We start from the raw sequence: 72,089 nt of genomic DNA, 5'->3' as shown, positions 1-72,089 counted from the left end.
TGTGCTGATGAATAAACCATTTGACTCTTTCCAGGAAATCTTGTTTATAGGATGGATACTGTACAAGATTGTTTTAAAATTAAAGAATCTATTACATTTAAAATATTTGAACACTGGCATATTTTGTATGCTAGGACTCCTTTTGATGGACGGTTGTCTACATCAGTTAACTTAAATTGGCTATCCAAGAATGTGATAAAATGTCCCCTGTCACATAATTCAAACGGCAGTCCATCCTAGTCGTACGTCATGACAGAGGAAATACCAAAAATAGAACAAATACAATCCAGTAAAATCACCAAATCTTTATTATTAATATATTAAAACACACACTGGAAAATGTATAAAAACAGAAAAAACAGAGTAACACAGGTAATGAAAAAATGACAGAAATCACCCCTGAAATAGTAGAATCATAGTGGAAACCTTACTGTACCAATCCACAAGGGTAAATCTATTGCTCTCAGATAATATACAAATAAAATCCAGGTAGTAGTATAGGTAGGAATAATAATATATAGAGTAAGCTATCCACATGGTAATACAAGTCAGTAGGAGACTATGATAACAACAACAATATAATATACCCACATAGTGCAGGAGGTACAAACCACAAGGGAGATGATGAGAAACTGCTGTGTTCAACTGCTATGAAACTGGTATGGTATGTTCAGGACGACGTTTCTGCGAACCTATACTACCATCATGATTTTATTATTATATTATTATCTAAGTGCAATAGATTTATCCTTGTGAATTGGTACAGCAAGGTTTCCACTATGGTTTTACTTTTGCTAGGGTTATTTCTGTGCCATTTTTTCATTACTTGGGGTGCTCTATTTTTTTCTGTTTTTATATATTTTCCATTGTGTTTTTTAATATATCAATAATAAAGATTTGGTGATATTATTGGCTTGCATTTGTTCTATTTTTGGTGATTCTGATACATTTTGAATCTAAGCCCTACTATATGGATTGTGAATATACGTTAGGTGTGTAACGTCCCACACTATCTGTGGACGGGGAGCACTCATTTGGCTGGTCCTTGAGGCATACGCTGGGACACTTAGGGTTAAAAAAAAAGTCTATTCGGTTTATTAAGTACAACATAAACCGCTCCACAGGAACTTAGTAACATGCAGCCAGTACACAGTCCGTTACACATTCGCCTCTATAGGAAAACAGTCTCTTTCTGACCCCGGTCAGCATAACACGGATTCCTGTTCATTACCTGTTGGGGTTGGCCACACAGGTTCCGAGATGCCGCTTATCCTCAGAGGTATCCGACAAACGTCTCTCACTGACCCCGGTCAGTATCACTCACGGTTATCAGACCGTCCACTCCAGAGGTACCACACCAGGCCTCCTTCCTCTGGTTCAGACTAGCCAGCACTCGCCCACATGTGCCAAACACACCTCCATCACATAGCTCTAACCACTCCCAGGTATCTATCACATGGCTAGTCAGGTGACTGTGACATCACCGCAGGTCCTCAAACACAATCACATATAGGCTTCATCTTGGGTATTCAGACACACGTCCTTGGGTGGGTATGTAGGTGACTGGAGCCACCCATCTCTCCAAGTCACCTGGAAGCCTCCCAATGTATAGCAAAACCCTCAGCAGTAGATCTGCTGAGCAAAACACACTCAGGCTTCCATCACAGGGCCACCCACCTCTGCGATACATATCGCCCATCAATCACATGACCAGTCGCCATTCCACATATTCCCCTCTCTGCCTAAAGCCGTGGGGCTTGGCATTTTCTATTACCAGACCAGAGATCCTTCTCGGTTGTCTCTGCCAGTCAAACTGTCTGTCAAAGTCAGGCCCTGCTACTGAACCCTTTTGTAGATACCCATCATCTGTCACGTCTTTTAATAGACATGACACTGTCAGACCACCTGCACCCCTGGCGGTCAATCCAGCGTCGCAATTCCTTTGCACCCATACCATCTGTCTGGTCTGACTCTTTGTCAACACGTCCACTACAGGGTCTCTCGCCTAGGTCTCTCATCCCTGAGCTAACTGTGGCATCACTACTTCTACCTCTTCCGCCAGGCCACCTTCTGTTATGTCTCTGCTGGCCACTTCTCCTATGGTCTTTATTGCCTGGAGAGCAGTCCTTCCATCTATTTCTATGTCCTCTGTTAGCTTCAGCTTGAGGACTTACAGTCTTTAGAGAACCTCTTTGTCTCTCTATACCGCGAGCTGAAGGTGGCAGCCATCTGTTTCCAATTTCCTGCAGCTCTCTATTGATCTGCTCCCGCTCAAGTCTTAGCTGCTCTACCTCTTTCAGGTACGACACGTGATACTGCAGGAGCATCCGGATATTCCTAAGGCTCTCCATGGATCCGACAATGAGAAATAAAACCATCCTATCTTCACCCACGACCTGGGCTTCGTCATCAGCTGGATTCCTCACTCTCATCACACCGTATCTATTCACATCTCCTGCATCACTTTCCCAAATCTTCCAATGACCCTCCTCACCAGACCTCTGGGCACTTGAACGATGTCTTCTACAATGCCCAACTGACTTTGAGTTTTCCTCGCACGTTCCAGATGTCAAGCGGCTTCCTTATTCCTCAACTAGATCATCTGTTTTGTGCGGAGGCATTGTAGATGCATATCCCTCAGGATAGCCACTCGCTTCACTGTGACTTCCTTAGTCGACAGTATGACCAACTGCTTGGTCTCTGGTGCCAAGTTCACACTATATGCTTCTACCGCCTTTCTAAAGGCCTCATGCACATCCTCACTGGCACATGCTTCTCGCATGTCTTGGGGTACCTCTATCACGCTCTTGAAAACCGAAGTCTCACTTTCTTGGCCATACTCTTGGACCTCCTCATCCTGAGCGTCAGCGCAGTTTTCAAAAACATCGACGTCCCTTGTGTGGCCATCTGCGTGGCACTTCCCCTGCTGGATTTCTTCCTATGTGGAGGCCCCTTCTTTGGTCAGCCTCTCCAGCTCCCTCTCCTTTATGGCGATCAGACAGAGAGAGCACGGCAGTTCAATTTCCCCATCATCTGTGCATTTCTGGAGCTGGGCATTAGCCTCTTTCTCTATCTTGAGCTCTCGGAGAACTTTATCTCGCTCCTCTGCCATTCAGCGACGCTCATCCTCTCTCCAGAGAAGCTCCTGCTGATGCTTCTCTTGGACCTCTCTGAGCACCTCTGTATCTTTCAATAAGGCCTTGTTCATGGTTTGACATGCTGACAAGTGACCTCTGAGCTCAGAGACTTCCTTCTCCAGTTCATCCACTCTGTGCTCAACCGCTTGTCTCAGGACCCTTTCACATTCAACTGTCTCTTTAAGCAGCTCTATGGACTCTGCGGGGCTCTCTGCCTGTTCACTCTTAGGTACCTCTCGACTCTTGGTAACTTCAGAGAACTCCAGCTCTTCAGCATAAGGTACTCTGGAGCCTTCACCATACTGAGCCATTTCACCCTTTCCTGGCATCGCAGATGTGGGTCTACTACAGGTCTGTTTTAATTCCAGCCCATCACCAACTACCTCTGTGCTAGGGTTTGTCAGAGATAAAGTGATCTTATCAAGGTCAATGACCTGATCTGCACCTGACCCTGTTTCTTCCTCATCCTTCTTCTGAGAGGGTGTAGCCTGTCCCGCCTTTCCGCGGCCCCTGTGACGAGAGGAAGATCTGCCATTTTCACTTGGCCCCACCTTACTGCACACTCTTTTCCTTGCATTCGAGTCACAGTCTGAAATGGAGTCACTCCCACTCACCCTGTCATCCTGGAACAGCAAGTCCACACTTAAACAGGTGTCGTACCCGTTTCCTGGAGGTACCCCATTTCCCACGGTCACACGTTTGGTTACCTCAGCTAAGTCCCCGAGTTGGTCAGACCTACACTTTCTTCCGGTCACCCCGAACTCTGGACTATCGTCTTTAGGTGGCGCTACCTCCTCCTCCTTATACATCCTAATAACAGGAACCTCCACAGCCGGCTGCTGTAGTGGGGCTTCCATACGACGGTTCCGTCCCTCCTCTGAGCAACCAAACACTACATCAACTTCCCATAGATCTTCAAAGAACACAAAGTCCCAGTCCCTCTCAAAGGGGTACAACAAATTTGGTGTTATACTGCCATCTTGGCACTTGACACTTTTGGACATATCAATGATCACTCTGTCCACTGTATAGTCCACAGTGACTCCATGGATGCAACGACCCTTGACCTTTTTCTCGGTCAGACCGAGAACGAGAGGAGTTCCCATCAGAGTTAGTTGACTCTGAGTCCAGCCGTCCAGAGACTCCTTCCCGATGTAACATCATGGTACACACTTGCGGCCTGTTGTCAAATGGGAAGTCTATGCTGCACTCGGAATAAGTAAAACACCAAAACCACTGTTCCCCAGACATGTCCACTGAGGTAACTGCCCCTTTTTGGAAACTATCCTCTTTTGGGACTCAGCCCCCTTCTGTGAATCCACCCCTTTTTGGGCCACCACCCCTTTCAGGAATCCACCTCCTTTTGGGACTCCACCCCTTTTTGGGCCACCACCCCTGTTTGGGTCATCGCCCCCTTTCTTGACTCCACCCCTTTTTGGGTCACCATCACTCCTTGAGGTGCATGCCGTGGATCTCCCATGTCCCTCTACAGGCCCCTCACCGCCTGTGCACAGCAATTTATCTGCCCCAACAGTACCTGAGTACACTTAGGTCTTTCTTGGCTTGTACCGGCCCTTTAAGAGTTTGTGTGACCTGGTTCACACTGTCCTCTTAATGATACTTCACCAGCTGCTGCTGGCACTGCCACAAACCATCTGCACCTCTGGCTGCCGAACACCAGCCGCTGCTGCTGCAACTGCAGCTCCTGCTACTGCAGAACCCCTTGCTGCAAGGCTCTGCAAACCTCCAGACAACTCTGCGGATCTCCAGACAACTCTGCGTTGAGATTGTTGACCACCTTCATAACCCCTCCGAGTTACCGCTAAACATTTTCAGTCTTCATAGCCCCCTTTGAGCCATAGCAAGCTGACTTGAAAAGAAAAATTCTTTGTGACCCCACTGAGCCACAGCAATCACCTCCACGCATGCTTAGTGGTCCACCCTACTGCACACTCTTTTCCTTGCATTCGAGTCACACATACCGCCCATCAATCACATGACCAGTCGCCATGCCACAAGTGTTTTTTAATGACAGAAGAGTAGCATCATGAACACACATGATTTAGTGAGCTGCCAGAGCAGGACTGTGACTGGAGAAGAAATAAATCCTGAATGACTGTACACAGAGGACTGAAACAAGGGGGGGAAAAAAATCCTTCACGCTCAGACAGATTTATTTCTTCTTATGTCACAGCCCTGCTCCAGCAGTTTACTGAATTAAGCGTGCTTAGGATACCCATATCTCAGGTCTCAAGCTGTGTTTCTTCAGATTACAACCTGTCCTAACACATGACTAGGATGGCCTGCCTTTTAAGCTCTTTGTGACCGCCCACGGTAGATATACATCAGCGCTAGCTGGGCTTTGTTCAGCACTGACGTTTGTCTACGGTGGCTGGTCTCGCAGCGCTCAGGACTCCCAAGGTCCTGCAAGCGCTGCGATTCATGTGCAGAGCCATTGCTCTGACATGTGACATCATCGGGACCTTATTAGATCAGTCTAGCACCAATTGTAACGTCCCACACTATCTGTGAACGGGGAGTACTCACTTGGCTGGTCCTTGAGGCATACGCTGGGACACTTGGGGTAAAAAAAAAAAAAAAGTCCATTTGGTTTATTAAGTACAACATAAACCGCTCCTCAGGAACTTAGTAACATGCAGCCAGTACACAGTCCGTTACACATTCGCCTCTATAGGAAAACAGTCACTTTCTGACCCCGGTCAACATAACACGGATTCCTGTCCATTACCTGTTGGTGTTGGCCACACTCGTTGCCAGATGCCTCTTATCCTCAGAGGTATCCCACAAACGTCTCTCACTGACCCCGGTCAGTATCACTCATGTTTATCAGACCATCCACTCCGGAGGTACCTCACAGGCCTCCTTCCTCTGGCTCAGACTAGCCAGCATTTGCCCACATGTGCCAAACACACCTCCATTACATAGCTCTAACTACTCCCAGGTATCAATCACATGGCTAGTCAGGTGACTGTGACATCACCACAGGTCCTCAAACACACAATTACATACAGGCTTCATCTTGGGTATTCAGACACACGTCCTTGGGTGGGTATGTAGGTGACTGGACCCACCCATCTCCAAGTCACCTGGAAGCCTCCCAATATATAGCAAAAACCCTCAGCAGTAGATCTGCTGAGCAAAACATGCCCAGCTTCCATCACAGGGCCACCCACCTCTGCGATACATACCGCCCATCAATCACATGACCAGTCGCCATGCCACAGGTGTTTATCAATGACAGAAGAGTAGTATCATGAACACACATGATTTAGTGAGCTGCCGGTGCAGGACTGCGACAGGAGAAGAAATAAATCCTGAATGACTGTACACAGAGGACTGAAACGGGGGGGAAAAAAAATCCTTCACGCTCAGACAGATTTATTTCTTCTTATGTCACAGCCCTGCTCCAGCAGTTTACTGAATTAAGTGCGCTTAGGATACCCATATCTCAGGTCTCAAGCTGTATTTCTTCAGATTACAACCTGTCCTGACACATGACTAGGATGGCCTGCCTTTTAAGCTCTTCGTGACTGCCCACGGTAAATATACATCAGCGCTAGCTGGGCTTTGTTCAGCACTGACGTTTGTCTACGGTGGCTGGTCTCGCAGCGCTTAGGACTCACAAGGTCCTGCAAGCGCTGCGATTCATCTGCAGAGCCGTTGCTCGGACAGGTGACATTTAGAAGATAGCAGGAGGAGACCCATGCTATACTCACCTCTCCGATGCCCCACGTGATCAGATCTGCGTTATCCTGGCAGCCAGAGGTCACGTGATGAGCTCCGGGACTGCCAGCTACGGTGGCTTGTTAGGCTCAGCCTACAGCTGAGTCTAACAAGCGATCTGCCTGTGCAGCACTGACAGTTCTCTTGCAATGCAATACATATGTATTGCATTGTAAGAGACCAGTGATCAGACAAATAAAAATTGAAGTCCCATACAGGGACTAAGTAAATAAGTAAAAAAAAAGTTTTAAAACTATTAAAAAAAATCACAAAATAAATTAAAAAAAGAAAAGATATTAAACCAATAAATACATATACTGTATATACTGTATGTATATTTTAAAAACAAAAAATGTACACATATTTGGTATTGCCGCATCCGGAACGAGCCAACCTATAAAACGGTCACACTTGTTCACGCCTTCGGTGCACATCGTAAAAAGAAAAAAAAAACGAGGAAAAACCTTTGCTTTTTCATCATGTCGCCACACAAAAAGTAGAATACAACACGATCAAAAAGTCATATCAAAATATTGTCCCGCAAAAAACAAGCTGCCATATAGCTCCAACAGCGGAAAAATAAAAAAGTTATAGCTTTCAGAATAAAGCGATGCAAAAACAAATATTTTTTCTATAAAATAGTTTTTAGTGTGAAAAAGTGACAAAACGTAAAAAAAATATAAATGTGGTACTGTAATCGTACTGACCCGAAGAATAAAGCTGCCTTATTAATTTTACTACACACAGAACGTCATTAAAAAAAATCCTGAATTCCTGGTGTTTGATCATCCTGTCTCCCAAAAATCGGAATAGAAAGCGATCAAAAATTTTCATGTGCCCGAAAATGGTACCAATAAAAACGTCAGCTCCTCCTGCAAAAAAGAAGCCGTCACATGACTGTTGGCCGAAATATGGAAAAATTATAGCTCTCAAAATTTAGTGATGCAAAGTTTTTGCAATAAAAAGCGTCATTTAGTGTGTGACAGCAGCCAAACATAAAAACCCGGTATAAATCTGGTATCGCTGTAATCACACCAACTCGAAGAATAAAGTCACCTAATCACTTATTATTAACAGCGTAAAAAATAAATAAAACTAATTCTACACATGCTATTGGTTTTTTTATTCTGCCTCACAAAGATCGCAGTAAGGATGGGCGCACATTTATCCTGCGCTCTACGCCGAGCGCTTACACCTGGGTTTCTGTGTAAATCTCTGAAATAGGTGATTCAGATGGAACCCCCGGCGGAAGATTTCCTATAATGAGGCAGATGGAGACACTGTGGACGCCATAAGACCTGTGATCTGGCGGTGTCCATCTTTTTAGTAATACAAAAAAGCACAGTCAGCCAGTTTTGTACACCTCTGTCACGTCACTCAGAGATTTAGATGGAAACCCCAAAGTAAGTGCTCAGCGTAGAGTGCCTATAATGGCACTCTATAATGCACACTATAATGGCGTAGAGTGGTATAATGTCTGCAAACTGTAAAGCACTGCGGAATATGTTGGTGCTATATAAAAATAAAGATTATTATTATTATCATATTATTATAAATGTGATCCTAAACGTTATGTAAAATGTTCCCCAAAAAGCTTCAACTCATTCCACAAAAAAAGCAAGTCCTCACTCAGGTCCATCATCTTTTAACGGAAATATAGGGGGCTTCCATGTTACTGGTAGCATAAAGGCTCTGGAAAAGCGAAACATGCTTCTCACCTGCCAAAAGAAATTCTGCCCTCCCAAATTCAAATGCCCCCCTCCCTTCTGAGCCCCACAGTGTACCTAAACCACATATATCATCCAAGTTTGGCATTTCTGTAGTGATGAGAGCCCACCTAATTTATGGGTGCATGTATCCAGAAGCACGGGCTGTGCATAACATACTGGTGATTGCAATGTATTGGTCACTACAACGACAGTTTGCATTTTTCACTCCCCAACATCCACTGCTGCTTGTTTCTGGAAAACATTTATGGAGGAAAAATTATCGCTACACTTGTAGCAGTGGCGTAGCAACTGTTTGTGGAGCCCGGGGCGGTCGAAAAATTTGCCGCCCCTTTGGTCGTTGATAATCCGGAAGCATCCGAAGAGCCCACACTACATTCAAAGATCTAATTGGGAGCAGATGACAGAGGCAGCACTGGAGACCCCCATAGAGGACCCTTGACTCAGCTTTGGTGGTCAGGAGTGGGGGCAGATGACAGAGGCAGCACTGGAGACCCCCATAGAGGACCCTTGACTCAGCTTTGGTGGTCAGGAGTGGGGGGCAGATGACAGGGGCAGCACTGGAGACCCCTAGAAAGACCCCTGACTCATCCTTGTAGGTCAGGAGTGGGGGCAGATGACAGGGGCAGCACTGGAGACCCCTAGAGAGGACCCCTGACTAATCTTTGGGGGTCTGGAGTGGGGGGCAGATGACAGGGGCAGCACTGGAGACCCCTAGAGAGGTGCCCTGACTAATCTTTGGTGGTCAGGAGTGGGGGCAGATGACAGAGGCAGCACTGGAGACCCCCCCATAGAGGACCCTTGACTCATCTTTGGTGGTCAGGAGTGGGGGCAGATGACAGGGGCAGCACTGGAGACCCCTAGAGAAGACCCCTGACTCATCTTTGGGGGTATGTAGTGGGGGGCAGATGACAGGGGCAGCACTAGAGACCCCTAGAGAAGACCCCTGACAGGGACAGCATTGGTAGACTCTAGTCCTGCCCTCTCATGTTGCACTCGGGGGTCTCACCTGTGGAGTAGGGCGAGGGTTGGTGGTCGAGCAGGCCGCCCAGGGTGCAGCTGGCCGGGGTGAGCGGGAGGCAGCCGGGGCTGGCGGAGAAGCTGCTCCGGATCGGGGTGTACTGGAAGTAGCCGGCCTGGCTGCAGCTGCTGTACTCGGCGTAGGCGGACGCTTCCATGGCGGCCATGCACGAGTCGTAGGAGTTCAGGTAGGAGTAATCCATGGCGGACATGCTGCTCTAATACCCGCGCCGGGACCCACCCACTCCGCGCCGGCAACGCCCCCTCCGCGCGGTTATTACGCTGCAGTCCCCCCTATAATAACGTCCTGTAGCATAATACACACTGCGATGGGGCAGCATTATAAAATCGTAGATAAACGGTTATAATGGAGCAGCTGCGGAGAGTATTTATTATCAGCTGATAACGGGGCAGTCAACTATAATATCAGCTCATGTAAGTCATTACAGGGGCAGGGCTATAACAGTGCAGCGGCCTGCGGATTATATCTCTGTGCATTATATCTCTGTCAGGGACGGACACAGACTGTAGTGGGCCCCTGTGCAAGAAATTTCTTCATAGGGCAACAAAGTTATTTGTTATCTAATATTGAGGCTATGCAGGGCTGGATACAATATCTGTATAGAACATAATGTAACCCCCCCATAGAATATAATGCAGTCCCCCCCATATAGTATAGAATATATGGCAACCCCCTCATAGGATATAATGCAGCCCCTTAAATAGTATAATGTAGCCCCTCCATAGAATACAATGTAGCCCTCCTCATATAGTATAATGCAGCCCCCATAGAATATAATATAATACAGCCCCTCTATAGAATATAATGTATCCCCAAATAGAATATAATACAGCCCACCTCCCCACAGAATATAATGTAGCCCCCCATATTATATAACACAGCCTCCCCTTATAGAACATAAAGTAAAATGTACCCCCCATGGTATATAACAGCCGCATAGTATATAGCCCAGCACCACATGGTATACAGCCCAGCCCACCATGGTATATAGCCCCCCAGAATGGTATAATACAGCCCAGCATGGTATATAGCCCCCCCAGCATGGCCCCACAGTCCAGCATGGTATATAGCCCCCCCAGCATGGTATGATACAGCCCAGCATGGTATATAGCACCCCCCAATATGGTATAATACAGCCCAGCATGGTATATAGCCCCCAGCAAGGTATGATACAGCCCAGCATAGTATATAGCCCCCCCCAGCATGGTATAATACAGCCCAGCATGGTATGATACAGCAAAGCATGGTATATAGCCCCTCCCAGCATGGTATAATACAGCCCAGCATGGTATATAGCCCCCCCAGCATGGTATAATACAGCCCAGCATGGTATATAGCCCCCCCAGCATGGTATGATACAGCCCAGCATCGTATATAGCCCCCCAGCATGGCATATAGCCCCCCAGCATGGTATGATACATCCCAGCAGGGTATATAGCCCCCCCAGCATGGTATAATACAGCCCAGCATGGTATATAGCCCCCCCACAGTCACACTGACCCACGGCTGAACTGCAGCCACCGTCTGGCTGGCGCCACAGTCAGGGCCGGCAGTGTGAGTGACAGTGTGACAGTCTGTCTTCCCTCCTCTCCTCCCCCATGGCACTGACGCTACTGGCTGGTCGCTGATGATCTCAGTCCACTCTCACCACAGTCTTCCCTCCTCTCCTCCCCCACGGCACTGACGCTGAGCTGCTTTCTGATCGCTGATGATCTCTCACCTCAGCCCGGCTCAGCCCTCAGGGCTGGCTCCTCTGCACTGGGCCGCGCTAGCACGCAGACTCAGGAGGAATCAGACCCCTCCTGTTGCCTCCTGCAGGGGGGCTGCTCTCCTCTCCTCCTTGCTGGCTCTGCAGCGCTCGCTCCACAAGTCCACATGGGTAATTTGCATGCATATTTAGCCATGCGTTGCTGGAGGCTGGAGGGGCCCCCTCTCCCCTGGGGCCCCAGTGCAATGAACCGGCTGCACAGGTGGTAGGTCCGCCCCTGATCTCTGTGCATTATATATCTGTGCCTCTGCGCTTCTCCCACAGAGGAGAGGAATTGCTGCTGCCATGCCGCCCCCACACACGTGCCGCCTGGGGCGGACCGCCCCCCTCGCTCCCCCACGCTACGCCACTGACTTGTAGATAAATTCCTAAAGGGGTGTAATTTCCAAACTGGGGTCTCTTGAATGTGTATTCTGCTTTTCTGGCATTTAGGGGCTCTTTATATAGTCTGGAAACTAATTTGTTCTCCAAGAGTCAAATAGCGCTCCGTCCCTCCAGAGTCTTGCTGCATGGCTAAGCAGTACTGTACAGCCACATATGGGGTATTGCCAAGTTCAGAAGAAATTGTGTAACACATTTTAGCACCATTTTACCCATTTCCCAGTGTGAAAATGTAAAATCTGGGGCTAAAACAATTTTTTTGTGGTAAAAATGTAATTATTTTTTCTTCACTGCCCAATGGTATCAAATTCTGTGACACACTTGCGGTGTCAATATGATCACTGCACTCTAGATGAACTCACTGAGAGGTGTAGTTTGTAAAATGGAATCACTTATGGGGGTTTCTGCTGTTCTGGCACCTCAGGGGCTCTGTCAATGTGACATGGCCCCCTCAAACCAATGCAGCAAAACCTGCACTGTAATATGGCGCTCCTTCCCTTTCATGGCCTGCCGTGCTCCCAAACAGTAGTTTTCCATCACATACTGGGTATTGGCATACTCAAGAGAAATTCCACAAACAAACAAATTTTGGGGTCCATTTTTTCATGCTACCCTTATGAAAATAAAAAAGTGGGGGCTAAAATATCATTTTTGTGGTAAAAATGTTTTTTTTTAATTTTGATGGTTCAATATTATAAAATTCTTTCAAGTCCCTAGAGGTTCAAGGTGCTCAATAGACATCTAGATCATTTCCTTGAGGGGTCTAGTTTCCAAAATGGGGTCACTTGTTGGGTGTTTCCACTGTTTAGGCACATCAGGGGCTCTCCAAATGCAACATGACGTCCGCAATCGATTCCAGCCAATTTTGCATTCCAAAAGTCAAATGGCGCTCCTTCCCTTTCAAGCCCTGCCGTGCGCCCAAACAGTAGTATTCTCCCACATATGGGGTATTGGCATGCTTAGGAGAAATTGCAAAACAAAATGTATAGTCCATTTTCTCCTGTTACCCTTGTGAAAGTAAAAAAAAATTATGGTAGGTCTAAAGGAAAATTTTTGTGAAAGAAAAGTAAATGTTTATTTTTTTCCTTCCACATTCCATTAATTCATGTGAAGCACCTGAAGGGTTAATAAACTTCTTAAAATGTGGTTTTGAGTACCTTGAGGGGTGCAGTTTTTAGAATGGTGTCACTTTTGGGTATTTTCTGTCATATTGACCCCCCCTAACTCACTTCAAATGTGAGGTGGTCCCTAAAAAAAATGGTTTTGTAAATTTTGTTGTAAAAATGAGAAATCACTGGTTAACTTTTAACCCTTATAACTTCCTAAAAAAAAAATTGTTTCCAAAATTGTGCTGATGTAAAGTAGACATATGGGAAATGTTATTTATTAACTATTTTGTGTGATATCACTCTCTGATTTAAGGGCATAAAAATTAAAAGTTTGAAAATTGCAAAATTTTCAAAATTTTCACCAAATTTCCATTTTTTTTAACAAATAAACGCAAGTCATATCAAAGAAATTTTACCCTTATCATGAAGTACAATATGTCCTGAGAAAACAATGTCAGAATCACCAGGATCTGTTGAAGCGTTCTAGAGTTATGACCTCATAAAGTGAGACTGGTCAGAATTGAAAAAATTGGCCCGGTCACGAAGGCAAAAACAGGCTCTGGCGCGAAAGGGTTAAGTTATCAGATAGAAGCCATTTTATTTTTATATTCTTGGCAAACCTCTTTAAATAGGGTGATTCTGTACTGGTATCTCCTCATTTTTATTCAGATACCATAATAATTTATATGAATAGAGGTTGTTTTGACAATATAACCCATAAATACTGTTCTAGGGTATTGCTCATGGTTCCATGTAATACCAGTAGATCATTTGCGTATTGACTTATATAATGGCAGCAGAGGTGTTAAACCGTTCACTTGTCAATTCTTTGGCGAAATGATTTCATTAAGGGCAAGTCATTAAAACCAGTTTCAGTTAACACCAGCAGAGTAACACTTGACACCCACATGTTCCCCACTGATTGACTGTCATTTAGAGAGCCAACAATGGCCAAGATCTCAACTTCTTACACCTATTGTTTGCATGAATACTTTTTCAGCAACAGATGAGTAGAAAGTAGAAACGTGTCAACTTAAAAAAACAAAAAATTAGTTTTTCTTATTAGGGGCCTATTACATTGACCTTTATTAATAGGAGTGATTTGCCTTGAAGAATAAGTGGATCTAAATAAATAGTATTTGTTTTTTGGGCAAAATATCCAAAGTTACTTTTCTAAGCAATGGCATTTGAGCCAAAGGAGCACTGGATTTTATAACTGTGGTCTATTTGTCCAATTTGTTCCCAAAATGAGTACTGGGTGCATTTCTGATACTGCATACAATCTCTGCGGAGCAAAAAAAAGGAACCGTCTTACAGTACTAGCAAAGTGAGTTGAATTCATAGAAATCTCATGCCCACTGCGCTTTTTTTACGTTGTGGAAACTGACCTGCGATGGGATTTTGAAATCTGCAACTTGTCGGTAAATTAGCATTTTATATGCAAATTTACCGCATAGACTCGAATAAGATAAGAAAATCTACAGGTAAAAAATGCATTTTTTAAATTGCATTTCCACATGGGAAAAGCAATAAAAACGCATGTAATCCGCACATCTTTGTCAATACAGTTTTAGCAAAGCTAAAGACCAGGAAAGATGGAAAACAAAACAGTTTTATTTAAAACATGAAATACCAAAAGGAGATAAAAAAAAGACACATCTAAGAAAAGCACACTGAAATACCCAGTTTAAAAAATCAAATTCCCTATTTTAGCAAATTTGTTAAGAAATGCTGCAATTCATCATGAAAATTTAGGCTAACGCAGACTGGCGCACAGTGTATGCTCACAGAGCGATCGATACAATGTTCTGTGTACATAGACTGTCATGCAATAGACAGCACATTGTTTATGTGGGGTGACATGCTGCCGATAAAAATGACTGTGAAGCCGGCATAAAATCACTTTATCAGACAAAATCATTACAAAGGAAGATGAGTTGGGAATGATGCAACAAGTTTTTCACACCTAGATTTGGGGATCCTCTCCAGCTCCGTCAGGTTGGATGGTGAACGTTGGTGGACAGCCATTTTCAGGTCTCTCCAGTGATGCTCAATTGGGTTTAGGTCACATGCTGTCCATTTCCTTGTGATCCACCTTGAGATGGTTCTACGCCATTGGAGTCCAGCTGTGTTTAATTAAACTGATAGGACTTGAAATGGAAAGGGACACACCTGTATATATAAGACCTCACAGCTCACAGTACATGTCAGACCAAATGAGAATCATGAGGCCAAAGGAACTGGCCAAAGAGCTCAGAGACAGAATTGTGGCAAGGTTCCAAAAGAATTTCTGCAGTACTCAAGGTTCCTAAGAGCACAGTGGCCTCCATAATCCTTAAATGGAAGAAGAAGTTTGGGACCACCAGAAGTGCTTCTAGACCTGGCTGTCCAGCCAAACTGAGCAATCGTGGGAGAAGAGCCTTGGTGAGAGAGGTAAAGAAGAACCCCAAGATCACTGTGACTGAGCTCTACAGAAGCAGTAGGGAGATGGGAGAAAGTTCCACAAAGTCAACTATCACTTCAGCCCTCCACCAGTCGGGCCTTTATGGCAGAGTGGCCTGACGGAAGCGCAGAAAAGAAACAGCCAACAGCACACGAATTGAGAAGGATGCACGTTCAAAAGGTCCCAGGACCCAAAGGAACCAACGTATAGCCAAAAGACGAAAAGGGAACAGCATCCACTCCAGGTGAAGAGGTAAATATCTTTAATTCTGCCAAAGAGAGATACGACGTTTCGACCAGAAGGTCTTTATCAAGTACAACACAATGACAACATGAGCGGCCATATATGGTGTGGACGGACCAATCACCATTTTGGAAACGCCCTCACATTAAAATACATACATAACATTTCGAACAAAACATCAAGTATATGAAATAAATAAAAAAATGTAAGGAACACAATGTGCAGTTATATAGATCCAAATAATCCCATAAATAGAGGAAAGAAGGCGACGGTAAACAGAGAGACCAGGGCGATCACCCAATCAACTCACAGCATCATTGTTACTATGCCCACAATGATCCAATCGCTATGATCCTAACAAGGCCCTCCTACACCAGCCTATGAAGGCGCTCTAAACCTTTACCGCCAACCTTGTGACCAATCATTGTAATCATCACAAAGCAAAGACGCTGTCATAGATACCTGTGAATAGCATAACCAATGGCTGGCCATGACGCCGCGCCGCCGCAGGAAAAGCCAAGTAGTGGCGAAGTCCCGCGATAACTCAACGTCAGGAGTATCGCGCGAACGCGATCTCACAGACGAGACGTCATCATCGGGAGCCCGCCCCACCAGGCCCACCCGCAGCTGCGCATGCGTACAAACAGCCACCGTACTAAAGTGCCATATCCATAGCACTAATATAACGGTTCGGTTAAGGTTGCCACCTAGGCAGAGGCGTCACATGATCGGTCACATGTGTGATCACATGGACCACCATGTAAACAATCCGCCGCCACCGGAGCATACAAGAACCAGAACACAATTGTCAAAAAATATTTTTACATTTTAAAAATATGCACCAAATCGCCTAAGGTATCTAGGAAAGCCAATCACAAATGAAAATTGTAACAAGTTTTATTTGCTCATACAAAATACAATGTAGACACAAAAGAAAATTGTAGGGTGGCGGATGAGGGAATAGAGGGCACAGGGACCGAACATCAAGCCCTCATAGATCCACTTCAATGCCTTCAGGACTGTTCAGTCCCTATGTCCGCCAATAACTACCCCAGCGCTCACTACAATACAAAAGCACAAAAATGCAGGTTAAAAACAGGAAATAAATTAAAAAATTCCTTCATGAAAAAACTTGATAAAAAGAAGAAGAAGATGTCAATACTCAAAGCAAGTAGGAGAACATTATCGGGTACAAATATGTAAATTATACTCCACATTCAGACCCCTCGGTTGTAGAGTGTCTAAAGTGGATATCCATCTTAATTCTTTTTTCTTTAAAAGTTTAACCCTATCACCACCACGTCTCAACAATGGAACCCCATCAATCACTCTGAATCTTAATTGGTTGACTGAATGCTTGCATTCAACGAAATGCTTCAGTACCGGTAGATCAACAAGTTTAGTCCTAATAGTGCTCTTGTGTTTACTGGTCCTCGCCCTAATCTCCATAGATGTCTCACCAACATTCATCAGTCCACAAGGACAAGTGATCAAGTAGATTACGAAGCTGGAGGAACATGTATATCTCTCTTTTATATAAAACTTTTTACCTGATCGTGGATGACTAAAACTATCACCTTTAATCATGTTCCCACAACTCGCACATCCCAGACATAGAAAATTGCCAAACTTTGGTGGACACAACGTCAACTGTACTTACTCTATTTTAACAGATCCTATATCCGTCTTTACTAGCTTATCTTTTAAATTACGGCCTCGTCTATAAGATAAAATAGGTTTGCTAATAAACTCACTAACATGTGGTAGAACTCTCTGCAGGAGACTCCAGTGCCTATTCAAAATCCCCCCTATTCTACCACTTAATGGGCAAAAAGTGGATACAAATGGGATCCGTTTATGAGTCCCCACATTACGTTTACGTCCAATTTCATCAGGGGCCAAGATCAATGCTTTTTCTTTGTAACGTTTAACCTCTTTGATCGGATAGCCCCTTTTAACAAATTTATCGCACATTTCCTCAAGTCTAGAATCAACCAAGTTCTCATCTTTCACAATTCTCCTAACCTGTAGCATCTGACTCCACGGTAATGACTCAACCATTCTCCTTGGGTGATTACTATTGTACAAAAGAAGACCTGACGGAAGCTTCTCCTCAGTGCAAGACATGAAAGCCCGCATATAGTTTGCAAAAAAATATATGAAGGACTTCCAGACTATGAGAAATAAGATTCTCTGATCTGATGAGATGAAGAACTTTTTGGTGATAATTCTAAGTGGTATGTGTGGAGAAAACCAGCCACTACTCATCACCTGCCCAATACAATCCCAACCTTGAAACATGGTGGTGGAAGTATCATGCTATGGGGGTGTTTTTCAGCTGCAGGGACAGGACGACTGGCTGCCATTGAAGGAAACATGAATGCAGCCAAGTACAGAGATTTCCTGGATGAAAACCTCTTCCAGAGTACTCTGGACCTCAGACTTGGCTGAAGGTTCACCTTCCAACAAGAAAATGACCCTAAGCACACAGCTAAATTAACAAAGAAGTGGCTTCGGAACAACTCTGTGACCATTCTTGACTTGACCAGCCAGAGCCCTGACCTAAACCCAAATGAGCATCTGTGGAGAGATCTGAAAATGGCTGTCCACCAACGTTCACCATCCAACCTGACGGAACTGGATTGGATCCCCAAATCCAGGTGTGAAAAACTTTTTGCATCATTCCCAAGAAGACTCATGGCCTACTAGCTCAAAAGGGTGCTTCTACTCAATACTGAGCAAAGAGTGAATACTTATGACCATGTGATATTTCAGTTTTTCTTTTTTAATAAATTTGCAAAAATTTCTACATTTCTGTTTTTTTTCAGTCAAGATGGGGTGCAGAGTGTACATTAATGAGAAAAAAATGACCTTTTTTAAATTTACCAAATGGCTGCAATGAAACAAAGGGTGAAAAATTTAAAGGGGTCTGAATACTTTTCGCACCCACTGTATGTATATATATATATATATATAGAGAGAGAGAGAGAGAGAGAGAGAGTGAGACAGAGAGAATAATAATTCAGATACTGAGAATTACACCCTTTATACAGGACAGGAGAAATGGTACTGTGCAGTGTATATATACAGATTAATACAGATACTGATAATTACACTTGGTATATAGGACAGGAGAAGTGGTACTGTGCAGTGTACAGTGGGGGAAATAAGTATTTGTTCCCTTGCTGATTTTGTAAGTTTGTCCACTGACAAAGACATGAACAGTCTATAATTTTAGGGGTAGGTTAATATTAACATTGAGAGATAGAATATCAAAAATAAATTCCAGAAAATCACATTGTGTAGATTATATAAATGTATTTGCATTTTATAGTGAGAATTAAGTATTTGATCCCTCTGGCAAACCAGACTTAATACTTGGAGGCAAAACCGTTGTTAGCAAGCACAGCAGTCAGACGTTTTATGTAGTGGATGATGAGGTTTGTGCACATGTCAGGAGGAATTTTGGTCCACTCATCTTTGTAGATCATCTCTAAATCATTAAGATTTTGTGGCTGTCTCTTGGCAATTCAGAGCTTCAACTCCCTCCATAAGTTTTCTATGGGATTAGGGTTTGGAGACTGGCTAGGCCACTCCATGACCTTAATGTGCTTCCTTTTGAGCTACTCCTTTGTTGCCTTTGGGTCATTGTCTTGCTGGAAGACCCAGCCATGACCCATTTTTATGTCCTGTTGGAGGGAAGGTGGTTGTCACTCATAATTTTACGGTACATGGCTCCATCCATTCTCCCATTTATGAGATGAAGTAGTCCTGTGCCCTTAGCAGAGAAACACCCCCAAAACATGTTTCCACCTCCATGCTTGACAGTGGGGACGGTGTTCTTTGGGTCATAGGCAGTATTTCTCTTCCTCCAGACACGGCAAGTTACGTTAAAGCCAAAGAGCTCAATTTTTGTTTTATCTGACTATAGCACCTTCTCCCAATCATTCACAGAATCATCCAGGTGTTCACTGGCAAACTTCAGACGGGCCTTCACATGTGCCGTCTTGAGAAGGGGGACCTTGCGGGCACTGCAGGATTTTAAACCTTTACGGCGTAATGTGTTACCAATAGTTTTCTTGGTGACTGTGGTCCCAGTTGCCTTGAGATCATTAACAAGTTCCCCCTGGGTAGTTTTAGGCTGATCTCTCAACTTCTTCATGATCAAGGATACCTCACAAGGTGAGATTTTGCATGGTGTCCCAGATCGATGTTGATTGACAGTCATTTTGTATTTCTTCCATTTTCTTACTATTGCACCATCAGTTGTCTCCTCACCCAGCGTCTTACTAATGGTTTTGTAGCCCACTCCAGCTTTGTACAGGTCTATGATCTTGCCCCTGACATCCTTATAAAGCTATTTGGTCTTGCCCATGTTGTAGAACAGTGTTCCCCAGCTCCAATCCTCAAGAGTCACCAGCAGGTCATGTTTTCAGGATTTCCTAAGGGTACCATTACACTTAGCGATGCACCAGCGATCCCGACAACGATATGGATCGCTGATGCATCGCTAAGTGGTCGCTAGTGAGCTGCCACACAGGCAGATCTCACAAGCGACATAGCGGGGGTCGGGAGTCGCTACTTACCTGTCAGACGCGGCGATCCTGGCGTCATCCCGCCCGCGTCCACACGTCGCTCGTCTGTGCCACAAGAAGCCCAGCAGGAAGTGACCGACGAGGAATGGTTCAAGGAAGTTCTCGCGCGACCAACGATGAGCAGCGGGGGAGCAGTCGGAGGTAAGTATCACATGCAACGATATCGCTAAGCAATATCGCTGCAACGTCACAAAATCGGTGACTTTACAGCGATATTGCTAGCGATATCGCAGTGTGTAACGGGGGCTTTAATATTGCCCAGTTGGTAATTGCATCACCTCCGCAGGCAATAATTACATAATCTGTGCAATAGTAAGGAAATCCTGAAAACATGATATGTTGGTGGCTCTTAAGGACTGGAGTTGGTAAACACTGATGTTAGAGTCTGTCTGATTAATTGAATCTGTTGACAGGAGTCTTTTATAAAGGTGACTATGTAAGACAGCTGCCTTTAATGCAGGTAATGAGTTGATTAAGAGCGTCTATCTGGTCTGTAGGAGCCAGAACTCTTAAGGTACTGTCACACTAAGGCTAGTTTCACACTTGCTTTTTTTTGCAGTGCGTTTTTCCCGCAAAAAAACGCATTGAAAAAACGCATACATAAGCATACAACTGCTGCGTTTTTTTCAAGCATTTTTATGAGCATGCATGAAAAAAACGCAGCGTTTTTATGCGTTTGTATGCGTTTTTAGCGCGTTTTTACCGCGTTTGCGTTTTTTTCCAACATTTTTAGGTGGCCCCTCACACTACCCAAACCATGACTTTACTAACCCTAACCCTGACCCTAACCCTAACCCTGACCCTAACCCTTAACCAAATCATACTTAACCCTAACCCAAACCCTAAACCCTAACTAACCCTAACCCTAACCCTGACCCTAACCCTTAACAAAACCATACTTAACCCTAATCCTGACCCTAACCCTGACCCTAACCCTTAACAAAACCATACTTAACCCTAACCCTGACCCTAACCCTAACCCTGACCCTAACCCTAACCCTGACCCTAACCCTAACCCTGACCCTAACCCTTAACCAAACCATACTTAACCCTAATCCTGACCCTAACCCTGACCCTAATCCTTAACAAAACCATACTTAACCCTAACCCTGACCCTAACCCTAACCCTGACCCTAACCCTGACCCTAACCCTAACCCTTAACAAAACCATACTTAACCCTAATCCTGACCCTAACCCTGACCCTAACCCTTAACCAAACCATACTTAACCCTAACCCTGACCCAAAACCCAACCCTAACCCTGACCCTAACCCTAACCCTAAACCCCCTTAACTAACCCTAACTCTAACCCAAACCCCTAAATTCCATGGTTAAAAAAAAAAACGCATATGCAAAAAAACGCTTACATGAGCATGCCAGTGCGCACATATGCGCATCCATAGGCTATAATGGCCATTTTTAGCGCAAAACGTGCGCATATGTGCGCATGCGCTTTTTTGCAGGGCCAAAAAATGCAACATGATGCGTCTGGAAAATCCAATCGCACACCCCAAAAAAACGCAGCGCATGAAAATCGCATACATGCGCTTACAAGCGCGCAGGTATGCGCACCCATGTTAAATATAGGGGAAAAAACGCATGCGCAGGTTAGCGTTTTTTTCCAGCGCTAAAAAACGCAAATGTGAAACCAGCCTTAGCGATGCACCAGCGATCCCGACCAGCGATATAACGCGGTCAGGATCGCTGGTGCATCGCTAAGTGGTCGCTAGTGAGCTGCCAGACAGGCAGATCTCACCAGCGACATAGCAGCGGTCTTGGGTCGTTACTTATCTGTCAGACGAGGCGATCCTGATGTTCTCCCGCCCGCGTCCACACGTCGCTTGTCGGCGCCACAGGAATCCCAGCAGGGAGCTGACGACGAGAAACGGTCCAGGACGTTCTCGTGCGATCAGCGATAATCAGCGGGGGAGTCGGTCGGAGGTATCACACATAGCGATATCGCTAGCAATATCGCTGCTACGTCACAAAAACCAGTGATTTTATAGCGATATTGCTTAGTGTGACAGGCCCTTTAATGGTTGGTAGGGGATCAAATACTTATTTCTCACTGCAAAATGCAAATAAATTTATATATACAATGTGATTTTCTGGATTTTATTTTTTATATCCTATCTCGCAATGTTAATATTAACCTACCATTAAAATAATAGACTGTTCATGTCTTTGTCAGTGGACAAACTTACAAAATCAGCAAGGGATCAAATAATTATTTCCCACACTGTATATATACAGAATAATACAGATACTGATAATTACACCCTGTGTACAGGACAGAAGTGGTACTCTGCAGTGTATATATACAAAATAATACAGATACTGAGAATTACACCCAGTATACAGTAAAGGAGAAGTGGTACTGTGCAGTGTATATGTACAGAATAATATAGATACTGAGAACTACACCCAGTATACAGGACAGGAAAAGTGGTACTGTACAGTGTAATTTATGGAATATTACAGATACTGAGAATTAAACTCTGTTTACAGGACAGGAAAAGTGGTACTGTGCAGTGTATATACTGTATATGTACAGAATTATACAAATATTGAGCATTACACACATTATACAGGACAGGAGAAGTAGTACAGTGCAGTATACATACTGCATACAGAATAATAAAGATACTGAGAATTACACTCAACATACTGGACAGGAGAAGTGGTGTGTAGAGTCCATAGAGTACAGGATAATAGCATATACTGAGAATTACATCCAGCATACATGACAAAAATGTGGTACTATGCAGTGTTTATATACAGAATAATACAGATACTGAAAATTACAACAAGGACAGGAGAAAAGGTGACGCCGCACAGGGTTCCAAGGAGTAAGGGGGGGCAATTTCCACTTCTTAAACAGGTTGATTTTTACATTATGATGACTTATTGGACTTCAAGGGGCCTATATATTGTTCTTGCACAGGGGCCCTTTTCTAATTGTGTCCGCCAGTGATGTACATACAGTATTAGTCAAATATGTGTATCTTGTAGACTGAGACTGAAGGCAACAAAACCACAAGAAAGCACCTATGGAAACAATGACTCCAAATCATCAAGTTTACCTCGAGTCACAGGCACTGAGCAGACACTGCTGATGACAGTATTCATCAGCCAGTGCCTGCGCTAAAAATAAATAAATAATAACAAAAAATGACGTGAAGTCTGTACTATTTTTGATAACCAGCATGGCAAAACTGACAGCTGTGAGCTGCCACTCTCAGCTGCCAGCTTTATCATGAACGGTTAACAGTAATAAAGGGGTCCATATGCTGTTTTTTTTTAATTATTTAAATAAATAATTTTAAAAAAATGATGCGGGTTCCCCCCTATATTTGACAACCAGCCAAACTAAAACAGACAACTGGGGCTGGTATTCTCAGACTGATGTGGGGCCATGGATATTGGCTCTCCAGCCTAAAAATAGTAGCCCAGAAAAGGCGCATCTATTACTGCTGACTGCTGAGGGTTGCAGCCCGCAGCCGTTAGTTTTGCCATGCTGGTTATCAAAAATAGAACAGACCTGACGTAATTTTTAAAAAAATTTATTTATTTATAGCGTAAGGGTTGGCTGATGAATGCTTCCTTCAGCGACCGGTGCTCTTGCTGTTATCAGCGACAGCAGGTGTAGGCTGATGGTAGTAGTACTCACATCAGCAGACGCCTCTGTGACCAGTGGTAAACTTTTTACCACCGGTCACAGCTGGTAATAATCTTACCGCCGATTAGAGCCACCAGTATTTCTCCTGCTGTCATGCAGATGACAGGATGGAAAACACCCGATGTTTGTGATGCCTAACCCAAACAGTAGCACGGACTTCCTGTCTATTTATTGAAGAGACAAGAGAAGGTTGTCTGCTGAACTGTTGCAGACAGACATCAGTTTAAAGGGAATCTGTCACACTTTTTTTTGACTATGAGCTGCCGGCATTGACATCAGGGGCTTATCTACAGCATTCTGTAATGTAACCTGAAAGATAAGAAAAACACGTTAGATTATACTCACCGGAGGGGGTGGTCAGGTCCAATGGGTGTCGTGGTCCGGTCCGGCGCCTCCCATCTTCATATGATGCCGTCCTATAGTGGCTCTGGCGCAGGTGCACTGCTCTGCCCTGTTGAGGGCAGAGCAGAATTCTGCAGTGCGCAGGCGCCAGACCTCTCCCGACGCCTGCGCACTGCAGGACTCTGCTCTGCCCTCAAGTGCGCCTGTGTCGGAGCCACTACAGGAAGGGAAGAAGAGGACGGTATCGTATGAAGATGGGAGGCATCGGATCGGACCACGACACCCATCAGACCGGGCCGCCCCCTCCGGTGAGTATAATATAACTCTTTTTTTTTGTATCTTTCAGGTTTCATCGGGGGCTTATCTACAGCATTACAGAATGCTGTAGTTAAGCCCCTGATGTCAATGCTGGCAGCTGATAGTCAAGAAAAAAGGGTGTCAGATTCCCTTTAAGGCCTCGCTTACACTGGCTTATAATATTGAGGAGTGCAATTTGAGAAAACATCACATTGCACTTTGACCGATGTCATTAAATGAGTCAGTGCTCATCTGCGAGTTTTTCGTCATCTCTATGTAGTAATCGCAGGTACGAGGGATGCAGTGACGAGACGGGATGAACCTTAAGATGTAACTTTTATATATAGATAGATGCCTATAGGGGCTATCTCGAGCAACCAAACAAGCTAACAGCAGTTATCCTCACAGGGATGAAAACAAGAATACACTGGTAACACAAACACGACTAACCCAGCAAAGACCGGTCACTATAGGGCCACGGTATGGCCGACTACGGGTCCTGAATGTTAACTATAACATGTCACTTATCTTTTCTGACATCCGGCAGAGTACTGATCGGCAATGCTTCCGTGTTTCAGCTGCTGGCCCAGCTGACGCGGATCTGGCGGAGACTTCAGGTGTGGTGGGGGCCTGACAGGCCCCTGGAGAGTTCCTCTGCGTTGCGCCTCCCGGCGGAGGCGGTATGCCATTGCCCGGGGACTCGACAATGGAGGCCGCAGCCACAAGATGGGGACAGGTAGCGGCTGCCGCAGGTGGTGGACAGGTCGCAGCCACGGACTGGAGTGAGGTGGCGGCGGCCTGAGGAGACCTGAGGAGGGGCAGGGTTGGTTGGAGGTACAGGGTCGTAATTACGGTGTACGGTATGGGTAGGGTGGTCCCCGGCATTTTCGGATTGTACTTCATACAAGGGCCCATCGGTGCTTATTCGGCACAACACCCGATAGGGATTTTCTTCCCAGCGGATCCTTTGGGGGTAGCCGTATACTTGGATAAAGTTTTTACAAATCAAGTAGGCGGCTGACTCTGCAGTTTGATCTTGAGTAGGGGTTACCACGGCGAATTTGGTGAAATGGTCCACCATGACAAGACAGTGTTCATACCCCTGGTGCGCGGGGCCAATGGTTAAATAGTCTATCATCAAGAGTTCGAGGGGTGCTGACGTTACTATTGTCTGTACTGGGGCCCATTGTGCGGGCGGTTTAGTTAGCTCACACAGACGGCATGCACGGCAAGCTTCTTCCACAGCGGTTTGCCAGCGAGGATGGTAGGCTAGCTGTTGCAACCATTAAAAACTCTTTTGAGGCCCAAAATGAGCCCCTTTTTCGTGGGCCTCTCGAGCTAGTTCACTAAGTTGGGCTCCCGGTACTACTACCTGTCAAGCTATCGCTGATGTCGTACGCGACACTGCTTTTCGGTACAATAGTCCTCCTCTGATTTCTCCCATTGACGTAGCATCAACAACATGTCCTGAGTCAAAGTCTGCCTCTGAGTGTCATTAGGTATCTTACCAGTGGCTACTCACTGACGTAGGGGCCCAAGCTCTCCATCTTCCTGTTGCTGCTGGATCCATTTGTCCATTTGGGATTGTTCTAATAGGCCCCTAGTGAGTCCTATGTGGGATTGCTCTTAGGTTGTAGCTGTGAGTCTGGAAGGGGCCAGAGCGAATGGCGTCTCCTCTCCTTCTAGTTCGTCGTCTTGGTTTCACTCCGGGGTTGTACGTCGAATTCTGGAGAGGACATCCGCATGCACATTCTCCGCTCCCCATTTATAGATGATCTTGTACTTGAACTTGGCCATTCGGGCCACCTATCGTTGCTCCAGTGCCCCTAATTTGGCATTATCGAGGTGGGCCAGCGGGTTGTCGGTTCATACCACCACCTCAGAGCCCGCCAGGTACTCTGCGAACCGCTCCGTCATGGCCCACACTACTGCGAGGAGCTCGAGCTTAAAGCAGCTGTAATTGTCGGGATTACGTTCGGAGTCATGGAGTGATTGACTACCGTAAGCGATCACTCTTTCCCGGCCGTCTTGGACTTGTGACAACACAACTCCTAACCCATGTAGACTCCCATCGATGTGCAGTATGAACGGCTGCGAGAAATCCGCATAAGCTAACACCGGGGTGTCCAAGAAGGCAGCTTTGAGATCTCGGAAGGCCTCCTCTTGTGGTTCTCGCCATTGAATCTTCCATCCATTAGCTCCGGCAGAGGCCCCTTCAGCAAGTCTTGCAGGGCTCGGGCTCAACGGGCGAAGTTTTTTACGAAGCGACGGTAATATCCGGCAAACCCCAGAAAGGATTGTACATCTTTTACCGTCTCGGGAGTAGGCCACCCTTGGATCGCGGCGACCTTCTCCATGGACGGTCTAACGCCTTCGGCGGAGACGGTATGTCCCAGGTATTCGATCTGTGTACGGAACAGGTGGCATTGCTGGGGCTTTACCTTCAACCCGTACTTCTGCAGCCGCCCGAGCACCTGCCCCAACCGCCGCAGGTGGTCCTCAAATGTGGCGGCATAGATAATGATGTCGTCCAGGTATTTCAATGTGGCCTCAAAGTTGAGATCTCCTAGACACCGCTCCATCAGCCGTGGGAAGGTCCCAGGGGCGTTGGCCAGCCCGAACGGCAAGCGGTTAAATTCAAACAATCCCATGTGTAAGATGAACGCGGTCTTGGCGCGGTCTTCCTCTGACATTGGCACCTGCCAGTACCCGCTGGCCAGATCTAGGGTCGAGAAGTATGTTGCCTTCCCCAGGGCGGATAGGGACTCGTCTATCCGAGGCAGCAGGTACGAGTCTTTGATGGTACAGGCATTTAATTTTCAATAATCCACACAGAACCGCAAAGTGCCATCCTTCTTGCGGACCAACACGATGGGGGCTGCCCAGGGACTTTGGCTTTCTCGGATTACCCCTTTTCGCAGCATCTGGCTCAGTAGTGTCTTTACGTCCTGGTATAGTTGCGGAGTAATCTGTCGATATCGTTCCCTGATAGGAGCCGTTCCTGCAGTGGGAATGCCGCACGTGATGGCTGTGGTACATTCAAAATCGTCCTCATGGTTGGCGAATACCTCCTGGTACTGGCCCAGAAGCATTTCTACCTGGAGTATTTGGGCCAGGGAAAGGCCAGTGAGTTCTGCTCACATTTTCTCCAGGATGGCTCAGCCTTTTTCTTCGGCCGGGGACCCGGTGGTCTGAAGAGATTGGATAGATACCGCCCAAGGGTCCCCTGCCTGCAATTTTAATTGGAATGCAGGGGTCGGGAGCACCTCCTCCAAAGGTCTCACCAGTTTCGCCATTTCGGCTCGTGGTTTCAGGGCGATGTCTTGGTCTTTGAGGTTGACGCAGCGCACCAGGACGGTCCCTTTCCGCACAGTGGCCAAAGTGTGGGCCACCAGGACTCAAAGGGGTAGGCGCTGCGAGAAGCACGGCTCCACCTGTATCTCCAGTCCCTCCAGCGGCACAGGGGCCCAGATAGGCAAAGCCAGTACTGTCTGCCCGGGTGGCAGCCCGAGTGGAGGAGCCGCCGGCGCGATCACCTTCCCCAGTACCTTGCCCTCCTGGCAGTCCTGGAAGACTCGCGCTCCCTTCACCAACTGCTGGAAGAACCGCCCTTGGGACATGCGGGAGCCCCACTGGCTCAAAGTCTCTTGCATGGGCTCATTGAGCAGTAGGCTGCCGAACTCTTGCAGTATGTTCATACCCAGGGTAACCGGATGTTTGTCGTTTGTGTCTCCCTGGGTCAGGATCACTCCTCGGCGGCCGAGTGGTTTGCCGCGTAGCAAAGTCTGCATCCAGACTACTCCGACAACAGGAACTGGTAGCTGGTTGGCGGCTACCAATTTTATCACGGACCCCCACTGAGGTCTTACTGCTTCCGGAAACTAAGTCTCCGGCATGGTCGTTACTTGCAACCCTGTATCTACTAGGCATCGTACGGCATGGCCTTCGACCTCCGCCCACATCACTGGACAGTTCGCGATCAGATCTTCGGGACTTCCACCACCCCATGTCATGGTTTCTGCCTCCGAGCGGCGTCCCCCCCAGCTCAGAGCCCTCTAGTTTAATGGCCGCCGGGGTGGGTATCTTCCACGCCGCAGGCACTCTCTTGCGAAGTGGCCAGGTTCTCCACATTCATAACATTCCCGACGTCGCGGGGACCGACCGCCCCTGGTATTGCGAGGACCCTAGGTCCCCGGGCCTGCACCAGGCTGTTCACTGGTGGCCATGGCCCTTCTCTTCACCTCGGCCAGCTCACCCCTGATGTTCTTCAGCTCTTGTTTCATTTCTTCCACCCATTGGGGCTCTCCAATGGCATTCACGGAGACCTCCGTGCTCCGGACCTTCCCCACGGGGACTGTCAGCCTCTGCTCCTGCTCCCGCGTGCGCGCCTGACTCCCCACCTTGGAGAAAGCCATACGCGGGTTTACCCAGACTTGCTCCCGTAATGCCTGCTTAGTCAGAGGGTCTCGGAGTCCGGCCACTAATAGGTCACGTTGGATGATGTCGATGGGTCCCACGCCTACACCGTCCTTCCGCTCGATGGCCGTGTACAATTCCTGAAGGATGTTCATATACTGGGTGACCGTTTCCCCTTCCCCCTGCATACGACTGAACAACCGGGTTCTGAGTTGCCCCACATTATGGGGAGTCATTATTATGGGGGACTTCAACTACCCTGAAATACACTGGGGAACCGAAACCTGCAGTTCCAGCAAAGGTAATAGGTTTTTGACTACTATGAGAGACAATTACCTTTCACAACTGGTTCAGGACCCAACAAGAGGGGGGGCACTGCTAGACCTAATATTAACCAACAGGCCAGACCGCATATCAAATGTAAGGGATGAGGGTCACTTGGGTAATAGTGATCACAAATTAATAAGTTTTCATGTATCCTTTAATAAGATGTGTAGTAGAGGGGTTACAAGGACACTAAACTTCAGGAAAGCAAATTTCCAACGGATGAGAGATAATCTTGGTGCAATTAACTGGGACGATATCCTGAGAAATAAAAATGCACAAAGAAAATGGGAGACGTTTATTAGCATCCGGAATAGGACCTGTGCACAATATATACCATATGGGAATAAACATGCTAGAAATAGGAGGAAACCACTATGGCTAAATAGAGCTGTTAGGGGTGCAATAAGAGATAAAAATAAAGCATTTAAAGAATTAAAGCAAGTAGGTAGTGATGAGGCATTAACTAAATACAGAAGATTAAATAAATTCTGTAAAAAGCAAATCAAGACAGCAAAGATTGAGACAGAGAGACTCATTGCCAGAGAAAGTAAAAATAATCCCAAAATATTCTTTAACTACATAAATAGTAAGAAACTAAAAAATGATAGTGTTGGCCCCCTTAAAAATAGTCTGGGTGAAATGATGGATGAGGATGAGGAAAAAGCCAATATGCTAAATGACTTTTTTTTATCAGTATTTACACAAGAAAATCCCATGACGGATAACATGATCAGGGATAAAATTTCTCCGTTAAATGTCACCTGCTTAACCCAGCAGGAAGTACGGCGGCGTCTAAAAATCACTAAAATTGACAAATCCCCGGGCCCGGATGGGATACACCCCCGAGTACTGCAGGAATTAAGCACAGTCATAGATAGACCATTATTTTTAATCTTTAAAGATTCCATAATAACAGGGTCTATACCACAGGACTGGCGTATAGCAAATGTGGTGCCAATATTCAAAAAGGGGACAAAAACTGAACTTGGAAATTATAGGCCAGTAAATTTAACCTCAACTGTGGGTAAAATCCTGGAGGATTTTCTAAGAGATACTATACTGGAGTATCTGGAGAAGAATAACCTTATGACCCAATATCAACATGGGTTTACAAGGGACCGTTCCTGTCAGACTAATCTGATAAGCTTTTATGAAGAGGTAAGTTCCGGACTGGACCAAGGGAATGCAGTGGACGTGGTGTACATGGACTTTTCAAAAGCTTTTGATACGGTGCCACACAAAAGGTTGATACATAAAATGAGAACAATGGGGATAGGGGAAAATATGTGTAGGTGGGTTAAGAGCTGGCTCAGGGATAGGAAACAAAGGGTGGTTATTAATGGAGCACACTCAGACTGGGTCACGGTTAGCAGTGGGGTACCACGGGGGTCAGTTTTGGGCCCGCTTCTTTTTAACATATTTATTAATGACCTTGTAGGGGGCATAGAGAGTAGAATTTCAATATTTGCAGATGACACTAAACTCTGCAGGGTAATCAATACAGAGGAGTACAATTTTATATTACAGGAGGATTTATGTAAACTAGAAGCTTGGGCTGATAAATGGCAAATGAGCTTTAATGGGGATATATGTAAGGTCATGCACTTGGGCAGAACGAACAAGATGTATAATTATGTGCTTAATTGTAAAACACTGGGCAAAACAGTCACTGAAAAAGACCTGGGTGTATGGGTGGACGACAAACTCACATTTAGCGGCCAGTGTAAGGCAGCTGCTGCAAAGGCAAATAAAATAATGGGATGCATTAAAAGAGGCATAGATGCTCAGGAGGAGAACACAATTTTACCTCTATATAAGTCACTAGTGCGACCACACTTAGAATACTGTGTACAGTTCTGGTCTCCGGTGTATAAGAAAGACATAGCTGAACTGGAGCGGGTGCAGAGAAGAGCGACCAAGGTTATTAGGGAACTAGGGGGTTTGCAATACCAAGACAGGTTATTACACTTGGGGTTATTTAGTTTGGAGAATCGAAGGCTTAGGGGTGATCTCATTACAGTGTATAAATATATGCGGGGACAGTACAAAGACCTTTCTAATGATCTTTTTACTCTTAGACCTGTGACGGGGACAAGGGGGCATCCTCTACGTCTGGAGGAAAGAAGGTTTAAGCATACTCACAGATGCGGATTCTTTACTGTAAGAGCAGTGAGACTATGGAACTCTCTGCCATATGATATTGTAATAAGTGATTCCCTACTAAAATTTAAGAAGGGACTGGATGCCTTTCTTGAAAAGTATAATTTTACAGGGTATATACACTAGTTTCCTTAATATTGCGTTGATCCAGGGAGCTAGTCTGATTGCCGTATGTGGAGTCGGAAAGGAATTTTTTTCCCCAATGTGAAGCTTACTGTTTGCCACATGGGTTTTTTTTGCCTTCCTCTGGATCAACATGTTAGGGCAACTTAGGATAGGATATGGGTTGAACTAGATGGACTTAAAGTCTCCCTTCAACCTTAATAACTATGTTATTATGTTACATTCGTCGGATCCCCATGAGTCTCCTTCAATATCTGTAAGACCCTAGTAAAGGTGTTGTGGTGTCCTGGGGGTCTCAACATTACGGAGTCCCGGGCCTCCCCGTCCAAGGCCATAAGGGCCACCTCTGCCTCTAAGTTGGGGGTCATCGGATGCATTCTAAATAGCCCTCGCATCCGCTCCGTCCAGCTCCACAGCATGGTGTTGGTGCCTGTGAACCTGGGCAGGTTGCTCAGCATAGCCACCAAGAATATACTGTACTGGACTGGGGGTCATCGTTGCCCATTGAGTCCACGGCCCCTCCTTGGTCTGCGGCATCTCCCCTCGCGCTCGGAGACTGCATCCTGCCGACTACTCCAAATGTAGTAATCGCAGGTACGCAGGATGAAGTGACGAGACAAAAAAATCACAGTATGATTGGAATAACTGCATATATTGGACGAGACTCACCAATGTAAGTCTAAGGGTGCAAGAAAAAAATTGTACAGCACATGGATCATGTCTATATCACCCAATTTTTACACACCATCTTAAAGAAAGCCCGAACCATCAGAGTAGTGAGACAAAATTAATAGATACTTTATATGGAATTGATAGATGTCCTGTAACCATTTAATGTTACAAGTCCCCTACACATAAAAAACTTACACTCTTTAGTAGAGTTGAGCGATACCAGCCGATACTTGAAAATATCGGATCGGAATGGATCGGCCAATCTTAAAAAAAAGTATCGGTATCGCCGATTCCGATACCGGGAACCAATGCAAGTCAATGGGGCCAAAATATCGGAATTAAAAAAAACCCTTTCTTTCCTTGTAGGTTAATTCTACATGAAGAAAAACAACTAAGAATAATGTAGAATGTATTGTGGGAGGTGGAGGAGACATTAAAGCCATAGAGGTTTAGCCCAATCAAATGGAATAGCAGGAATTAAACTTTTTTTTAAAGACGTTAGGAGTTACAAAGATATTGACTATGTTAGCCTCATTTATATTTTGCCAGACATGTATGTCTTCTTCTTCTTTCTTCTTCTTTCTTATTCTTCTTCCTTTTTTTACCTTCTTCTTCTTCTTCTTATTCCTTTTTTTACATTCTTCTTCTTCTTCTTCTTCCTTTTTTTACATTCTTCTACTTCCTTTTTTTACATTCTTCTTCTTATTCCTTTTTTTACATTCTTCTTCCTTTTTTTAAATTCTTCTACTTCCTTTTTTTACATTCTTCTTCTTCTTCCTTTTCTTACATTCTTCATATTCTTCTTATTCAACAATTATTATTCTACATATTCAACTTCTTCATCTTCTTCCTATTCTTCTTCATCATATTCTTATTTGTGTCAGGCATTCCTGTAGTTGTTATCTAGAAAAGTTAGAAGTTTACACCTTCCGTTCTGCCTGTCACAAAAGATTTACAACAGGATTTGTCCGCGTTCAGTTTGGCCTGCAGCAGCAGGCCTTTTCCAGGGGCACCACAAGGAGGAACGGACTCACCCCCATACACTGCTTAGTCTTCTTCTGCTTATAAATAAGATAATATCATTTGCTCAGAGTATTAGTCTTATGCTTAATGTTCTTCTGCTTTGTTTTTTTATGCTTCTTTGTCTTCTCTCTCTTGTTGTTCTGCATCTTGGTGGTTGTCTTCTTGTTCTTTGTCCTCTTGAACCAGCTGACGGTACTGGCACCCGGAGGGGCAGCAGAAGGAACAAGAGCCAATGGCACTACCGAGGACCAGCTGACGGTGCTGGAACCCGGTTACTAAGCAGGAGGTACCTGTGCTACAAAGCACTACCAAGGACCAGCAGACGTTGCCGGAACTCGGATACCGAGATGGAGGCACCTAGGCCAAAGGCTTTGCCGAGAACCAGCTGACGGTGCTGGAACCCGGATGGGTAGCATAAGCTGCAAGAGCAAATGGAAATAGCGAGGACCAGCTGACAGTGCTGGCACCCGGAGGGGCAGCAGAAAGAATAAGAGCCAATGGCACAACCGAGGACCAGCTGACGGTGCTGGAACACGGTTACTAAGCAGGAGGTACCTGTGCTACAAAGCACTACCAAGGACCAGCAGACGTTGCCGGAACTCGGATACCGAGATGGAGGCACCTAGGCCAAAGGCTCTGCCGAGAACCAGCTGACGGTGCTGGAACCCGGATGGGTAGCATAAGCTGCAAGAGCAAATGGAAATAGCGAGGACCAGCTGACAGTGCTGGCACCCGGAGGGGCAGCAGAAGGAATAAGAGCCAATGGCACAACCGAGGACCAGCTGACGGTGCTGGAACCCGGTTACTAAGCAGGAGGTACCTGTGCTACAAAGCACTACCAAGGACCAGCAGACGTTGCCGGAACTCGGATACCGAGATGGAGGCACCTAGGCCAAAGGCTCTGCCGAGAACCAGCTGACGGTGCTGGAACCCGGAGGGGCAGCTGAAGTTACCCCTGAAAAGCAAAGTTGGCATGCCGCAAGCTGGCCGCAGTTACCGAATCACACAGTCCTACAGGGGGTGCTTGTCCTACTGGCACTACGGAACAAGCCTTTCTTACCAGAACCCGCAGTCCACATAGGAAGCACCTAAACTGCTGGCACCCTAGCCTCGGCTAACCCAACCGCAACACGACATGGCAACTTGGGGTGGCAAACTGACATTGACACTTCCCGGAAACAGCAGGCAGGGCTGGAACCAAGCTGGGCAGGAGGGAGTACCCGTGCCAAAGTCAGTTATGAGCAGCAACTGGCGATGTTGGAGCCCAGGGACAAGCACTTAGCAGGCTGAGGCCTGATGTGCTGTCAATTGGGTGGCAGCAGGACAGATTGCCATCAAAACAGCAGGGGAACAGCTGACGTTACTGAACCCCACAAACACAGGAGCTAGTGTTTTACTCTGTGAAGACGGCACTTCCGAGCAACAACTGGCTGTGTTGAAGCCCAGGGACAAGCACGGAGCAGGCTGAGGCTGCATTGAAGAAATTTTAAGATCGGTTGTAGACTTCTACTAATTTTAACCAAGCTCCACTTAGGCCTGTGGCTTCACTGATTTTCGTATTTCCCCTGTCCTCCAACCCCGCCAGTTACAGCTCCGAAGTGGCGTCTGCACAATCCACACTTGTTCCTGTGTTACAGGTGTTCAGTCCGGTCAGTTAATCCCTGATGTGTGTCCGACAATGTCGCCTGCTCTGTCCACATTCCCATAACTAGTTATGGGAATGTGGACAGAGCAGGCGACATTGCCGGACACACATCAGGGGATTAACTGACCGGACTGAACACCTGTAACACAGGAACAAGTGTGGATTGTGCAGACGCCACTTCGGAGCTGTAACTGGCGGGGTTGGAGGACAGGGGAAATACGAGAGACAGTGGAGCCACAGGCCTAATTGGAGCACGGTTAAAAATCAGTAGTAGTAGGACTGTGTAGGCAGCAGGAGACTTTGCCATCCACACAGCAAGGGATCAGCTAGCGTTACTGAACCCCACTGAGACACGGGAGCAAGTGTCTCTTTCCGTGTGGACGGCACTTCCGAGCTACAACTGGCTGTGTTGAAGCCCAGGAAATAGGAGGGTGTAGGCAGAGGCCTACTGTCTTTGGAATGCGGAGACAGCAGAAGAGACTGCCATCCACACAGCAGGGGAACAGCTGGCGTTACTGAACCCCACTGAGACACGGCAGCAAGTGTCTCTTTCCGTGTGGACGGCACTTCCGAGCTACAACTGGCTGTGTTGAAGCCCAGGAAATAGGAGGGTGTAGGCAGAGGCCTACTGTCTTTGGAATGCGGAGACAGCAGGAGAGACTGCCATCCACACAGCAGGGGAACAGCTGACGTTACTTAACCCCACTGAGACACGGCAGCAAGTGTCTCTTTCCGTGTGGACGGCACTTCCGAGCTACAACTGGCTGTGTTGAAGCCCAGGCAAAATCTGGGTGTAGGCTGAGGCCTACTGTCTTTGGAATGCGGAGACAGCAGGAGAGACTGCCATCCACACAGCAGGGGAACAGCTGACGTTACTGAACCCCACTGAGACACGGCAGCAAGTGTCTCTTTCCGTGTGGACGGCACTTCCGAGCAACAACTGGCTGTGTTGAAGCCCAGGCAAAATCTGGGTGTAGGCTGAGGCCTACTGTCTTTGGAATGCAGAGACAGCAGGAGAGACTGCCATCCACACAGCAGGGGAACAGCTGGCGTTACTGAACCCCACTGAGACACGGCAGCAAGTGTCTCTTTCCGTGTGGATGGCACTTCCGAGCTACAACTGGCTGTGTTGAAGCCCAGGAAATAGAAGGGTGTAGGCAGAGGCCTACTGTCTTTGGAATGCGGAGACAGCAGGAGAGACTGCCATCCACACAGCAGGGGAACAGCTGACGTTACTGAACCCCACTGAGACACGGCAGCAAGTGTCTCTTTCCGTGTGGACGGCACTTCCAAGCTACAACTGGCTGTGTTGAAGCCCAGGAAATAGGAGGGTGTAGGCAGAGGCCTACTGTCTTTGGAATGCGGAGACAGCAGGAGAGACTGCCATCCACACAGCAGGGTAACAGCTGACGTTACTGAACCCCACTGAGACACGGCAGCAAGTGTCTCTTTCCGTGTGGACGGCACTTCCGAGCTACAACTGGCTGTGTTGAAGCCCAGGAAATAGGAGGGTGTAGGCAGAGGCCTACTGTCTTTGGAATGCGGAGACAGCAGGAGAGACTGCCATCTCCACAGCAGGGGAACAGCTGGCAGTGCTGAACCCCACTAACACTTGAACGAATGTGTTTGGCTCTGTGGAGACGACACTTCTGAACACCAACTGACGCTGTTGGAGCCCAGGATTAGGCGAGGAGCAGGCTGGGGCCTGTTGCTTTTGGCAGGTGAAGGCAGCAGGAGACTTGCCATCTTCACAGCAGGGGAACAGCTGGCAGTGCTGAACCCCACTAACACTTGAACGAATGTGTTTGGCTCTGTGGAGACGACACTTCTGAACACCAACTGACGCTGTTGGAGCCCAGGATCAGGCGTGGAGCAGGCTGGGGCCTACTGGATTTTGGCAGGTGTAGGCAGCAGGAGACTTGCCATCTCCACAGCAGGGGAACAGCTGGCAGTGCTGAACCCCACTAACACTTGAACAAATGTGTTTGGCTCTGTGGAGATGACACTTCTGAACACCAACTGACGCTGTTGGAGCCCAGGATTAGGCGAGGAGCAGGCTGGGGCCTGTTGCTTTTGGCAGGTGAAGGCAGCAGGAGACTTGCCATCTCCACAGCAGGGGAACAGCTGGAAGTGCTGAACCCCACTAACACTTGAACGAATGTGTTTGGCTCTGTGGAGACGACACTTCTGAACACCAACTGACGCTGTTGGAGCCCAGGATCAGGCGTGGAGCAGGCTGGGGCCTACTGGATTTTGGCAGGTGTAGGCAGCAGGAGACTTGCCATCTCCACAGCAGGGGAACAGCTGGCAGTGCTGAACCCCACTAACACTTGAACGAATGTGTTTGGCTCTGTGGAGACGACACTTCTGAACACCAACTGACGCTGTTGGAGCCCAGGCTTAGGCGAGGAGCAGGCTGGGGCCTGTTGCTTTTGGCAGGTGAAGGCAGCAGGAGACTTGCCATCTCCACAGCAGGGGAACAGCTGGCAGTGCTGAACCCCACTAACACTTGAACGAATGTGTTTGGCTCTGTGGAGACGACACTTCTGAACACCAACTGATGCTGTTGGAGCCCAGGATCAGGCGTGGAGCAGGCTGGGGCCTACTGGATTTTGGCAGGTGTAGGCAGCAGGAGACTTGCCATCTCCACAGCAGGGGAACAGCTGGCAGTGCTGAACCCCACTAACACTTGAACGAATGTGTTTGGCTCTGTGGAGACGACACTTCTGAACACCAACTGACGCTGTTGGAGCCCAGGATCAGGCGTGGAGCAGGCTGGGGCCTACTGGATTTTGGCAGGTGTAGGCAGCAGGAGACTTGCCATCTCCACAGCAGGGGAACAGCTGGCAGTGCTGAACCCCACTAACACTTGAACGAATGTGTTTGGCTCTGTGGAGACGACACTTCTGAACACCAACTGACGCTGTTGGAGCCCAGGATTAGGCGAGGAGCAGGCTGGGGCCTGTTGCTTTTGGCAGGTGAAGGCAGCAGCAGACTTGCCATCTCCACAGCAGGGGAACAGCTGGCAGTGCTGAACCCCACTAACACTTGAACGAATGTGTTTGGCTCTGTGGAGACGACACTTCTGAACACCAACTGACGCTGTTGGAGCCCAGGATCAGGCGTGGAGCAGGCTGGGGCCTACTGGATTTTGGCAGGTGTAGGCAGCAGGAGACTTGCCATCTCCACAGCAGGGGAACAGCTGGCAGTGAAGAACCCCACTAACACTTGAACGAATGTGTTTGGCTCTGTGGAGACGACACTTCTGAACACCAACTGACGCTGTTGGAGCCCAGGATTACGCATGCCGCATGCAGAGGCCAATGGGCAGCGGTTTTTATGGAGGTTGTTGACTACTACTGATTCTAACCATGCTCCACTTAGGCCTCTGGCTCCACTGTCTCTACTATTTACCCTGGCCTCCAACCCCGCCAGCTACATCTCTGAAGTGGCGTCAGCACAATCTACACTTGTTCCTGTGTTACTGGTGCTCAGTCCCGTCAGTTCATCCCCTGATGTTTGTCCGGCAAGTTCGCCAGCTCTGTCCTCATTCCCACTACTGGTTATGGGAATGTGGACAGAGCAGGAGACCTTGCCGGACACACATCAGGGGATAAACTGATGGGACTGAGCCACAGGAACACAGGAACAAGTGTAGATTGTGCTGACGCCACTTCAGAGATGTAGATGGCGGGGTTGGAGGCCAGGGGAAATAGTAGAGACAGTGGAGCCAGAGACCTAAGTTGGGCACGGTTAAAAATCAGTAGTGGTTTGAATGTTGATGGAGCTGGTGACTTTGCCGTCCACACAGCAGGGGATCAGCTGGCGTTACTGAACCCCACTAACACAGGAGCTAGTGTGTTTCTCTGTGCAGACGACACATCTGAGCGACAACTGGCTGTGTTGAAGCACAGGGATTATAGTTCAGGTGGTAGAAAAATGAACACACCAGCAGACCTGGATACAGTTGCCAACCACTAATTTAGTCTGTAAGAGGAATGGCAAAGTCTTTGGAGATCCAGGCCTTGTTCATTTTCAGAAAAGTCAGCCGGTCAACATTATCGGAAGATAGTCGCGTGTGACGGTCTATTAATACACCACCTGCGGCACTAAAGACGCGTTCCGATAATACACTGGCAGCAGGGCAAGCCAGCACCTCCAATGCATACTGGCTAAGCTCTGGCCATGTATCCAGCTTAGAGACCCAAAACTTGAAGGGGGAAGAGCCATCTGGGAGTACAGTGACAGGGCAAGACATGTAGTCTGACACCATCTGACGGAAGCGTTGCCTCCTGCTGACTCGAGGCGTCGCTGATGGTGTAGACAATTGTGGTGGACACACAAAACTTTGCCACATTTGGGCCATAGTGGTCTTGCCTTGTGCTGCGGCGCTGCCTCTGCTCCCTCTTTGTGCAGAGTTTCCTCCACTGCCTCGACGCACAGAGCTGCTTTGTAAAGCACTAGCAACAATGCTGTCGGGTGGAATGGAAAACATTATGGACTGCAACAGTGACTCTTTGTACTCCCGCAGTTTACGCTCCCGGTTCAACGTTGGTATGAGCCTTTGTACGCTGTCCCGGTAGCGAGGATCTAGGAGGGTGTACACCTAATAATCAGCCGAGACGAGAATGTGGGCGATGCGGCGGTCGTTTCTCAGGCACTGCAGCATGAAATCAACCATGTGCTGCAGACTCCCAACTGCCAAAGAACCGCTGTCCCCTGTTTGAGGCGTGACCTCGGCCTGCTCTGCATCACCCCACCCTCGCTGTACATACTGAGTAGAGGTTTGTGTACCTCCCTCCTCTGGAGAGATGTCTTCATCCTCCATCGACTCCTCCTCATCCTCCTCACAAAGTGTCCCCTGCCTAGGCCTTTGTGAGGAAACACGTAGCGCAGACTGTCCAGAAGCAGATGGCATTTGGGACTCCTCATCCTCCACCTCTTCCGAAACCTCATCCCATAGTGCTTGCAGTGTTTGTTGAAGCAGGCAGATAAGGGGGACAGTCATGCTGACTAGTGCATCATCTGCACTCGCCATCCGCGTGGATTCATCGAAGGCACGCAAAACGAGGCAGATGTCCTTCATAGAGGCCCACTCAATGGTGCTGAAGTGTGAACGGCGCACAGTGCGACTTGTTTGCGCCTGATGCAGCTGGTACTCCATGACTGCTGCCTGCTGCTCACACAACCGCTCCAACATATGTAACGTTGAATTCCACCGGGTGGGTAGGTCACATATGATGCGATGTTCCGGAAGGCCAAATCGTCGCTGCAGAGCAGCGAGGCGCGATCTTGCCGTGCTGGAACGCCGCAAGTGAGCGCACTCTATGCGGACCTTGTGCAACAGTGCATCAAGATCCGGATAGTCCCTCAGAAAGCTCTGCACGACCAAGTTAAGCACATGTGCCAGACATGGGATGTGTGTGAGGTTGCCTAGGCCAAGAGCTGCCACCAGATTTCGGCCATTGTCACACACTACCAAGCCCGGCTGGAGATTCGCTGGCCCAAACCACACATCGCTCTCCTGCTTGATAGCATTCCAGAGCTCCTGCGCTGTGTGGCTTCGATTCCCCAAAGAAATTAATTTGAGTACAGCCTGTTGACGTTTGGCCACGGCTGTGCTCATATCGGTTGTAACAGGCTCCTGCTCTGCTGTTTCTGAGGAACTTGAGTAGGAGGAGGAGTCTATGTGTACAGACTGGAGTCCTGCAATCCGTGGCGTTGGAAGAACACGTACAGCGCCACTCTACAGATCTGTACCCGGCTCCACAACATTGACCCAGTGGGCAGTGAGGGAAAGGTATCGTCCCTGTCCATGGTTACTGGTCCACGCATCGGTGGTCAGGTGGACCTTGCTACTAACGGCGTTTAGTAGCGCATGTTTTATTTTGCCCTCAACATGTTTCTGCAGGGCAGGGATGGCTTGCCTGCTGAAATAAAAGCGGCTGGGCACGTTGTATTGGGGGACTGCCAATGCCATTAAGTCCCGGAAGGTGTCAGTGTCCACCAGCCTGAATGACAGCATTTTAACTGCCAGAAGTTTGGCAATGCCAGCATTCAGAGACTGTGCTCGGGGATGGTTTGCCGAGTAAGGGCGCCTTTTATCCCATGCCTGTGCTACCGATGGCTGTGATGGATGGGAACGTGCTGCTATGGGTGGAATCTGACAGGGTCTCCGGACAACAGTGGCAGAGGTTCTTGCTTGGTGATCCTGTGAGGAAGCCGAACCAGCAGTGTGTGAGCTGGAGGAAGAGGCCCCAACACGAACTGAAGAGGTGGTAGGTGGTGCTGTACGTTGGCCTACGTCTTCAGGGTGTCTCTGCAACTCCAACTCGTGCTTGGTGCGCACATGTTTCCACAGATTTGTGGTATTGAGGTTGCTGACATTTCTCCCTCTTTTGACTTTCTGATGACACAGCTTGCATTTGACAAAGCAAATGTCATCTGCAACTGTGTCAAAAAAGGACCACGCACTGCAAGTCTTGGGAGCGCCCGTTTTGCCTTTGGAATGAGGAATGCTCCTAATGGGTGCCGAAGTGGAGGGTACAGGCAACCAAGTCTTCCCCCTCCCTCTGCCTCCTGTTTTGGCCGGTAGGGGAATCTCTTCCTCCGAGCTGCTCCCACCACCTTCCTGTTCCTCACGCCATGATGGGTCAAGGAGCTCATCATCTTCCCTCCCCTCTTCAAACAGCTGCTTCTCCAGGGTTGTCTCGCCAGCACCGTACGCACCAGAAAGTGGCAACTGAGTCTCGTCATCATCTGATGCGTACTGAGGTGTGCTGACCATAGGCACTGGCCCACTCGCCTCTTCAGATTCAGAGGGACAAAGAAGTTTCACATCACTGCATACTCCCTCTTCTTCACATTCAGGAATGCTGCTTGGCTGGCCCCCTCTTTCCAAGCCAACAGATTCCGAGAACAGAAGTAGAGACTGTGATGGCTCCTGTCCATGTCTCTCTGACTGCCTGGGCACTTTGGCAGGTGGTGAAGAGACAGATGGTTGCTCTTCGGTGCTCTGGTCCTGAGAGGCTGTGGAAGTAATTGAAGTCGATGCGTTAGCTGCCATCCATCCGACAACGGCTTCAATTTGTTCCTCCCGCAGCAGTGGGGTACGTTGAGGTCCTACAAAGCTGCGCATAAAGGACTGTTGCCTGCTAAAACTGGGGGATGCTGATCCACTGGTGCCCGCAGCAGGCCCAGAATCCCCACTTCCTCTACCTGCAGAATCCCCACGTCCTCTCCCTGCAGAATCCCCACGTCCTCTCCCTGCTGAAACTCCACGCCCACGCCCACGCGCCTTACTCCCTGCCTTCTTCATCTTGCCAGACTGCTTAAGATAGGCAGAAAAGTACAAAGGGGGGCCTTAGTGTGCTTATTCCTGAACAGCTGGTTATAGGTACAAGAAACACTAATTTTATGAAGTGTGTGTGTGTGGACTACACTTTAATAGGAGCTGATGTGGCCTACACAAGTTCCAAATGTAGTGTTTGGTGAACTTTTTTTGTGGTTTCTTTGTTGGAAACAAACTCAAAGTATGTGAACAAAGAATTGAAACTGATAGTATCACCAACTTTTTGGAGCTATTACAATGCAGGCAGGTAACCTACAATGCAAAAGATGAGGCTCCAAAAAAATTGGGTAATACTAATCTGGCTGCGCCGGCAGGGCACAAGCCAGAAAAAAAGGCTCCTCTATCTACTCCTATATAGTGTTTGCAACCAACCAATGTTGATGGATACGGATGGATGCACACTAATAGGAGAAGAAAAAATGAGCTGCACTCAAAGACAAATATGTGTGAGGCAGTGACGCACGTTGAGCGTCCTACAACCAGACGTAGCTGCAGGACACTCTACTCAGCATGAGCTGCACTCACACACAGTCAGAGACCTCTCAGACAGCCGTGAACTGCAGCTAAGTGGGCACTGGCACTGACAGGCTGCAGAAAGGCTCCGCTGTGTACTCCTATATAGTGTTTGCAACCACCGTAGATGGAGACGGATGGATGCACACTAATAGAAGAAAAAATGAGCTGCACTCAAATAAAAATATGTGTGAGGCACTGACTCACGCTGAGCGTCCTACAACCAGACGTAGCTGCAGGACACACTACTCAGCGTGAGCTGCACTCACACACAGTCAGAGACCTCTCAGACAGCCGTGAACAGTGCAGCAAAGTGGACACTAGCAATGAAAGGCTGGAGAAAGGCTCCGCTGTCTACTACTAGTGTTTGCAACCAACGTATATGGATACGGATGGAAGCACACTAGATTGAAATTATGTAAAAAATGCAGCTCAAAAATTAAAATATGTATGAGGCAGCAGTAAGGCACGCTGGGCAGCCTACAACCTGACGTGGCTGCAGGACCCACTCCACAGCGTGAGCTGCACTCACACAGCCCTTGCAGACAGCTGTGAACACTGCTGCTAGGGCAAAGAAGGCTACAGTGGTGGTTTATGTAGCCTGGGTAAAGCACTAGATGTTTGGTGGAATCGCTATCTCTAAGGCTGAGTTCACACGTAGCGTTTTTTTCGCGTTTCCGCGGCGGTTTTAACCGCGCGATTTTGCCGCGAAAACGCGAAAAATAAGCATCCCATGCATTCCTATGGGATTCCGCAATGCTGTGCTAATGCTGCGGTTTTTACCGCGGCGGAATCGCTTCGCGGTAAAAACCGCAGCATGCTCATTAATTTGCGGAATCGCGGCGATCCCGCACCCATAGGAATGCATTGTTCCGCTTATTTCCCGCATGTGGCTGTGCCCACCATGCGGAAAGTAAGCAGAACATTTGCGGATGGTACCCACGGTCCGGAGGAGAGGAGACTGTCCTCTGGGCTTTGGGTACCATATTCCTGTAAAAAAAAAGAATTTAAAATAAAAAATATTGTTATTCTCACCCTCCGACGTCCCGCGCAGCCTTCCCGCTTCTCTTCATGCTCTCGTTCCCAGTAGTCCTTTGCGAAAATGCTCGCGATGACGTCCGTTCTCGCGGGATCGCGAAGTCTCGCGGTCATTCGCGCGACGTCATCGCGAATTACCGCGAGACGTCGCGATCCCGCGAGAACTGACATCATCGCGAGCATTTTCGCAAAGGATTACTGGGAACGGATGCGCGGGACGTCGGAGGGTAAGAATAACACCATTTTTTATTTTTTTTTACATTTTATCTTTTACTACTGATGCTGCATAGGCGGCCTCAGTAGTAAAAAGTTGTTCACACTGTCAAACACTGTGTTGACAAGTGTGACCAACCTGTCAATCAGTTCTCCAAGCGATGCTCCAGATCGCTTGGAAAACGCTAGCATTCTGCAAGCTAATTACGCTTGCAAAATGCTAGTTTTTCCGCGGGAAAATCGCAGGAATTTAAAATGCGATTTTCCCGCGGACTGGAATTCCGGAATTCTCGCGGTAATTTCCGCGAGAGTTCCGTTACGTGTGCACTTAGCCTAACTGTCCCTCACAGTCTTCTACAGCAGCCTGTCCCTAACTGAATTCACAGCAGAGTGAACCAGAAATGGCGGCTGCGGTGGCTTTTATAGTGCATCATGACATCATTTCGGCAGCCAATCACAGCCATGCCAATAGTTAACATGCCTACATGCCTAACAGGATGTGCCCACACTTCGGAGGATTCCCATTGGCTTAATCAAAGCAAGCAGGCTCATAGCATGATGGGAACTTCCGATTCCGGCATCCGATATGACAAAAGTATCGGAAGTCAGTATCGGAATTCCGATACCGCTAATATCGGCCGATACCCGATACTTGCGGTATCGGAATGCTCAACACTACTCTTTAGGTTATGTGCACCAGTTTATTGCGGATCGGTAGTGGATTTTCCGCTGCGGATTCTCTATAAATCCGTAAGTGTGCATCAAAACAATCTTATTCTATAGAAAAAAAATTTGCTGTGCACATGCTGCGGAAGAAAACGTGCGGATTCGCAGCATTTTATCTTCCGCAGCATGTCAATTCTTTGTGCGGATCTGCAGCGTTTCTGCACCCATTAACTTGCATTGAGTCGGACACTTCCGCAGCAAAACCGCAGGTCTAAAAAAGATCTGTGGTTTTGCTGCAGATGAAATGCTGCAGATCGGGAGGAGGGAAGTGTATGGGCGGAGTGTGGGTGGTGACTGTGTGCGTGTATAGTGTGTGGGCGGTGACTATGTGCATGTATCGTGTGTGCGGGGCACTGCGTGTATGTCTGTGTGTTTGTGTCTGTGTAAGCAGCCATTGTCTGATGGGACTACTGCTTCCATCCGGCAATGAATGCTCACAATGATAGCATTGCCACTGATGGGAAAGTAGTCCCATCATACAATGGCTGTGATCAGTAGTAAAAAAAACCCATACAGAATATACAACATATAACAGACAGAAGATACATATAACATACAACACATAACATAGAGTACATACTCACCATATACACCTAATTCCCCGACGCCCTCGTCTCCTTTAATAAAAATAAAATAATAAACCAACCTATACTTACCTTTCTGCCATAGTCCAATTATTAACGAGTGTCCCACGATGATCTCCCATGTAGAACACTGACATCGGGTGATGTCAGTGCTCTACACAGCCTCCACGATGAACTGACAGCGAGGGTAATCCTCCGCGATGTATATCTCTCCGCCGCTGCCATGAGAGAGGTCACTTAAGTTCATTCTCTCACCGGCAATGCTTGGTGAGGAAATTCCTACGCAGCATTGCCGTAAAGTGAGAGAATGAACTCATTTGACCTCTTCAGTGATGCACTGCTGGAGGATTATCTCCTGTCAGTTCATCACTGGGAGACCCTATAGAGCAGTGACATCACCTGATGTCACTGTTCTATAGGGGAGATCGTCGTGGGACACTCTTTATTATTTGAGGATCCTCAGAGCCTGCTTGAGCAAGCATGTGTGTGGGGTGTCTAAGGCGCATCAGATTTCTGAGTGAAAGCTGCCACCTCTCCAGATATTCAAATAACTCATATGGGGTATTTGGGTGTGTACTTGCATCAAGCAGGATCTGAAAACATCCTCAAATACGTAGCCTCACCTCACGGGAAAGGGCACGAAGATAAAGGGCCAGGCTGCGCGAGTATGCCTCCTCGCCATCATCATTATTGACTCTAGCCAGATAGTTCAGTACCCCTGTGTCAACATTGGTATGGGTATCTTGGGCAGGGATATGGCACCTTCTTCTTCCTCGCCGGGATGGTCCAGCAGGCTGTGGGGAGCCCCAGATCTGGGCTGTTGGGCTGCTGCTGATGTTGCCCTGCTCCTCCTGTATGGCTGATGGTGCAGCAGCAGACGGTCCTGCTTGTGGATGTGGTCCTGGTGGTGGAGTTTGTGGTGCAGGCACTGGGTTTTCCTGAGAGGAATCTTCACCCATGCTTCTTGGAGGGGGAGAAGATGGGCCAGCCACCTCATCCCCTACAGACCCAGGATCTATGACGGGCTCGGTATCTGAGCCAGTTCCTCTCTCTGTAAGGTTGGACTGAGTTCTGTTATGAAATAGAACAGAGCCAAAAATAAATAAATTTTTTTTGGCCCTGTAAAGTATCTGTGTAATGTGGTGTGAGGTATCTACTTACGGTCTCAGATACAGAATAGGAGCGAGGAAGGAGAGGTGATCATAATAAATATATTTTCGCTTTGTGTGGCCCGCATCACCACTCCTGGCCCGCTGCTGACGTTCCCGCCTGTATTGGTCGCGGATGTTGCACCAGCGTCTCATCACATCTTCCACTGCAATGTGACAGGAAATATTCTCAATTTCACATATTTGCTAGGTCAAATTTGCTACCAGTAGCCTAGGCATGTGGCCTTCTAGGGTGTGCTTTCTACCCAGGGTGGCATATATAATTGGGGCATCCAGGCCAGATACACAGGGTCACAATAGTTCAGGTATCAAGTAACTACACTTAATAACTTGGTTGGCTAGGAGGATGAGGAGCTTGTGGCCTGGGCCAAATTATGGCAGTGTAAAACCATGGGTCACATAAAAATCTACCCGCCTCATGAGGCAAAAAGTCCAAGCACAGGAAGGGGGGGTGCTGATTCTAAATGCCTTTTTTGATGTGAGGTAATTTTAAACAGTTTTTGGGTTGTACTTACTCAGTTGCTGCTGTTCCTCACGTGGCCGATCAGCAAAATCGTGGAAAATCTGGTGACATATGTGCCTCCATGATGCCTCCTTTCTTGCCTGGTTGGCATAATGGGCATCACGTTGGTCCCAGATTTCTGGCCGCTCCTGCACTAATACATTAAGCATCTCCACATTGAGGAAATATGGCGCCATGACGCTGCAGGACTCCGTGGAGGTGCACTTCCTGGATGTCTGGAGCGCTTTTTGAGCTAATTAGCATGTCTAAGCTTCTTGATGATGGATTAGCCCATTTCCTGTCACCTGCCAAAAGACCTACGTATTTCTCGCAAGTCACACGTGTGGTCCGTGTGTAATCCATACTTTTTGCGCACCCATAGACTTGCATTGGCGTACTACGGGCATAGTACGCTGACAATTGCACCATGCTGCGATTGGCACGGACCATAGAATACGGACGAGAATTATACGGCTGTTGGTAGCTGCCCCATAGAGAATCATTTGTCCGTGTGTAATGCGTGTTTTTAACGCCTCTCATTCGTCCGTATTCCTCTCTAGTGTGACCCCGGCCTTAAGCACATAATAATACATCTTGTTTGTTCTACCCAAGTGCATGACCTTACATTTATCCCCATTAAAGCTCATTTGCCATTTATCAGCCAAAGTTTCTAGTTTACATAAATCCTCCTGTAATATAAAGTTGTCCTCCTCTGTATTGATTACCCTGCAGAGTTTAGTGTCATCTGCAAATATTGAAATTCTACTCTGTACGCCCCCTACAAGGTCATTAATAAATATGTTAAAAAGAAGCGGGCCCAATACTGACCCCTGTGGTACCCCACTGCTAACCGTGACGCAGTAAGCGTGTGCTCCATTAATAACCACCCTTTGTTTCCTATCTCTGAGCCAGCTCTTAACCCACTTACACATATTTTCCCCTATCCCCATTGTTCTCATTTTATGTATCAACCTTTTGTGTGGCACCATTTCAGAAGCGTTTGAAAAGTCCATATATACTAGGTCCACTGCGTTCCCTTGGTCCAGTCCGGAACTTACCTCTTCATAAAAGCTTATCAGATTAGTCTGACAAGAATGTTGATATTGGGTCATAAGTTTATTCTTCTCCAGATACTCCAGTATAGTATCTCTTAGAAAACCCTCCAGGATTTTACCCACAGTTGAGGTTAAACTTACTGGCCTATAATTTCCAAGTTCAGCTTTTGTCCCCTTTTTGAATATTGGCACCACATTTGCCATGCACCAGTCCTGTGGTACAGATGCTGTTATTATGGAATCTTTAAAGATTAAAAAGAAATGGTCTATCTATGACTGTACTTAATTCCTGCAGTACTCGGGGGTGTATCCCATCCGGTCCCAGTGATTTGTCAATTTTAGTGATTTTTAGACGCCGCCATACTTCCTGCTGGGTTAACATTTAATGGAGAATTTTTGTTATCACTGATCAAGTTTTCCGTCATGGGATTTTCTTGTGTAAATACTGTAGAAAAAAAGTCATTTAGCATATTGGCTTTTTCCTCATCCTCGTCCACCATTTCACCCAGACTATTTTTAAAGGGGCCAACACTATCATTTTTTATTTTTTTATTATTTATATAGTTAAAGAATATTTTGGGATTATTTTTACTTTCTCTATCAATGAGTCTCTCTGTCTCAATCTTTGCTGTCTTGATTTGCTTTTTCAGAATTTATTTAATCTTCTGTATTTGTGTAATGCCTCTTCACTACCTACTTGCTTTAATTCTCTAAATGCTTTATTTTTGTCTCTTATTGCGCCCCTTACAGCTCTATTTAGCCTTAGTGGTCTCCTCCTATTTCTAGCATGTTTATTCCCATACGGTATATATTGTGCACAGGTCCTATTCAGGATGCTAATAAACGTCTCCCATTTTCTTTATGTATTTTTATGTCTCAGGATATTGTCCCAGTTAATTGCACCAAGATCATCTCTCATCCGTTGGAAATTTGCCTTCCTGATGTCTAGTGTCCTTGTAACCCCTCTACTGCACATCTTATTAAAGGATACATGAAAACTTATTAATTTGTGATCACTATTACCCAAGTGACCCCCAACCCTTACATTTGATATGCGGTCTGGCCTGTTGGATAATATTAGGTCTAACAGTGCCCCCCCTCTTGTTGGGTCCTGAACCAGTTGTGAAAGGTAATTGTCTCTCATAGTTGTCAGAAACCTATTACCTTTGCTGAAACTGCAGGTTTCGGTTCCCCAATGTATTTCAGGGTAGTTGAAGTCCCCCACAATAACGACTTCTCCTTGAGTCGCTGCTTCATCTATTTGCTTTACGAGGATATTCTCCATTGCTTCCATTATTTTTGGAGACTTATAACAAACCCCTATCAGTAATTTCTTATTTTTCCCCCTCCCCTTATCTCCACCAACAGGGACTCTACATTTTCATTAGATTCACATATATTATCACGCAGGATGGGTTTTAAGGATGATTTTTCTTGTAGACAACCCCCTTGCTTATTTGTACGGTCATTTCTGAACAGACTATAGCCCTGTAAATTAACAGCCCAGCCATGGCCCTCATCCAGCCATGTCTCAGATATTCCCACCATGTCATAATTATGTTCCAACAAAATTAATTCTAATTCCTCCATTTTGTTGGTGAGGCTTCTGGCATTAGTATACATGCACTTTATGTATCTCTCTGTACCTCTATTCTTTCTTAAATTAAAAACTTTTCTAACCCCCCCCATGCCACCCCACCCTCAATTTCATTATTTGTGCCCAGGTCCCTATCTGCACTATTTTCCCCTCCTATAAAAATGAGACTCGGTTGCTCTGATGAGCAGTGTAGTTACTGATGTCACCACTGTTCAGAGCCACCGGGTCTAGCAGAGCAGTGTAGGAGCCGGGAACTCTGATTAGTGGTGGTGCCAGTACGCGTTGCCTGTGAGTAGTAGGAACTTAACTTACTGCTATTCACAATCGCCAGGGTCGGATTTGGGGAACCCCATGGACTACGTCAGCAGGGCCAGAGTTAGGGGCAGGCAAACTAGGCATCTGACTAGAGCCCCCACAGCCAGTGGCATGCAGCTAATAATAGCACACTATGGGACTCATGAGTAAGGGGAGCCCAGTGCCAGTGCCGGCTCTGCCCCCCCCTCATCCTGCAATCATAGATGCTGATACAGTTGAAATCAATGATGGAGAAGACAGCGTCAGGTAACAGTCCCTCTCACATCATTCCCTCTGCTTTAAATGCAGCGGGCATGATGATGTCCCTTCATCATGCCACACTGTGCTGAGCAGTGGAGCTGCTGAATAGACGTGCTGCAAAGACCAGAGCAGGGGGGGAATGGGGAGAGATGAGTATGTATTTATTTATTTTTAAATCAATGATTACGTGGGACCACAATACTGGAGTAATATGAGGTGTGCATTATACTGATTGAGGCTGTATGAAGCTGCACTATACTCTATTGGGGCTGCATTATACTGTATGGACTGCATTATACTATTTAAGGCTACATTATACTCCATAAGGCTGCATTATATTCTATGGGGCTGTATTATACTCTATGAGGCTCTATTATACTCTGTGGGGGCTGCATTATACTCTATGTCCTCTATGGGGCTGCGTTTTGCTCTCTGGGGGCTGTGTTATATTCTATGGGTGCTGCATTGTACTCTTATGTACTCTCTAGGGCTGCATTATACTCTATGGGGGCTGTGTTATACTCTATGAGGCTGAATTATTCTCTATGTACTCTGTGGGGTTGCATTATACTATATGAGGATGCGTTATACTCTATGGGGGCTTCATTATACTCTATGGAGGGCTATGTTATACTTTATGTGGGCTGCATTATACTATATAGGGGACTATGGGGAGTGTAATATACTATATGGAGGACTATTGGGAGTGTTTTTTACCATATGGAAGTTTATGGGGAGTGAATTATACTATATGAAGGACTATGGGACACATTATACTATGTGGAGACCTATGAGGCACATTATGCTATATGGAGAACTATAGGGTGCATTATGCTATGTGGAGTACTGTGTGGTGCATTATACTAAACAGGCAAAATAATGCTTATTCATCGAGTGATTGGATTGTTTACGCCGGAACAGAAATCATTGTTCTTAGCAGTACATCGTCCGGTGAAAACTGCAGATATGCTGCTGATAATATGATACTGTATGGGGACAGGTTGATCTACTAGTGATCGTTCTATGCCCATCATTCTTCCTCAGCCGGTCTAAAGAGGCCGGAAAACAATCATTGTACGAATAAAATAATGTTGATCACCTTCGTATAATGGCCTCAACTAAGTGAATGTAAATACAACCAAAATGTATCTGTGTGATGGTGCAATATGTTAGCATTTGTGGCCCAACTTTAAACTTTTGCCCAGGGCCCCACTTTGTCTAAGACCGGCCGTGTACTTTGGACCTTCGTGGGAACAGTTATACCTAGTTTATTTTTCATTACCGGGTTAGTAAAGGGGGTGTCTGATAGACAACTCTTCATTACTAATCCCAGGGATTTGACAAATCACAGCTGTCATGAACCCCAACTAGCATTGTCCAAATTGCCAATGCAACAACGCAATCGGGAATAGCTAGGCAAAGTGCCAGAATTGGCATATCTCATGTGATGCGCCAATTCTGGGGCAGCTGCAGGGTTGTATTTTTAGGCTGGGAAGGGTCTAATAACCAGGGTCCTTCCCAGTCTGATCATATAAGCCCACAGCTGTTTGCCTTTACCTTTGCTGCTTATCAAAAGTAGAGGGGACTCCACAATGATTTATTTAATAGGTTAAATAAGGTTAAACACTAGTGATGAGCGAGTATGCTCGTTGCTCAGGTTTTCCTGAGCATGCACAGGTGTCCTCTGAGTATTCTGGCGTTCGCAGAGATTTAGTTTTTGTCGAAGCAGCTGTTTGATTTATGGCTGCTAGACAGCCTGAATACATGTGGGGATTTCCTAACAAACAGGCATCCAGCAGTCACAAATCATGCAGCTGCGTCGACAGAAACTAAATCTCCGAGCACGCCAAAATACATCTGAGCATGCTGGAGAAAACCCGAGCAACGAGTATACTCGCTCATCACTACTCATAACATGAACAATACTAAAGGGTGCTAATTTATTATATGCATAGTGTTCTGTCCAGCCATATAATTGCTGCCTAGAAGGTCCAGTCATTTTTTTTATGTCTTCGATTATTACAGACATTGTATTTTTGTGTGTATTAATCCTTCATATATTTCATACTGTAAGGTAACAGCACCACCTGCTGGCCGTTTAATGCACAGATTCTAGTTTAATTTGCAATGTATTGTGGGATTGTTCCTGTTACATCAGTCTTGTTTATGACACTGTGAGGGGAACAGCAACCTTTATTCCTCCACGTGTCTTAGGAGAAACTACACCATTTGTGTTCTTCATGCTTCTTAAACAGCCTGCTCTAAGCATAGTTGGTAAGCACTATCTAGGTTTTATAATCCTGTGTTTATAACGTTTGTTGTATTAAATAGGTAATCCCCAGCTATGTATTACCTCATGGTACCTATGTATTACCTCATGATACCTATGTATTACCTCATGGAACCTATGTATTACCTCATGGTACCTGTGTATTACCTCATGGTACCTATGTATTACGTCATGATACCTATGTATTACCTCATGGAACCTATGTATTACCTCATGGTACCTGTGTATTACCTCATGGTACCTATGTATTACCTCATGGAACCTATGTATTACCTCATGTTACCTATGTATTACCTCATGGAACCTATGTATTACCTCATGGAACCTATGTATTACCTCATGGTACCTGTGTATTACCTCATGGTACCTATGTATTACCTCATGGAACCTATGTATTACCTCATGTTACCTATGTATTACCTCATGGAACCTATGTATTACCTCATGGTACCTGTGTATTACCTCATGGAACCTATGTATTACCTCATGGTACCTGTGTATTACCTCATGGTACCTGTGTATTACCTCATGGTACCTATGTATTACCTCATGTTACTGTGTATTGCAGACTATCTGTATTTTATGCTCTGTGCAGTTATATATTCTGAAATGCTCCTGTTATTGCATCCTATAGTTTCACCCTTTCCTGTCACATCTGCAATCAATAAAAGAAGGTTACAATTTTACAGCCTCTTTTCTTAAAGAAGACAGGGGGTTTAGCTACAAGTCTCATTGCACACCCTGCTAACGTGTATGACGTATGTATAACAGCAAGTGAAATAAAATCTAACTTTTAATGCATAGCTTAAAAATTACCAGAACTAAAGTGTCACCAAATAGTGATTAAAATGAGATGCCTATACACTGGGTGATCCCCAGGGGATAATTGAAAACACCCAAAAGCATCAAACAGGAATATAGAATGCAGCTAGTATAACATCCAAACAGCAATCTATATATATTTGATACAGCATAAAAAATAGCAGCAAAATGCCATAGCCAATTGCACTCATATGTTTATATATTGGCTAGACCAAAAAAAGGGGGGTTCATAGCCACAAATAGATGAGAATAAAAAAAGGAACAATCTCACCAATATTTTGCAGACGGTCAGGAGTCTCCAGGGATACTCTTCATACATATAGAAAGGCAGTGATGGGAGTACAATACCCTGTCACATCCCTCATAAGCTGACCATTATCTGATCCCCAGGCTCCTGCCCTAACAAGTGCAGTCCACAACTAGCCCTAGATTGCACAAGCCCTACACTTTCCCTTAAAGGAGCGTCCCAACGCGTTTCATCCAAGTAACTCTTCAGGGGACTAACTTGTTCAAAAGTGCCACAGTGCTAAAGCTGAGACATACATTCTCCTGCTCTCAATGCTATCTGCTGTCTGCAGAGAGCGGAGGAAAAAGGGCTTATTTATATCTTTAGGGTGATCCACACAGCCCCATCACAATTAATTAAGTCACATGTGTATACTCACTCTCACTTTACATATCAATCGTCCACCATTAGATGATTCTTCCCTAAGATGCGCGCCGCAATTTGCGCTAACTCCACCCCCCATGACATCACAGAGCAAAGCGTCTTGGGTATAGAACATTAACTGGTCGAGGAAGCCCCACTTCCGGTGAAACCAAAATGGCGGATGCCCCACTTCCGGTGACGTCTAAAAACACAATAGCCACCCTTGGGAGCACCCCACTTCCGGTAAAACCAAAATGGCGGATGCCCCACTTCCGGTGACGTCTATAAACACAATAGCCACCCTTGGGAGCGCCCCACTTCCGGTAAAACCAAAATGGCGGGTGCCCCACTTCCGGTGACGTCTATAAACACAATAGACGCCCTTGGGAGCGCCCCACTTCTGGTAGGCGGGACGGCATCATGCCCCACTTTCGCAGAAGCACATACAGCGGTGCCGCCACACTTCCAGTAAGCGGAACCGCATCATGCCCCACTCCCGGGGAAGCACATACAGCGGTGCCGCCCCACTTCCGGTAAGCGGAACCGCATCATGCCCCACTTCCTGGGAAGAACATACAGCAGTGCCGCCCACAGCAACAGCAAAAAACAACACTGGCAAAGAGCGCAATTCACCTCCGGTCCAACGGAGCAGAGATAAATTTAACTGACATCCAAATATAGTGATAATTCAGTGATAAATCAAAAACAACGATCGATCACATATAAAGCATACCGCAGCACCACCTATATAGATATCATTACAAAGGGGTCTTTAGGGGACCAAAATACACCTCACCAATATGGTGAAATATATGAAGGGGGGGGGGGAAAGGACAGAGGCCCTCCTCACAAATATCAAAAGGGGAGTAATGATGGACAGTATAAAATACCAATAACAATAAGGAAAAGATATATACAAATGTACAATGCAAATCCTAGTAGTTGGTGACAAAAAATAGTGATTTTGGCTTATAGACCAATCTTATCAGAGGATAAAAAAATTGGAAGGGAAGAGAGAAAGAAGGAATTCAAATGAAACAATTGAAATTAATTTGCTCATTGAGGCCTTTAGGTGTTACCGTATCCAAATAAAAGATCCACTTAGCCTCACATTGTAACAACAACTGATCCCAGTTGCCCCCTCTCTGTGGTTTAAAGACCCTATCAATCGCAGTGAAAGTAAGGTACGTAATCTGTCCATCATGCATACCATGAATATGCCTTGAGATAGAAGTGTCTCTTTTTTGTGTTATATCTCCCACATGTTCACCGATCCTTCTCCTGAATTCACGAATTGTCTTTCCAACATATTCTGACCCACACTTACAAGTGACTTTATAAATGACGCCCTTGGTGCTACAATTCATAAAGTGTTTGATGGCATATTTCTTACCAGTCACATTGCTAACAAAGGTCTTACTTACACCAATGTGTGAACAAGCCACACAATGACCACACTTAAAGCAGCCCGTGACATCACTATGGAGCCATGTTTTATTCACTGGAGATGAAAAATGACTCCGCACCAATCTGTTCTTCAAGGAGCGTGCTTTTCTATATGTAATCATAGGGGAGGCACTTAAGTATGGAGAAACATCATTGTCCATCTGTAAGATGGACCAATGCTTCTTAATGATGTTCCTCACAGGAATCGCACCATTATCATATGTAGTTATGAATCTGAGGGTATCATTATCCGGAGGCTTTACGCTGCTAGTACTCAACAATTCAGATCGTCTGCTGTCCTTAGCTCCTTGATAGGCCTGCTTCAACACATATTTGGGGTAACCCCTATTTAAAAATCTATCCCTCAAATCCCTCGCTTGGGATTCAAAACTCAACATATCAGAGCAATTCCTCCGAACCCTGAGATATTGTCCCTTAGGAATGGCTTTTTAGGGACAATAGGGGTTACCCCAAATATGTGTTGAAGCAGGCCTATCAAGGAGCTAAGGACAGCAGACGATCTGAATTGTTGAGTACTAGCAGCGTAAAGTCTCCGGATAATGATACCCTCAGATTCATAACTACATATGATAATGGTGCGATTCCTGTGAGGAACATCATTAAGAAGCATTGGTCCATCTTACAGATGGACAATGATGTTTCTCCATACTTAAGTGCCTCCCCTATGATTACATATAGGAAAGCACGCTCCTTGAAGGACAGATTGGTGCGGAGTCATTTTTCATCTCCAGTGAATAAAACATGGCTCCATAGTGATGTCACGGGCTGCTTTAAGTGTGGTCATTGTGTGGCTTGTTCACACATTGGTGTAAGTAAGACCTTTGTTAGCAATGTGACTGGTAAGAAATATGCCATCAAACACTTTATGAATTGTAGCACCAAGGGCGTCATTTATAAAGTCACTTGTAAGTGTGGGACAGAATATGTTGGAAAGACAATTCGTGAATTCAGGAGAAGAATCGGTGAACATGTGGGAGATATAACACATAAAAGAGACAATTCTATCTCAAGGCATATTCATGGTATGCATGATGGACAGATTACGTACCTTACTTTCACTGCGATTGATAGGGTCTTTAAACCACAGAGAGGGGGCAACTGGGATCAGTTGTTGTTACAATGTGAAACATGCAAAACAGAAGCCGCGGAGACACTATCACATGTTTCTCAACGCAAGCAATGACTAGCCAGGTCTTTCACCGGGAAGGAACAACCACGGGAAGGGCAGTCTCCAATGAAGGAAACCACCTGTGCCAAAACATGGTATCCATCCACAGACAGCTGTTTCGGGGTATTTGCCCCTCATCAGTGTGGAGTAGGAAACTGGCTAGTAGGAGCAATGCCTAGTGGAAGACTATGAAAAATGATGATGATTGACCTCATGGAGATCAACATCTGACACTGCGGAGACACCATAACGTGTTTCTCAACGCAGTGATTCTAGAGCACTGCCCCCATCCCTTATGGGAAATATGTAAAACATGCAAAACAGAAGCCGCGGAGACACCATCACATGTTTCTCAACCCAAGCAATGACTAGCCAGGTCTTTTACCAGGAAGGAACAACCACGGGAAGGGCAGTCTCCAATGAAGGAAACCACCTGTGCCAAAACATGGTATCCATCCACAGACAGCTGTTTCGGGGTATTTTTCATAGTCTTCCACTAGGCATTGCTCCTACTAGCCAGTTTCCTATTCCACACTGATGAGGGGCAAATACCCCAAAACAGCTGTCTGTGGATGGATACCATGTTTTGGCACAGGTGGTTTCCTTCATTGGAGACTGCCCTTCCCGTGGTTGTTCCTTCCCGGTGAAAGACCTGGCTAGTCATTGCTTGCGTTGAGAAAAATGTGATGGTGTCTCCGCGGCTTCTGTTTTGCATGTTTTACATATTTCCTATAAGGGATGGGGGCAGTGCTCTAGAATCACTGCGTTGAGAAACACGTGATGGTGTCTCCGCAGTGTCAGATGTTGATCTCCATGAGGTCAATCATCATCATTTTTCATAGTCTTCCACTAGGCATTGCTCCTACTAGCCAGTTTCCTATTCCACACTGATGAGGGGCAAATACCCCGAAACAGCTGTCTGTGGATGGATACCATGTTTTGGCACAGGTGTTTTCCTTCATTGGAGACTGCCCTTCCCGTGGTTGTTCCTTCCCGGTGAAAGACCTGGCTAGTCATTGCTTGCGTTGAGAAACATGTGATGGTGTCTCCGCGGCTTCTGTTTTGCATGTTTTACATATTTCCCATAAGGGATGGGGGCAGTGCTCTAGAATCACTGCGTTGAGAAACACGTGATGGTGTCTCCGCAGTGTCAGATGTTGATCTCCATGAGGTCAATCATCATCATTTTTCGTTGTTACAATGTGAGGCTAAGTGGATCTTTTATTTGGATACGGTAACACCTAAAGGCCTCAATGAGCAAATTAATTTCAATTGTTTCATTTGAATTCCTTCTTTCTCTCTTCCCTTCCAATTTTTTATCCTCTGATAAGATTGGTCTATAAGCCAAAATCACTATTTTTGTCACCAACTACTAGGATTTGCATTGTACGTTTGTATATATCTTTTCCTTATTGTTATTGGTATTTTATACTGTCCATCATTACTCCCCTTTTGATATTTGTGAGGAGGGCCTCTGTCCTTTCCCCCCCCTTCATATATTTCACCATATTGGTGAGGTGTATTTTGGTCCCCTAAAGACCCCTTTGTAATGATATCTATATAGGTGGTGCTGCGGTATGCTTTATATGTGATCGATCGTTGTTTTTGATTTATCACTGAATTATCACTATATTTGGATGTCAGTTAAATTTATCTCTGCTCCGTTGGACCGGAGGTGAATTGCGCTCTTTGCCAGCGTTATTTTTTGCTGTTGCTGTGGGCGGCACTGCTGTATGTTCTTCCCAGGAAGTGGGGCATGATGCGGTTCCGCTTACCGGAAGTGGCGCGGCACCGCTGTATGTGCTTCCCCGGGAGTGGGGCGTGATGCGGTTCCGCTTACTGGAAGTGTGGCGGCACCGCTGTATGTGCTTCTGCGAAAGTGTGGCATGATGCGGTCCTGCCTACCAGAAGTGGGGCGCTCCCAAGGGCGTCTATTGTGTTTATAGACGTCACCGGAAGTGGGGCACCTGCCATTTTGGTTTTACCGGAAGTGCGGCGCTCCCAAGGGTGACTATTGTGTTTATAGACGTCACCGGAAGTGGGGCATCCGCCATTTTGGTTTTATCGGAAGTGGGGTGCTCCCAAGGGTGGCTATTGTGTTTTTAGACGTCACCGGAAGTGGGGCATCCGCCATTTTGGCTTCACCGGAAGTGGGGCTTCCTCGACCAGTTAATGTTCTATACCCAAGACGCTTTGCTCTGTGATGTCATGGGGGGTGGAGTTAGCGCAAATTGCGGCGCGCATCTTAGGGAAGAATCATCTAATGGTGGACGATTGATACGTAAAGTGAGAGTGAGTATACACATGTGACTCACTTAATTAATTGTGATGGGGCTGTGTGGATCACCCTAAAGATATAAATAAGCCCTTTTTCCTCCGCTCTCTGCAGACAGCAGATAGCATTGAGAGCAGGAGAATGTATGTCTCAGCTTTAGCACTGTGGCACTTTTGAACAAGTTAGTCCCCTGAAGAGTTACTTGGATGAAACGCGTTGGGACGCTCCTTTAAGGGAAAGTGTAGGGCTTGTGCAATCTAGGGCTAGTTGTGGACTGCACTTGTTAGGGCAGGAGCCTGGGGATCAGGTAATGGTCAGCTTATGAGGGATGTGACAGGGTATTGTACTCCCATCGCTGCCTCTCCACATGTATGATGAGTATCCCTGGAGACTCCTGACCGTCTGCAAAATATTGGTGAGATTGTTCCTTTTTTTATTCTCATCTATTTGTGGCTATGAACCCCCCCTTTTTTTGGTCTAGCCAATATATAAACATATGAGTGCAATTGGCTATGGCATTTTGCTGCTATTTTTTATGCTGTATCCAATATATATAGATTGCTGTTTAGATGTTATACTAGCTGCATTCTATATTCCTGTTTGATGCTTTTGGGTGTTTTCAATTATCCCCTGGGGATCACCCAGTGTATAGGCATCTCATTTTAATCACTATTTGGTGACACTTTAGTTCTGGTAATTTTTAAGCTATGCATTAAAAGTTATATTTTATTTCACTTGCTGTTATATATTATATACATATTTTGGTGAGAATTAATTGTCATTTTCTGATCATTATTGGCATTTTTGCTGTATTTTAACGTGTATGACGACAGTATACATAGAGATTGTGAAATTATATGTGTACAGAATATCTATCTAAAAAAGAAAAATAGAAACAGCACTATCATATAAGATCTGGTTGCCAAGCCTCTCAGGTATAGACCAAACCTTCAAATCAAACATTGTACTCACATGTCACTCATTAACATGACCCTTGCGTAACACTTGTCCAGCTTTTCAGGAGCAACATTGGAGCTACTTTTAAAATGTGATTCTGAGCAGTCCCTAACACTATTCTCCTATTGGTAGCCCTAGCCTTGTGGTCCTAGCCACGTGGCACAGTTCTATTATCTCCACTCACTTTCACAGTCAGCTTATTGACAGTCACATCTTATTGTGATTTTCTGAACCTCTAATGTGATGTTTGCCTCCAGTGCTTTTTCTCTATATGATTTTGCCATTTCTTATTTATTTTCTGGCCTCCTGCCCTGGCTGTCAGACCCGTTCTACAAAACTTGTCAGTTACAGCTGAATAATCACAAAGTGACTTATTGACAACTATTGATTTTTATATGGCCTAAAATATGGACAAAGTTAAAAGGCCCCGTTACACGCAACGATATTGTGAATGATATCGTTGCAACGTCACCAGTTTGATGACGTTGCAGCGATGTCGAAACGACATAGTTGTGTGTGACACGTAGCAATGATCAACGATCAGTTGGCTGATCGTTAATCGTTTCCTAATCGTCTGGCCATAAATCTATCTTTGGTCTCCAGCTGGGCAGCACACATCACTGCGTGTGACAGCAAGAGACCTACGATCAGCGAGCTCCCAGCGCCATACAGCAGACGCTGGGAGCTGGTATTCAGGGTAAACAGCGGGTAACTAAGAGCCACTCGGTGCTTAGATACCCGCTGTTTACTCTGGATACCAGCGTGCTCGCTGGTCCTGATCGGGTATCCAGGGTAAACAGCGGGTAACTAAGAGCCGTGCAGCGCTTAGATACCCACTGTTTACCCTGGATACCAGTGCGCTCACTGGTCCTGATCGCTGGTGAGTCTGTCTATGTGACAGCTCACCAACGATCAGCTAACTATGTCCCAGCGATCCCATCCACGTCGGATCGTTGGTGGGATCGCTGGGACATTGAAGCGTGTAACGGGGCCCTAACTCTTGAAGCAATAATATAATCAGTACTGAAATGTGTCTATAATAGTGTAGCCCAATAATGCTACCATTGTCTCATATCTCATGAGTCCCATAGAGAAACATGTGTACACTTTGTACTTTAACACCTTTAATGTAAAATTGTACAAATGGCCCCTTAGGTTTACAGCTAAGAGAAAATCTGTAAACATCTTGTCACAAGCCAATAGTGTCATTGTACCGATTGGCAGGGTGCCCTCTCCATTGTTGCAGATCATCATGCCCAGTATTCTCTAGTTCATACCTTACAACTGTAGTCGTAAACTATATCTTGTCAAAAACTAGTCATGTCAGCAAACACAAGAAAAAAGTGCAAACAGGTTTGCTATCCAAGCGCTGCATGTATTTCATCAGCCTTAAGGGCCTGTCACACTAAGAGATATCGCTAGCAATATCGCTATAACTAGTGACGTTATAGCGATATTGCTAGCGATATCGCTGTGTCTGATACTTACCTCCGACCGGCTCCCCCGCTGGTTATCGCTGATCGCGCGAGAACGTCCTGGACTGTTTCTCGTCGTCAGCTTCCTGCGGCGCTTCCTGCTGTGAGGACGAGCGACGCGTGGAGCCGGGCGGGAGGACGCAGGATCGCCTGGTGTGACAGGTAAGTAGCGATCCCCGTCCCCAGCGATGTCGCTGGTGAGATCTGCCTGTGTGGCAGCTCACTAGCGACCACTTAGCGATGTACCAGCGATCCTGACCGCGTCATATCGCTGGTCGGGATCGCTGGTACATCGCTAAGTGTGACAGTACCTTTACGCTATACAGTGATGGATAATGTATAAGATATATACCGTAACTGATAAGTAAAATATGATATCATTATCTAGAAAATATTTGTAGACTTGCAAATTGTTCTAAAATAATTATCTGGAACTTGGGAGCTCTTTTAAAAAATATAAGGGTCAACTTATTTTTTTGACAATTGATTTTTTACTTTAATAATGGTAATATCTTCCCAATCTGGCAAGACCAACAGATGTCTGACAGTATACGTAGATTTTTACTCATCATTCTTGTTACTCTGATATCAACAAGTAGCAGTTGATTTACTAGTTTTCCATTGTGTGATACTTCTCACCATAACTCACCTGTGAAGAAGTTGGCTATGTAGGGCCAATCATTATAATTTAGAAATGTCAGAGTTATGACCCTGAGTCATTAGAAATTGCATTTCATCCACCTGTTTTAATGAGGGCTGTGCAGGAATAAGGTGCGCTTAATTCACTAAGAATCGCACACCACTGTATGAATTCGGTTTATCTTAATAGTGCCTCACCAGAATTGTTACTCTAGTTGGGCACTGGAGTAACATTTCTGGTATAAGAAATGCCACCAATTTTAACCCCTTCATGACCCAGCCTGTTTTGACCTTAATGACCTGGCCATTTTTTGCAATTCTGACCAGTGTCCCTTTATTTGGTAATAACTCAGGAACGCTTCAACGGATCCTAGCGATTCTGAGATTGTTTTTTTCGTGACATATTGGGCTTCATGTTAGTGGTAAATTTAGGTCGATAATTTTTGCATTTATTTGTGAAAAAATCAGAAATTTGGCAAAAATTCAGAAAATTTCGCATTTTTTCAAATTTTGAATTTTTATTCTGTCAAAACAGAGAGTTATGTGACACAAAGTGGTTACTAAATAACATTTCCCACATGTCTACTTTACATCAGCACAATTTTGGAAACAAATTTTTTTTTTGTTCGGAAGTTATAAAGGGTTAAAATTGACCAGTGATTTCTCATTTTTACAACAAAATTTACAAAACCATTTTTTTTAGGGACCACCTCACATTTGAAGTCACTTTGAGGGGTCTATATGGCAGAAAATACCCAAAAGTGACACTATTCTAAAAACTGCACCCCTCAAGCTACTCAAAACTACATTCAAGAAGATTATTAACCCTTCAGGTGTTTCACAGGAACTAAAGCAACGTGGAAAGAAAAAATGGACATTTTAATTTTTACAACAAAAATTTTCTTTTAGCATCAATTTTTTCATTTTCACATGGGCAACAGGATAAAATGGATCCTAAAATTTGTTGGGAAATTTCTCCTGAGTACATCGATACCTCATATGTGATCATAAACCACTGTTTGAGTACATGGCAGGGCTCAGAAGGGAAGGAGCGCCATTTGACTTTTTGAATGGAAAACATGCTGGAATATTAAGTGGTTGCCATGTCACGATTGGAGAGGCCCTGTGTGCCTAAACATTGGAGCTCCCCCACAAGTGACCCCATTTTGGAAACTAGACCCACCAAGGAACTTATCTACATGCATAATGATCACTTTGAACCCCCCAGGTGCTTCACAAATTGATCGGTAAAAAAAAAAGTACTTTTTTTTTCACAAAAATTTTCTTTTAGCCTCAGTTTTTTCATTTTCACATAGGCAACAGGATAAAATGGATGCTAAAATTTGTTGGGCAATTTCTCCTGAGTACACCAATACCTCATATGTGGTCATAAACCACTGTTTGGGCACACGGCAGGGTCCGGAAGGGAAGGAGCGCTATTTGACTTTTTGAATGGAAAATTAGCTCGTTATCGGACACCATGTCGCGTTTGGAGAGCCCCTGTGTGCCTAAACAGTGAAATCCCCCCACAAGTAACACCATTTTGGAAACTAGACCCCTTATGGAACTTATCTAGATGTGTGGTGAGCACTTTGAACCCCCAGGTGCTTCACAGAAGTTTATAACGCAGAGCAGTGAAAATAAAAAATCATTTTTTTTCCTCAAAAATGATTTTTAGCACGCTATTTTTTATTTTCACAAGGGTAACAGGAGAAATTGGACCACAAAAGTTGTTGTGCAATTTGTTCTCAGTACACCGATACCCCATATGTGGGGGGGAACCAATGTTTGGGCGCACAGCAGGGCTCAGAAGGGAAGGAGCGCCATTTGACTTTTTGAAATGAAAATTTACCTCTAATCGTTAGCGGACACCATGTCGTGTTTGGAGAGCCCATGTGTGCCTAAACATTGGAGCACCCCCACAAATGACCCCATTTTGTAAATTAGACCCCCTAAGGAATTTATCTAGATGCATAGTGAGCACTTTGAACCCCCAAGTGCTTCACAAAAGATTATAACGCAGTGCCGTGAAAATGAAAAATATTTTTTTCCTCAAAAAATTATTTTTTATTGCGCAATTTTTTATTTTCACAAGGGTACCAGGAGAAACTGGACCCCAAAAGTTGTTGTCCAGTTTGTCCTGAGTACGCTGGTACCCCATATGTGGAGGGGGACCACTGTTTGGGCACACGTCGGGGCTCGGAAGAGAAGTAGTGACATTTTGAAATGCTGACTTTGATGGAATGGTCTGTGGGCATCATGTTACATTTGCAGAGCCTCTGATGCACCTAAACTGTGGAAACTCCCCACAAATGACCCCATTTTGGAAACTAGACCCCCCAAGGAACTTATCTAGATGTGTGGTGAGCACCTTGAACCCCCAAGTGCTTCACAGAAGTTTATAACGCAGAGCCGTGAAAACAAAAAATCATTTTTTTTCCTAAAAAAAAATGATTTTTAGCCAGTAATTTTTTTTCCACAAGGGTAACAGGATAAATTGGACCCTAAAAGTTGTTGTCCAGTTGCCCTGAGTACACTGGTACCCCATATGTGGGTGGGGACCACTGTGTGGGCACACGTCGGGGCTCGGAAGAGAAGTAGTGACATTTTGAAATGCTGACTTTGATGGAATGGTCTGTGGGCATCATGTTACATTTGCAGAGCCCCTGATGCACCTAAACTGTGGAAACTCCCCACAAATGACCCCATTTTGGAAACTAGACCCCCCAAGGAACTTATCTAGATGTGTGGTGAGCACCTTCAACCCTCAAGTGCTTCACAGAAGTTTATAACGCAGAGCCGTGAAAACAAAAAAATAATTTTGTTTCCTAAAAAAAAAAGATTTTTAGCCAGTATTTTTTTTTCCACAAGGGTAACAGGATAAATTGGACCCCAAAAGTTGTTGTCCAGTTTGTCCTGAGTACGCTGGTACCCCATATGTGGGTGGGGACCACTGTTTGGGCACACGTCGGGGCTCGGAAGAGAAGTAGTGACATTTTGAAATGCTGACTTTGATGGAATGGTCTGTGGGCATCATGTTACATTTGCAGAGCCCCTGATGCACCTAAACTGTGGAAACTCCCCACAAATGACCCCATTTTGGAAACTAGACCCCCCAAGGAACTTATCTAGATGTGTGGTGAGCACCTTGAACCCTCAAGTGCTTCACAGAAGTTTATAACGCAGAGCCGTGAAAACAAAAAAATAATTTTGTTTCCTAAAAAAAAAAGATTTTTAGCCAGTATTTTTTTTTCCACAAGGGTAACAGGATAAATTGGACCCCAAAAGTTGTTGTCCAGTTTGTCCTGAGTACGCTGGTACCCCATATGTGGGTGGGGACCACTGTTTGGGCACACGTCGGGGCTCGGAAGGGAAGTAGTGACATTATGAAATGCTGTCTTTGGTGGAATGGTCTGCGGGTGTCATGTTACATTTGCAGAGCCCCTGATGTACCTAAACTGTGGAACCCCCCCCCACAAGTGACCCCATTTTGGAAACTAGACCCCTCAAGGAACTTATCTAGATGTGGTGAGCACTTTGAACTCCCAAGTGCTTCACAGAAGTTTATAATGCAAAGCTGTGAAAATAAAATCATTTTTTTTCCTCAAAAAATGATTTTTTAGCTCGCAAATTTTTATTTTCACAGGGATAACAGGAGAAATTGGACCCCAAAAGTTGTTGTCCAGTTTGTCCTGAGTATGCTGATACCCCATATGTAGGGGGGGAACCATTGTTTGGGCGCACGTAAGGGCTGAGAATGGAAGTAGTGACATTTTGAAATGCAGACTTTGATGGAAAGGTCTGCGGTCGTCGTTACGTTTGCAGAGCCCCTGATGTGCCTAAACAGTAGAAACCCCACACAAGTGACTCCATTTTGGAAACTAGACCTTCCAAGGAACTTATCTAGATGTCTGGTGAGCACTTTGAACCCCCAAGTGCTTCACAGAAGTTTATAACGTAGAGACGTGAAAATAAAAAAAACATTTAAAAAAAAATAAATCATTTTTTAGCCCCCAATTTTTTATTTTCCCAAGGGTAACGGGAGAAATTAGACCACCAAAGTTGTTGTACAATTTTTCCTGAGTACGCTGATGCCCCATATGTTGGGGTAAATCACTGTTTGGGCACACGTCGGGGCTTGGAAGGGAGGGAGCACCGTTTGACTTTTTGAACGCAAAATTGGCTGTAATCAGTGGTTGCACCATGTCACGTTTGGAGACCCCCTGATGTGCCTAAACAGTGGAAACCCCTCAATTCTAACTCCAACCCTAACCCCAACACACCCCTGACCACAGCCCTAACCCCAACACATCCCTAACCCTAATCCCAACCCTAACGATAACCCTAACCCCAACACACCTCTAACCCTATCCCTAACCCTAATTCCAACCCTAACCCTAATTCCAACCCTAACCCTAATTCCAACCTAAACCTAGTTCTAACCCTAACCCTAATTCCACTCTAACCCTAATTCCACCCTAATCCTAATTCCAACCCTAATCCTAATTCCAACCCTAACCCTAATTCCAACCATAACCATAAATTCCAACCCTAACCCTATGCACAACCCTAACCCTAGCCCTAACCCTAGCCCTAACGCTATTTCCAACCCTAGCCCTAACCCTCTTTCCAACCCTAACCCTAATGGAAAAATAAAAATAATTTCTTTATTTTATTAGTTGTTCCTGCCTATGGGGGTGATAAACGGGGAGTTTATTTACTTTTCATTCTATTTTGATCACTGTGATAAACTCTCAGAGTGATCAAAATAGAATGAATGAATCTGCCGCCTGCGGGTGCACTGCGCATGCGCCCGCCATTTTCCAAGATGGCGGCGCCCATGAAGCAGGACCGCGGGACACCGGGAGCAGGAGAAGGACATCGGAGGTACCGGGGGGGTCGGAAGGTGGGGGGAGCCTAGAGAAGGGGGAGGGGAGCAGATGATGACGGCGGCGACACATTGCCGCCGTCAGTCGGTATCGGGGGCCGATTAGCCCCGTGAGTCGTGGGGGGGTTGGATCACGGTCTTCAGCCATGTCCGATGCTACTGCAGCATCGGCCATGGCTGGATTATAATATTTCATCAATTTTCATTGATGAAATATTACTATCGCTCTGATTGGCTGTTTCACTTTTAGCAGCCAATCAGAGTGATCATAGCCACGTGGGGGTGAAGCCACGCCCCCTGTGGTGAAGAACAAAGTCCCCTGTATCTGCGGGTTGGGTGACCTTTCAGTGACCCCGGTCACCCGACCTGCAGGGGGGTTTTAAAGTCATGACGCTACATAGGCATCATGGGTCGTTTTGGCACGACTTTTCATGACGCCTATGTGGCGTCAAAAGTCGTGAAGGGGTTAAAGAATTTGATAGGCCGACATAGCTATGCCAGACCACACCCTGACTCCTCTCTAGCTCCCCACTTTTGCAGAGCTGCCTGAAACAGGAGTGAAAATACCTAAAGTCTGACATTTTTTGTGCAACATCTCGTTGCGCAAAATACTTTGTGACTTTTCAAACTGTTTTATGCAGGCATACTAGTGTAAACTTGCCCTACCCTCGCCTACTGTATCCTCACCCATCCCTTGTAGATTGTGAGCCCTCGCGGGCAGGGTCCTCTCTCATCCTGTACCAGTCGTGACTTGTATTGTTTAAGATTACTTTACTTGTATGTATTATGTATACCCCTCCTCACATGTAAAGTGCCATGGAATAAATGGCGCTATTATAATTAATAATAATAATAATAATAATTAGAGATGAGCGAATATGTTTGAGTGGAAATGAATTGTACTGGTGAAAGGAAGAAGAACGAGCTGTGGGTATCAATGAGACACCGGGTCCGGAACTGCCAAGGCCGCGTCCAGTGTTGCAGGGGGGAAGAAAATGGGAGATGGAAATAACCCATGATCCAGAGAGAAGGGGCATGGTAAGCGAAGGGAGGAGAGAGGGTTAAGTGTGGGAAGAGGCAGAGAGTTCCCGCTGGAGAGGAGACCTGCTGCACGCCGCGGAGAGAGTTATACCGCTCACTAGTGAGAGAGGACAAGGGCAAGGTACACTGACCAGGAGCCTGTAGTGCAGGACTCCCGACTTCAGAGCACACTGAGCGGGAGATTGTGATAAAAGACTCCCGGCTGCAGAGCAGCGTGATGGACTAGGGGCTCAACGGGTCAGACCGGTGACCACCTGTTGCCGCCAGAAGAGAGAGCACACAGAACCATTGGGCGGGGAAGCCTGAAGGTCTCAGTACCGGCATGCATCGGCTGGCTCTCAACTTCCGTTCCTGGAGGAGTGAGCAGCAACAGACTCATGATACGTGAAGCTGATAAATGCATACACTACGGCCCTGAGTTATACTGTTCTTCATGTTATTTAGCTTAAAAATCTGTTTAACCTCTTGTTGGCTCTCTGCAAGAAGAACCCCTCTTTTGTTAATTAAACCTCACCCTTGTTAACCTTTGCTATGCACCTCTGTGTTTCTGCATCCTTTTACCTGCTTTACACTTGATTATTACAAAAATACACATTTTGGGAGTCGGATTGGTGAGCAGTAAGGTTGAGTACAAGTTTTGTTATTATTTTTGTCTTACATTGATTATGTTCTGGGGTTTAGGGAGACTCTAGAGCGTAATAAGGGAAATTCAATTCACCGAGAATAACTTTCATGCAAATCGAATTTCCCATAAACGGGTGAATTCAAATCTTACCTCATCTGCTCATCTCTAACTTTGATGAGCCGGAGCTGATTTCTTTAAGTCAAAGTCTGAAAATGTGGTTTTGTGTTTCTTCTATTGGGGCATTAAGTTTGTATTTAAGCAAGCATTACACAATTGAAAAATTGTAAAAATATTATTACTCAAAACTAGTGTTGAGCATTCCGATACCGCAAGTATCGGGTATTGGCCGATATTAGCGGTATCGGAATTCCGATACTGACTTCCGATACTTTTGTCATATCGGATACCGGAATCGGAAGTTCCCATCATGCTATGAGCCTGCTTGCTTTGATTAAGCCAATGGGAATCCTCCAAAGTGTGGGCACATCCTGTTAGGCATGTAGGCATGTTAACTATTGGCATGGCTGTGATTGGCTGCCGAAATGATGTCATGATGCACTATAAAAGCCACCGCAGCCGCCATTTCTGGTTCACTCTGCTGTGAATTCAGTTAGGGACAGGCTGCTGTAGAAGACTGTGAGGGACAGTTAGAAATAGCGATTCCACCAAACATCTAGTGCTTTACCCAGGCTACATAAACCACCACTGTAGCCTTCTTTGCCCTAGCAGCAGTGTTCACAGCTGTCTGCAAGGGCTGTGTGAGTGCAGCTCACGCTGTGGAGTGGGTCCTGCAGCCACGTCAGGTTGTAGGCTGCCCAGCGTGCCTCACTGCTGCCTCATACATCTTTTAATTTTTGAGCTGCATTTTTTACATAATTTCAATCTAGTGTGCTTCCATCCGTATCCATATACGTTGGTTGCAAACACTAGTAGTAGACAGCGGAGCCTTTCTGCAGCCTTTCAGTGCTAGTGTCCACTTTGCTGCACTGTTCACAGCTGTCTGAGAGGTCTCTGACTGTGTGTGAGTGCAGCTCACGCTGAGTAGTGTGTCCTGCAGCTACGTCTGGTTGTAGGACGCTCAGCGTGCGTCAGTGCCTCACACATATTTTTATTTGAGTGCAGCTCATTTTTTCTTCTATTAGTGTGCATCCATCCGTCTCCATCTACGGTGGTTGCAAACACTATATAGGAGTACACAGCGGAGCCTTTCTGCAGCCTGTCAGTGCCAGTGCCCACTTAGCTGCACTGTTCACGGCTGTCTTGAGAGGTCTCTGACTGTGTGTGAGTGCAGCTCACGCTGAGTAGAGTGTCCTGCAGCTACGTCTGGTTGTAGGACGCTCAACGTGCGTCACTGCCTCACACATATTTGTCTTTGAGTGCAGCTCATTTTTTCTTCTCCTATTAGTGTGCATCCATCCGTATCCATCAACAATGGTTGGTTGCAAACACTATATAGGAGTAGATAGAGGAGCCTTTTTTTCTGGCTTGTGCCCTGCCGGCGCAGCCAGATTAGTATTACCCAATTTTTTTGGAGCCTCATCTTTTGCATTGTAGGTTACCTGCCTGTATTGTAATAGCTCCAAAAAGTTGGTGATACTATCAGTTTCAATTCTTTGTTCACATACTTTGAGTTTGTTTCCAACAAAGAAACCACAAAAAAAGTTCACCAAACACTACATTTGGAACTTGTGTAGGCCACATCAGCTCCTATTAAAGTGTAGTCCACACACACACACTTCATAAAATTAGTGTTTCTTGTACCTGTAACCAGCTGTTCAGGAATAAGCACACTAAGGCCCCCCTTTGTACTTTTCTGCCTATCTTAAGCAGTCTGGCAAGATGAAGAAGGCAGGGAGTAAGGCGCGTGGGCGTGGGCGTGGAGTTTCAGCAGGGAGAGGATGTGGGGATTCTGCAGGGAGAGGACGTGTGGATTCTGCAGGTAGAGGACGTGGGGATTCTGGGCCTGCTGCGGGCACCAGTGGATCAGTATCCCCCAGTTTTAGCAGGCAACAGTCCTTTATGCGCAGCTTTGTAGGACCTCAATGTACCCCACTGCTGCGGGAGGAACAAATTGAAGCCGTTGTCGGATGGATGGCAGCTAACGCATCGACTTGAATTACTTCCACAGCCTCTCAGGACCAGAGCACCGAAGAGCAACCATCTGTCTCTTCACCACCTGCCAAAGTGCCCAGGCAGTCAGAGAGACATGGACAGGAGCCATCACAGTCTCTACTTCTGTTCTCGGAATCTGTTGGCTTGGAAAGAGGGGGCCAGCCAAGCAGCATTCCTGAATGTGAAGAAGAGGGAGTATGCAGTGATGCGCAACTTCTTTGTCCCTCTGAATCTGAAGAGGCGAGTGGGCCAGTGCCTATGGTCAGCACACCTCAGTACGCATCAGATGATGACGAGACTCAGTTGCCACTTTCTGGTGCGTACGGTGCTGGCGAGACAACCCCGGAGAAGCAGCTGTTTGAAGAGGGGAGGGAAGATGATGAGGTCCTTGACCCATCATGGCGTGAGGAACAGGAAGGTGGTGGGAGCAGCTCGGAGGAAGAGATTCCCCTACCGGCCAAAACAGGAGGCAGAGGGAGGGGGAAGACTTGGTTGCCTGTACCCTCCACTTCGGCACCCGTTAGGAGCATTCCTCATTCCAAAGGCAAAACGGGCGCTCCCAAGACTTGCAGTGCGTGGTCCTTTTTTGACACAGTTGCAGATGACATTTGCTTTGTCAAATGCAAGCTGTGTCATCAGAAAGTCAAAAGAGGGAGAAATGTCAGCAACCTCAATACCACAAATATGTGGAAACATGTGCGCACCAAGCACGAGTTGGAGTTGCAGAGACACCCTGAAGACGTAGGCCAACGTACAGCACCACCTACCACCTCTTCAGTTCGTGTTGGGGTCTCTTCCTCCACCTCACACACTGCTGGTTCGGCTTCCTCACAGGATCGCCAAGGAAGAACCTCTGCCACTGTTGTCCGGAGACCCTGTCAGATTCCACCCATAGCAGCACGTTCCCATCCATCACAGCCATCGGTAGCACAGGCTCGGTAGCACAGGCATGGGATAAAAGGCGCCCTTACTCGGCAAACCATCCCCAAGCACAGTCTCTGAATGCTGGCATTGCCAAACTTCTGGCAGTTGAAATGCTGTCATTCAGGCTGGTGGACACTGACACGGGACTTAATGGCATTGGCAGTCCCCCAATACAACGTGCCCAGCCACTTTTATTTCAGCAGGCGAGCCGTCCCTGCCCTGCAGAAACATGTTGAGGGCAAAATAAAACATGCGCTACTAAACGCCGTTAGTAGCAAGGTCCACCTGACCACCGATGCGTGGACCAGTAACCATGGACAGGGACGATACCTTTCCCTCACTGCCCACTGGGTCAATGTTGTGGAGCCGGGTACAGATCTGTAGAGTGGCGCTGTACGTGTTCTTCCAACGCCACGGATTGCAGGACTCCAGTCTGTACACATAGACTCCTCCTCCTACTCAAGTTCCTCAGAAACAGCAGAGCAGGAGCCTGTTACGACCGATATGAGCACAGCCGTGGCCAAACGTCAACAGGCTGTACTCAAATTAATTTCTTTGGGGAATCGAAGCCACACAGCGCA

The sequence above is a fragment of the Dendrobates tinctorius genome, unplaced genomic scaffold (genome assembly GCF_039654945.1).
Source record: "Dendrobates tinctorius isolate UK_male_01 unplaced genomic scaffold, ASM3965494v1 ptg000073l, whole genome shotgun sequence".
Classification (NCBI taxonomy): domain Eukaryota; kingdom Metazoa; phylum Chordata; class Amphibia; order Anura; family Dendrobatidae; genus Dendrobates; species Dendrobates tinctorius.
This window is presented reverse-complemented; position numbering follows the sequence as displayed.